The sequence below is a fragment of the Lactuca sativa genome, chromosome 3, assembly GCF_002870075.4.
Source record: "Lactuca sativa cultivar Salinas chromosome 3, Lsat_Salinas_v11, whole genome shotgun sequence".
NCBI classification, from domain to species: domain Eukaryota; kingdom Viridiplantae; phylum Streptophyta; class Magnoliopsida; order Asterales; family Asteraceae; genus Lactuca; species Lactuca sativa.
The window spans coordinates 200,875,728-200,947,816 of record NC_056625.2 but is presented as its reverse complement, the minus strand read 5'-3'; the positions used below and the strand labels follow the sequence as shown (position 1 = coordinate 200,947,816).

The 72,089-nt window shown below is 37.6% G+C and overlaps 3 protein-coding genes across 3 annotated transcripts; 2 read left to right on the top strand and 1 right to left on the bottom strand.

Moving 5' to 3' along the window:
• The first annotated feature begins 5,131 nt into the window (after window positions 1-5,131).
• On the top strand, window positions 5,132-5,740 carry LOC128132886 (uncharacterized mitochondrial protein AtMg00810-like). Its single transcript, XM_052769886.1, has 2 exons — window positions 5,132-5,279; window positions 5,400-5,740. Exons 1-2 carry the CDS (start codon window positions 5,132-5,134, stop codon window positions 5,738-5,740), a joined length of 489 nt encoding a protein of 162 aa, XP_052625846.1.
• Window positions 5,741-46,835: 41,095 nt separating this feature from the next.
• Window positions 46,836-47,474, bottom strand: LOC128132885 (UDP-glycosyltransferase 88B1-like). The gene has a single exon (XM_052769885.1). The coding sequence runs from the start codon at window positions 47,472-47,474 to the stop codon at window positions 46,836-46,838; it is 639 nt and encodes a 212-aa protein (XP_052625845.1).
• Window positions 47,475-48,887: 1,413 nt separating this feature from the next.
• LOC111904747 (vacuolar cation/proton exchanger 2) lies at window positions 48,888-50,637 on the top strand. Its single transcript, XM_052769884.1, has 6 exons — window positions 48,888-49,062; window positions 49,147-49,215; window positions 49,328-49,443; window positions 49,527-49,590; window positions 50,273-50,337; window positions 50,554-50,637. The coding sequence occupies exons 1-6, from the start codon at window positions 48,888-48,890 to the stop codon at window positions 50,635-50,637; spliced, it is 573 nt and encodes a 190-aa protein (XP_052625844.1).
• Window positions 50,638-72,089: the final 21,452 nt, after the last annotated feature.

Here is a 72,089-nt window from a genome sequence, read left to right as displayed (position 1 = left end):
GAGATGAACATTTCCGAGATCTTCTTGACCAAGTCCGAGATAAATAAAAAGCTATTGAATGCTCTTCCTAAGTCACGGGACATGAATGTAGTTGTTATTAAGAAAACCAAAGATCTGAATCGCCTCACTTCTGCTAAAACAATGGCTATCATCAAAACCTGTGATCTTGATGATAAGCAGCGAGAAATTAATCATGTGAATTCCTATTCGACTGCAAATCTCGGGATTTCTTCAAACAATGCTTTTTCATCACGCATCTCCTCTCCAGGCCAAGCATTTGTTGTACAACAACCACAAATTCAAACTTTTGCTACTCCATCAGCAACATGTATTTCTGATGTGACATGTATCTCCATATGCTGTTCTACAAGCTATTCCCTCCTCCAATATGCCAGTAGTGGCCTCTTCCTCGAACTCCAAAGAAAATGATGAAAATCTTGCTCTTGCCACTGGACTTCTCAACTATTATAATGCCCTTTTAGTCGGAGAGCTTCCACCTCAACTATCATTTGCCGACTTGGATCAAATTCATCCAGATGATGTGGAAGAGATGGATATTACATGGAAAATAGCCATGGCAGTGTTCAGGGCGAAGTAGTTCGCAAAGAAGACAGGTAAGAATAGCTAGGGAATGAATGATGACAAGAAGGTGGGATTTAACAAAGGAAAGTTGTGATGCTTCAACTTTCACGAACCAGGTCATTTTGCTCATGAGTGCCTGAAACCAGATCGAAGGATGAACAATGAAAGAACATTAGTTACTGTGGGAAATAATCGTGGAGGTGCCACGATCAACAGTGAGACTGCAATGGTTGCTCAGTATTTTGTCTGGGAGGATCAGATTCAAGCCCTGATTATTTCAAGACCTGCAAATGCTCACTTGGCCCAAGTAAATGATGATGTTCCTGTGAAGAATAATGAGGCTGATCCTAAAGAAAGGATGATGGAGCTGTAGTTTGCTCTGATGGTATCTTCTATTTCCGAACCGAAGAAAAGTGAGGTAGGTTTACCTTCTTGTTCTCAGGCATGTATTGATTATGTTAAGATACTTCATGAAGAAATAGAATCATTACATAAAGAAGTAGCAGACCTTAGATATGAGGGCTATCAACTTAGAAAAGGACAAAAACCCTTAAATGCCCAGTTAGAAACCACAATCAAGGACTTTAGGAGACTTCAGGACGACTACAGTAACAAATGTGAAAATTATGATTATATCAAGAGACAGAACACTGAGTTAATTACTGAGCTTGAAACATTAAAAGACAAGTTTGAGTCTGCAAATTTTGATTTTAAAAAATTTGATGTGTCAAGCGAGGTAGTTGCAAACATGATTGACCATTGCCTGCAGTTTAAGCGAAACCATCAAAAGGGTATTGGATACGATAATGTACCTCCTCCTTTTAATCATACATATCAGTATCACCCTTTTAACTAATGAGGAAATTGCCAACGAACCATTCATGGTTTATGGAAAGCCATCTGGTTTTTTTCCGGAGGATTTATTAATGTTGAAAATACTAACATTTCTACTTCCCCTGCAGATCAATCCATATATCAGTCAAAGCATGAAGTTGAAGGATCTGTTTCTGATAACAAAACTGAGTCTGAACCTAATGTTTTTTTTCCAAATAAAGAATTTATTGTTTCTAATGTTAAAAATGACAATGCTTTTTGTGATACTTTTGCACCTGCTTATGCTGAATTAAGTTTTTTTGAAGTGTTTGATGAGTTTTTTTGAAAATTCTAATGATTGTGTTGCTTCTAATGAAAACACACCAATTCCATATGTCACACCATCTGATGCACCTTCACTTATGGCACAATCTGTTTCTTGCGAGAAAAGTAAAGGTGTCATTAAAGAAAAGAAATCAAAGGACAATACCAGTTTTAATAATAATAAGCAGATTTGTTTTAATTGTGGTATTGGTTGTCATATAGCCAGGAATAGTCCAAACAGGACTTTTGTACATTATATGTCTCCAAGAGGAGAGAACAAAACTAGAGGAAGGTCTTTTACTAGAAAGTCCTCTAGAACTCATTCTCGGGATGATGATTGGAAGGATGATCAAAACAAGAAAATGGTTGTTTTTCAAAGGAATAAATAGGTTTTTAATAACAAAGTCGTAAACAGTTTGCCAAAATTGAACAAGGCTCTGCCGAGATTGATTTCATCAGAGAGCGGTTATGGATCTTCAATCACTCTTGGTAGAAAATCCAAGCGCTCAATCCAAACTGAAAAGAAAACTATTTCAAAACCACCTATGATTGTTAATAAACCTACATATCAGTAGATGCCCAAATTAACTTCCAACCAATCATCATCATCATCCTCTGAAAGTACTTTACATGATGATTTCAAGTTGAAAGTTTTAAAGGATAAATCTGTGAAGATGAAGGGTAAACCCAAGAAAGTGATGACCTGGGTTCCCAAATCTAAATGACCCCGCTTATTTTGCAGGGACAGTTGCGGAGGAATGTCGCCAGACCTTGGTATGTCGATAGCGGGTGTTCCCGGCATATGACTGGAGACATCTCCCAGTTGAACAACATTCAGACTTTTAATGGGGGGTTTGTTTCCTTTGTGGTTGGAGAAGGTGGTAAGATCACTCAAAAAGGAACCATGTCTAAGGGAGTGCTAAGTTTACAGAATGTTAACAATGCTCCCGAGTTAAAGCATAGCCTGTTAAGTGTATCTCAGATTTGTGACAAAGGTTATTCAATCCACTTCACTGATAAGGAATGTCTGATCTTAAAGCCTGGCATTATCATCCTGGTAGAATGGATCCTTGTAAAATATAAGCGGGATGGAAATGCCTACATAATTGACATGAATAGCAATGTCCCTGATCAAATCACTTGCCTTTTTTCAAAGGTCTACGAACAAAATGCTATGTCGGGGCATCGAAGACTCGAGCATGCCAATGCAAAGAAACAAAATCGTCTTGTGAAAAACGAAATGGTCTGTGGTCTTCCCGTCAGAGACTTCATAACGTTTGAAAAATGTGTGTCTTGTGCCCAGGGCAAACATCACAGAAAACCGCAATTTCCAAAACTAGTTAACTCAATTAGTCAGGTGCTCCAATTGTTGTACATGGACTTATTTGGTCTGGTCAATGTTCTAAGCATCAACATAAATTCATATTGTCTTGTTGTGATAGATGATTTCTCGCGTTTACATGGGTCTTCTTCTTATCCAAAAAAGTTGGAATTGATGATCCGATCAAGAAGTTTATTGTAATGATTGAGAATCAAACGAACCACCGGGTAAGGCACGTCGAACTGATAATGGAATAGAATTCAAGAATGTTGTTCTTGATCACTTCTGTGCAGAAAAGGGAATTGTGCGTCAATATAGTTCCATTCGCACACCTCAACAAAATGGTGTTGCTGAGTGGAGAAATCGAACGCTGCAAGGATGATGCTCTGTGATTCCAAGCTTCCTGTTTTCTTTTGGGCTAAGATGTGTTGTTCAGAATCATTTATTGTTCAAAAAAGCCCAGATGAAGACTCCGTATGAAATTTTATATGGACACAAGCCATCAGTCAGCTACTTCCGAGTATTTGGTTGCCCTTGCACCCTTCTTCATCTGGAGTCCAACCTTAAATTTAATGCCAAAGCTGATGACTGTTATTTCGTGGGGTATGCTGCTCGTACTACATATAGGGTCTACAACAAGAATACAAAGCAAATTGTGGAATCCTTTGGTGTGCGCTGGTTGGAGGAGAATGAAATGGATGCTAGAGTGGGCTCGATTGGTTATTTGATTACACATCATTGTTTAAATCACTCAATGTGTATTCAGATGGTTCATCTGGTTCTTCCTCTGGTTCGAAGATTTCTCCTAAAGATGAAGACAAAGAAGTTGTTTACAGACCTCCACTGGTTACCTCTTCAATTCCTCAGGGGGGGAGTCATTTGTTCCATTTACCAGTCCAGAATCTCACTCTCAACATGATGCTCCAGATGCTGATGCTACACCTCTTACTCATGTTGAAAGAGAGTTTGTGTCTAGAGATGCTTCCGTTGTTACCTTAACTTTCATGGAACTACTCTTTCTTGAATAAATTGCTAATGAGTTTGTAGCAGATATATCAAAGGAGACAGGTTCATCTGATGTGGATCTTTCAGCAAATGGTGAAGCTATCAATATTCCTAATCTTCTCGTTTCACTCAATGATATCGGCCAGGAGATCCCCTCTCGTATTCAACGCGATCATCCGATCTAGAATGTCATTGGCCAGCTGGGCGATGGTGTGAAAACAAGAAGTCAGAGTAGAGATGTCAATACATGTCTCTATTCTTTCTTTATCTCTCAAATTGAGCCAAAGAATGTAAAAAATGGCTTTGAATGAGCCCAGCTGGGTAGATGCTATGCATGAATATCTGAATCAATTTGAAAAACTTGGGGTTTGGAAGCTAGCTAAGTTACCCAAGGGCAAGAAGTCTCTTAACACGCGTTGGGTCTTTCTTAATAAGCAGGATGATTCAACGATAATTGTACGAAATAAGGCTAGGTTGGTCGTTCATGGGTTCAGACAGATGGAGGGTCTTGATTACACTGAATTCTATGCTCCGGTAGCCTGCATGGAGGCTATTCGATTCTTCCTTGCATATGCTTCCTACATGAACTTCATAATATATCAGCCGGACGCCAAGACTGCTTTCTTGTCTGGCAAGGTGAAGGAAGAAATCTATGTTGATCAACTCCCAGGGTTCGTTAACTCAAAGTTTCCCAACCATGTCTACAAGTTAGACAAGGCTCAGTATGGATTGCATCAAGCTCCTAGAGCATGGTATGCAACTCTCACAAAGCATTTGCTCGAACATGGCTACTCGCGAGGAAAAATTGACCAAACCTTGTTCAAAAAGCATGTTGGTACAGATCAAATCTTGGTGCAAATCTATGTTGACGACATCATTTTCGGGTCTACGCGTCCACAACTATGCAAGGAGTTTGAAGGAGTGATGAAAAAGAGGTTTGAGATGAGCTCATTGGGCGATATGACCATGTTTTTCGGGCTTCAGGTCCAACAAAGATCAACCGGAATCCTGCTCCATCAAGTAAAGTATGTGGAGGATATATTTGAGAAGTTCGGGTTTCAGGACGCAAAACCTACCTTGACGCCAATGGCTGAGAGACCCCTACTGACTCCAGATACTGATGGCGAATCTGTAGATCAAACTCACTACAGATCGATGATCGGTTTGTTGATGTATCTAACTGCAAGCCATCCAGATATCATGTTTGCAGTTTGTCAATGCGCTCGCTATCAGGGTAATCCTAAACTTTCACATGTTATTGCTGTCAAAAGAATATTTCGGTATCTCAAAGGCAGCCCTAATTTGGGTCTTTGGTATCCGAAAAATTCTGAATTTGATTTATATGCATTCGCAGACAGTAATTATGGAGGCTGTAAGCTTGATAGAAAATCTACATCAGGAGGATATCAATTCCTTGGTGATAGGTTGGTGTCTTGGCAGTGCAACAAAAAGCACACGGTCTCAACCTCAGCAGCAGAAGCGGAATATGTTGTTGCCTCTGCTTATTGCTCTCAAGTTATATGGATCCAACATCAGCTGTTGGATTACGGTTTGAATTATTTAGAAACCCATATCCTGTGTGATAATGAGGCTGCCATTAACATGAAAATGCATTTCATTAACATTAACATGAAAATGAAAATGCATTTCAGCACTCGAAAACCCAGTCCAGCACTCGAAAACCAAGCACATTAACATGAAAATGCATTTCATCAGAGATTGTTATAAGCGTTCGCTCATTTGGCTGGAAAAGGTTCCCACTACAAATAATGCGGTGGATTTGTTCACAAAGCCGTTTAACAAAGCTCGATTCGATGTGCTTGTGAGCTTTTTGAAAATGATACGTTTTGAGGACTAATTTCTTTGTTTTATCTTGTTTGCTTTAATATAGTTTAAATTTGCGCATTTTAATTCCATTCTCACCCATTCACAAATTTAGGGGGAGAAATAATCAAAAACCAAACAAAAAAAAATTAGAAATTAGAAAAGCAAAAATATATATATGTTACTAATAGTTCTTGTTTGTAGGGGTTGTGTAGGGAAGTGAAATAATCAGGTGATAACAGACAATCTGAATCTATGTAAGGTACCAAAGTCAAATTGTCTTAGATTTGTGTTCGATGTGCTGGTGGACATGAAAGTTTTTCAAAATGGACTTGACTAGGAGCAGATAAACTTAAGAAGTTTAGAGACATGACAAATTTTGACCTAGATAGTGTTATTTAGTCTGATAATACAACACTTGGGTAGGTTGAGCAGAGAGATATACATGGGAATCTGTGAATACACTAAATGATCTGTATTTAGAACTGTGGATTGACTTTTCCGTGATGTGCGGACTCTGTCCTTAATTCCGGTATTGATGGGGTAACTGGGGAATTCCAATAAATTAGGTCTGTAGAAAGTTATTTTCTTTCTTACTTACTGTCAGTCATATGTTACTTCCTCTGTGTGATCGAAAGATATGACCTGGATTGTAACATATGCAACTCTGTCTCTCTGCATCTTCTTCTATGCTATTCTTCCTATTTGTTAGTCATATGTTGTCTCATTTATGTGAGTAACAATCCGACCTGCAATGCAACATATGCAACTTTATTTCTACACACCTCCTTATCTTTGAAATTCTTTCTATCTGTTAGTCATATGTTGTCTCCTCAACGTGATTGAGATGATCCGACCTGGAACACAACATATGCAATATTCTACCAGTTAGCCATATGTTGTCCCCTCTGCGTGATTGAAAAAGATCCAACCTGGGACACAACATATGCACCTATTTCTAAATCTGACTTCCTCCTTAATAATTGTCTATTCACCTAAAGTAAAGAGTTCTTTGGAAGTTCTTGATAACTAGCATATATCAGGAAGTGGGGAACACGTTCTAGTGTAACTAAAATTGAACCATTTAGAGGTTGTCTGTAGATCTCGCTGCTTAATTTAAGTGGACAACAATACACATGGTCGTAATCAGCTAAATGCTTTATTTAGAAAAGTTTTTCGATATCCTTCGTGTTTAAGTGGACCACAATACCAGCAATTGACCAGATATATTCATGAAGGTGAAGGTACTGATAAACAAGTTTAGGATGTCTCACAACTTTGATCCCAAATATTTTTGTGTTTGTTAAATTTGTTCATAGTTTTCCTATATGCACAAATTTAGGGGGAGAATTAAAAAAAATTCAAAAATCAAACAAAAATCAGAAAAATTCAAAAATCAAACAAAAATTAGAAAATTAAAAAAAAAATAGTGTTATTTCTGTTTTATTTTTTTCAGAAAATCTGAAAAACCCAAAAATAATGTGTGCTAAAGTTTTCTTTTAGTTTTGTTTTGTCTTGAAAAATGAATTCAGATGTAGATGAGACTCAAGGAGTTTGTATCGAGATTTATGGGCCGAAGCTTCATCCGTGAGCATCGAAGAATTTTCATTTGAAGAGCAACAAATGAAGATTATTCTTTAAACATTCAATCCTTCAACCCAAAAAGCAAGGTGAAGCTGTTCTTGAAGATTATGTGACATATTGCGTTGAAGTCTCCTCAATCAGTCTGCTGCTATCTTGAACCTACTGAAGTGATCCAGAAGAATATTTCTCTCTGTTGTTCTCTCAGAAGATTCTCAATCTGAAAACTCTATCTTTCAAGAATCAGTACATCAAGCCTCCTCACCCAATGTGTGTTCAAAGTCAAATCTTGAAGAAATGCCCAAACGCTCAGGATGAAGTCATTTATTGAAGATTCATATGTTCTTCTTGAAGTTGTGAAGAAATCAAAGATTAAAGCTGAAGCCAAAGCTCCTAATGAAGATTAACAATAAAAGACAACTACATATTAGAGGGGGCTTGTTGGGTCATTTAGAAAAGAAAGGTATAAACCAAGGGGGAGATTGTTGGGTCAAAATATTGGTTTATACTTTGCTTTTCTAGGAAAATGTATTTTTTTGTAATACAATAGGTGTTGTGGCTGTGTACGGCCGTTATCATGTGTGTACGACCGCACACCCGTATACAGTAGTACACGGGTGTACAGCTGGTTATACTATATATAGGGTGAGGAGTTCATGTTAGTATTAGAAGGCCAAGGATCTTAAGTGTGTAAATTCAAAGGTGTTTTAGAGAGAGAAAGAAGTGTGTGTGTGTGTGTGTGTATGTGTGCTAGTGTGTGTGAATCTTGTATTTGGATCTACATTCTAATCATCAAATAATACAAGATTCATCATCATCTTCTTCTCCTTCTCTTCTATTTGATCTGGCATCATCCATTTGATTGCGATTCCGCACCATCAAATGGATCTGATTGACACACAAGCATTTTGGGGACTTACAAAACCGTTCAGTTTTCTGGTAGCAAGACCAGTCGTTAAACTAGGGTTAGTTTCACATTCCCGTTGGGAGAAAAGACGATTCAGGTGGCCATCTTGATTGAGGATTGTGTGAGCTGGAAGTTAAAGAAACTTCCAACAGTGAGTTCGCGCCTTCTTGGTGATGGATAGCAGGATTTTGGTGGACCCGGGTTGAGGTTCTAGGAATGACCCGAGCCCCAGATTGGGCACTTGGTCTGAAGCCTTTTCGACTAGGATAAGTATAGATGGATTGATCGATAAGTGGTAAGACCATGAGTGATGGCCATGGTAAGATAATAGAGTTATAAAATTGCGGGGTGGCTCGTAGCATTCACTAGTTTGTGGATAGTGTAGGTTGTTATCAGAGTATGGGGTGACCCATAACATTCACTAGTTGGTGAATAATGTAGGGTGTTATAAGACTACAGGGTGGCCCTCAACATTTACTAGTTGGTAGTTAGTGCGGCAGTGTTGTAAGACTACGGGGTGGCCTGTAGCATTCACATATCCTTGTGCAACAATGAGTGCGTGGCAAATCCTTGATTGGTTATGGATTTCTGCGTTAGACCAAAGTTGGTCGGAATGTAAAATTGTGGAAAGGCCACAAAAATCACTAAAATAGGAAAGTGGTAGGTTGTTAGAGGCCGATTGGGATATAAGACTATAGTGGGTCTTTTAGCTTTTCACTCTTTGCATGGGATTTGGTGGCGCCAGTTGGATTAGGCTGTTATGATCGGTTGGATCAGAAATATTATTGGAGCCATAAGTGGCAAGATAGCTTGGACAATTAGTGCTAGATGAGATTTTCATTCGAAAGTCACGTGGGGCGACTGTTTGTGTTTTTTGACTGAGCAACCGAGCGGGTATCCGGTGAATCAATGAGTAAGCAGGTAAGTTCGGAACATGGAGGTCTCGGATGCTTTTGGAAAGAATCTAGAGGGCAACAAGATGAGTCACGCAGTATTAATGATTGGGGATTCGTGTGTGGAGTCGCTTATTATTAGCGGAATATGCTAAGTCACTTGCATTTTGGATTAAATAATATCAGAGTAATCTATTTGACCCTATTGTGCAACTCTCATCTGAGTCTAACCATTGCAGGGATGAATCTACTACTCGAACGATTATCTGAGCCTTCAATCAAGTATAAGTATACTACAGTAGTTAATGGGTAATAATTTTGTTGCCAATGGAAGCATCAAGATAATCAAGGGTTGGAAGTGTTTTTTTTGGTCTGGAATTCAATTAGATTTTGGTATGGTAGAGATTCAGTATGGACGGTCTATCAGGGAGTCAGACATAGTTGAGACTTCAAATATCGGGTTTCGGGTAAGGTAGAAGTGGTTTTCTGCATGGGATTAAGGATTCATTCATCATTGGGTTTGGAGAGTTCTGCTAAGGTTGGGTTAAGTAGCCTTGGGAAGGCCATTGTATGCTCGGGTTTGTGGTTGCGTTCTTCTGGCTCTCTGCCATGCCTGGGTTGGTAAGGAATGATTTCGAGGACGAAATCTAATTTAAGTGGGGGAGAGTTCTAACACCCGTAATCTTGAGGAACAATTGTTGGGAATAAATCCCCTTTTGAGGAATGGACACGGCGTGTTGGACGAACCAACATCATGTATCTATATAAGAAGAAGCATGACTTTCATTAAGATCAACACGGTGTGTTGCCTCTTAGAACACGTCGTGTTGACGAACGTAATGAACACCCTAATCTTCCAGGTTTTTTGCTGCCTATTTAAAGGAATAAGGAGGATAGGGTTTGTCTATCATCAACCCCTAAAGCCTTGAAAGAAACATTAATCATCTTCCTCCATTTTTACAGCTAGTTTGGTGATTTTGAAGCTAAGAAAGAAGAAGGAGGAGGAAGGAAGCAAAGATCAAGCAAGCAAGTCCCCATTCTCCACCTTAGCAATATTCTGGGCCTTTGCAATTGTTCAACACTTGATTTTTATCATTCCAAGTTGTTAGATCTTTAGTTTTGTTCCTTTAGCTTCTTATTCTTGAATGATGGAATGGTTAGACCGCATAAAGTTGGCAACTTGATGAATCTCTGGGTCAAGAGTGATGGGTTTTGAGCAAAAGAACATTCCTATGTACACATGCAAAGCCCTTAAGCTTTGTATCTAGATTTCTCTATTGTACATGCAAATTATCCAAAGCTTGCAAAACCTAATCTAGCATACTATGAGAATCGAAATCTACAACTAATATAAGTTTATATGATTACCATTTGATAGTAACAATAGCCTTCAATCTTAAAGAGCTTAGTATCACAATTGTAATACCTCTAATGTCTCACAAACACCAAGGCAAGAAGATGATCGAGAAGAGAGGACAATTTCGGTTATAGGAACTCTAGGGTTTCTTCTGGTAGCCGAAATCTGTAGCCCTCGAGGTCCTTAAAAAGCTAAGCTGCTAGGGTTTCAGTCAAAACTGTAATTGAATAGCTTAGGCCTTAAGCAGTCCATGGAACATTCTGGAATAGGGCCCTTGGACGAAATCATAGTGGGCTCCCACTCTGATTTCATCTCCCTCATTTCCATAAGGATCCACAGCTCAATCTAATTATCTTATAATTGGCAATACTAGTCCCTTAGTTCAATTAATCTCTTTTAATCACATAATCAATTTCCTAATTAATTCTTGATTAATATTAAGTAACTAATATGATTTCTCTTTTAATATATTATTCGTATAATATATTAATAAACCATAATATCCTCTCTCTTCATAAATCATTCTATCAAGCTGCTTTGGTGAAGGCAACCCAAAAGGACCATGCACAATCGGGTCAAGTACATACCAAATATAGTTATGGACTTAGACACTAATCCAACAGTCTCCCACTTGGATAAGTGTAACAACTATAAATGCAAGTACGACTTCAGGATCTGATTAGCAGTCGTAGTGTTCAAAGACGCTGTCGAACTTTGATCTTATTAGTGACATGTCCTTTAGATAAGGGATCGTATAGTCCTCCTTTCTAGATATCGTGTAGAGAATTACACGGAACACAGTCATACTTATTGTCCAGCAGTTTGTTTCTCGATCTGCGATTTTTCTGACATATAACTTAATTGAACACATCAACTCAGTCCTGACTGGGCCCGGCACATAAGTCAAATTAAATCAATGAGGGGCCCAGATATATCTTTTACCCCATTAGGATAAAAGGAACAGATAAACTTCGACTTATATGCATTTACCATTCACTCATCAAATCATGCACAACAATGCATTTTAAGACATCAAGTTACTGATGCGTTTACGTATTATCAATTCACAACTAACTTGCAAACAATAGAACATATATCTAGGTTTAAATACTATATGATATTATCTTCTTGCAATCACTCGTGATATATTCCATGAAGTGATGCCAGCAAGCGTGGGTTTAATCCGATGCTCAAATCTTATTCATAAGCACTCATGAACGTTGTAGCAAAATTTTTCTATGTCTAATACACTTTAGAAAGTCTACAAACCAATTCATGATAATCTTATTTTATACCTACTTCCAAAGTATGAGAGACTGTGGACTGTTCGAATAATCTTATTATTCAGGAAGTCAAAACATGCAAACTGAAAAAACTGGTAAATAATTAACACAAGACAGTAACTTTACTCATAAATAATACACCTTTTTTTAATCTTCAAATGTTAATTACAATTTATCTATTACACATTTCGAAACTATTTAATCTAAACTAATTTCATCCATCAGCCCAATGCTCCTAGCATGCTGCAAGTGCTTAACCCTACTCAGTCCCTTTGTAAGGGGATGTGCTGGGTTATCCTCTACCGATACTCTCTTCACTACGAGGAGTCCCTATTCCACCCGATGTCTAATAAAGTGATATTTCATGTTGATATGTCAGGATCTGCAATGGTCCCACGGTTCTTGGGTTAAGGAAACCGCTCCTTCATTATCACAAAAAATATCCATAGGCTCCTTTTTGGTTGGCACAACTCCAAGGTCTCTGATGAAAATTTTCAACCATATCACGTCCTTTGACGCTTCGCTCGTCGCTATATACTTTGATTCGCATGTTGAATCAGCTACAGCCTCTTGCTTGGAACCTTTCCAACTCACTGCTTCTTTCTCCATTCAGGGTAAAAACCCAGCCTGACTGAGAATGGTAGTTGTCCCAGTCGGTCTGAAAACTGGTGTCACTATACCCTCGCACCCTTAATTCATCACTCCTACCGAGGACTAGACACCGTTCCTTGGTCCTCCGAAGGTACTTAAGAATATTCTTGACTGCAGTGCAATGTGCTCTGCCAGGGTTCCCTTGATATCTATTGACGATGCTTAAAGTGAAGGCCACATCAGGGTGAGTCCAAGTCATAGCATACATGATTGAGCCAAATGCGGAAGCGTAAGGTACTCGGCGCATCTCTACTATCTCGACTTCGGTACTCAGGCTTTGAGTCTTACTCAACTTGACATTACTTTGGATAGGTAACTCCCCTTTCTTGGAATTCTCCATACTAAAATGTTTTAGTACCTTGTCCAAGTAAGTATTCTGATTAAGTCCTATTAGTCTTTTACTCCTGTTTCTCACTATCCTTATTCCCAGAATATAGGCAGCCTCTCCGAGGTCCTTTATAGAGAAACACTTCCCAAGCCAGGACTTTACCTCCTGCAGGGTCGGGATGTCATTTCCTATGAGTAGTACTTCATCGACATACAATACGAGGAAGCTAACTATACTCCCACTGGCTTTGACATATACACATGGCTCATCCTCGCTTCACAGGAAGCCAAAGTCTTTGAATTTCTCGTTGAAACAAAGATTCAATCTGTGAGACGTTTGTTTCAATCCATAAATGGATTTCTAAAGCTTACACACTCAACCAACTTCCCGTTAAGGAAAGCAGTTTTGACATCCATCTTCGCAACCGATGATAAGGTCTCATCATAGTTAACTCTAGGAGTTTGAGTAAAGCCCTTCGCAACCAATCGCGCCTTATAAGTGTGTACATTCCCATCCATATTGATCTTCTTCTTGAAGATCCACTTGCACCCGACCATCTTACGACCCGGCACATTGTCAACCAAATTCCAAACTTAGTTGTCATGCATGGAATGAATCTCTGCTGTCCATCGCCTCTCTCCATTTCGTAGACTCTGGGACTCCCATAGCTTCCTTGTAGGTGTTAGGTTCATCTAAATTTATTAATGTACTGTCACTAATAAACGTATCACCCTCACTTGTTATGTGAAAACCATATAACATAGGCGGAACTCTAACTTTACTGGAATGTCTAAGAGGTAATGAGTCGTCAGTCAGTTCAACATGAGTTTCCTCTTCAGGTTGAGCGCCAGTGTTAGAGGTTCCTTCATCGTTCGATTCTTGAATTTCCTCAAGATCAATTTTCCTCCCAATATCCCCTTGGCTTATGAGTTCTAGCTCTCAGGAAATTCCTCTCCTCGCAACAAAGACAACATTGTCACTCGGTCTAGAGAAGATATATCCAAAGAACTTCTGTGCATAGCCGATGAAAATACATCGCTCACTACGATGTTCGAGCTTGTCGTGATTCTCTCGTCTTACGAAAGCCTCGCAACCCCAAACCTTGACATGTGCCAACATCTCGTGAGGTCTTTTGGCAACCTTCTTTGAAGGGACTAAGTTAAGGATATGGGCGATAGTGTCTAAGGCATATCCCTAGAATGAGATAGCTAACGAAGCATAACTCATCATCGAACGAACCATTTTCTACAAGGTTCGATTTCGCCTCTCCACTACACCATTCAACTACAGTGTCCTAGGTGGCTTCAATTGTGAAACGATTCTGCATTCCTTGACGTAGTCGTGGAATTCAAGACTAAGGTACTCTCCACCTCGATCGGATCGAAACATCTTAATATCCTGCCCTACGGATTCTCCACTTCATGCTTAAACCATTTGAACTTTTCAAAGGTTTCTGACTTGTGCTTGATTAAGTAGATATACCCTTATCTTCTATAATCATCGGTGAAAGTCACATAGAAACGACATGCATCCCTTGTGGTGGATCTAAAGGGCCCACACACATCGGTGTGTATGAGATCCAATAAACCCTCATCCCTTTCACAAGTACCAATGAACGGTGACTTGGTCATCTTTCCAAGTAAACAAGACTCGTACACGTCATCGTCCCTAATGTAGAATGACTCTAATACTACATCCTTTTGGAGTTGGGGTATGCATTTCTTGTTGACATGTCCAAGACGACAATGCCACAAGCATGTTATGTCCAAACTATTGGAAGATTTGATATGGTACACATCATTTCCTAAGTTGTCTACAACCATCACAGTTTCATATATTCCATTACAAGGCAATGCTTTAAAATAGAAAACACCATTAAGAAAAGCATTAATCCAACCTTTTTCATTATCAAACTTAAATATAAATCCTTTTATATACAAACCATGAAAAGAAATGATGTTTCTTTCCATTTCTGGTGAATAGCAACATTTATTCAGCTCTAGTCCTAACCCACTACTAAGCACTAAAGAGTAAACTCCAATCTTGGTGATAGGCAATGATCTTCTGTTCCCCATGATCAAGTTTATCTTCCCATGCTCCACATCCCTCTTTCTTCTTAGGCCCTGATAATCAGAGCAAATGTGAAACCCACATCTTGTGTCAAGAACACAAGAAATAGCATGCGATGAGTTATTAGATTGAATAGTATAAATACCTGCGAATGACGACTTGATCTTCCCATCCTTGATATCTTTCATATATTTCAGGAAACTTTGTTTCCAATGGCCCTTCTCATGGCAATAGTAGCACTCTGCATCCTTTGGGTTAGAGGTGGGTACAGTGGGACCAGCCTTGGTTCCACTAGAAGAGGTGACATCATGGGACTTTCCCTTATGGTGGCTCTTTAAAGGAGCTTTCCTCTTCTTACCCTTCCCCTGCCCAATAGCCAAGATGGGGGCAGCTGTAGCGGGATATGATGCAATGGATTTATCCTTAAGGTTTCTCTCAGCAATCCTTAACAAGCCTTGAAGCTTACTCAAGCTGACCTCCTCTTTGTTCATGTGGTAGGTCATGCGAAACTGGTTGAAGCAGGGTGGCAGTGAATGAAGAATGATATCAATCACCAGCTCTTCATCAAAGTTAACATTTAACTTCAGCAGGCGGTCAACATATCTCTGAATCTTCTGCAGATGAGCAGTGATAGACTCTCCGTCCCTCATCTTGGTCGTGATCATCGAAGTGATGATCTCGTACCTCTCCTTCCTGGAACTTTGGTGGTATCGGTATAGCAAATCCTGGTGCATCTCATATGGATAGTAGTCCTCGTAGGACTTCTGGAGTTCTGCATTGATAGTCACAAGCATGATGCAATCGACTTTCGTAGCATCTCGCTCATGGACCTCAAAGGCAGCGATCTCCTCGGGAGTAGCAGTGTTGACGTTCACCTCCTTCAGCTTCTTGTCGAGGACATACTCCTAGTCCTTGTAGCGGGTAACCATTTGGATGTTCCGGATCCAATCATTAAAATTGGTTCCATCAAAGATCACCCTCCTACACAAGTTCATGAGTGAGAACGAGCTGGATGACGTTGAGCCGGAAGCATTGTTGTTGTTCGAGTTAGACATCTGAAAAGGAAAAGAGACAAAGTTTGACTAGATAAGAATCCCCAATTAAACACCCAAATGATAAATTAGGGCTAGGATCCAACAACATTATTTTCAATTTAGAAGAGGGATGTCGTAATCTAAACAACAAAAATTTTGAAGGTAAGTGAATGACGATTCACTAATTTCCACCATGAAAAAAAAGGGAGTTAAGTTATAAATGTATTGAAAACTCCTAGATCTTTTGAGATTCATTCTACTTTTCAATGGCATGTTTAAATTTCGATATGTCCTTCAAGTTTGTGACTAGGATATCGAGGATCACAAACAAGGTGTGAATAACCATGCAAATGTACATGGTGCCCCCAATGTTACAGTCACCTAATCAATGTGCCGGTTAGCCACACACCCTCCATTGATCTATGAAAAAAATCGAGTCACCCTTTGCCAGCTTTTCTTAGAGCCAATTTAGTGTGCCGGTTAACCACACATGCTCCACTAACATCTTAGCAAGGGTACAAAGTGTAATTTCATGGAATAGCATAAAATTCACATTTTTCTTAAAGTAAATAAGATTGGGAATTTTATGAAAACATTTAGTTACTTTTTAATCATTATACTTTTAATGAGGAATTTGTTACCCTATTGTACCCGTTCTGCTAACAACCTTCCACCAATCAAGGAAATGGTGGGTGACAGTGGACACCCATTAAACGACCATTTTATAAGTCGTAACCTTATACCCCCTTATAGATTGACTTCATGAATGAAGCCTACTAACGATAAGGCTAGCATTTATCTTATACATATATAATAATTATTCTCATAATATTATAATAGTATATGGGTGAATTTTAAACTTGTAAAATTATAGGGTTTGGAATTTAATTATTTCAAAATTATACTTTTAATAAAAAAAAATTAATTCTAAAATTTAAGGGCAACTTTTGAAATATTTCAAAACTATTTAGATCAAAAATCAAATAATACAATTAAACAATTAATTTGGTGATTATCTTATCTGACCTAATCCAATTTCATGCAAGATAATTGATCAAATAATTCAAACAATTAGGGTTTATAAAATATGACAATAATTATATAATTAAATGATAAAAATATTTTATTTTGACTAAGATAATCACTTTGAATCAATAAAAATTAGATTTTATTAATTAAAAACATTTTTGGTAATTATCCCAAGTCAAAATAAGCCAAAATCTTGAAAATCCATCTGTCTGACAGCCCGACTCGCCGAGTCCCCAATTAGACTCGTCGAGTTCGTCTAACTCGTCAAGTTCAGCTTGGGACTCGATGAGTCTGTCAGACAAAGAGAAAAAAAGTTCGATTGCAAGCAAAGGACAAACAAACAATGCATCAAATACAATAGAAACCAAGCAAGGCTCTAATACCACTTATGGGTTTTTAGCAAAAGAACATACCTATGTGCACATGCAAAAGCCTAAAGCTTTGGATCTAGGTTTCTTTATTGTACATGCAAATTATCCAAAGCTTGCAAACCCTAATCTAGCATACTATAAAAATCAAAATCTCCAACTAATACAAGTTTAGATGATTACCTTTTGATAGTAACAAGAATCTTCAATCTTGAAGAGCTTAGTATCACAATTGTAATACCTCTAATGGGTCACAAACACCAAAGCAACAAAATGATCTAGAAGAGAGGGAAAGGAGGCACAATTTCGGCTATAGGAACTCTAGGGTTTCTTCTGCTAGGGTTTCAATCAAAACCCTAATTGGATAGCTTAGGACTTAAGCAGTCCATGGAACATTCTGGAGTAGGGCCCTTGGACAAAATCATAGTGGGCTCCCACTCTAATTTCGTCCCCCTCATTTCCATAGGGATCCACAACCCAAATCCAATTATCTTATAAATGGCAATACCAGTCCCGTTAGTTCAATTAATCTATTTTAATCGCATAATTAATTTCCTAATTAATTCTTCATTAATATTAACTAACTAATATAATTTCTCTTTTAATATATTATTCATATAATATATTAATAAACAATAATATCCTCTCTTTTCATAAAGCATCCTGTCAAGTTGCTTTGGTGAAGGCAATCGAAAAGGACCATGCACAACCGGGTCAAGTACACACCAAATATAGTTATCGACTTAGATACTAATCCAACAAAGAGGAACTACTAGTGTTTTGGATTTGGATTATAATCAATTTTTGATGTCATGCATAGTGATTAGGTCATGAATCCCCATTTTTACCCAAAATGGTTTCCAGACATGAATTGGACATGTATGTCTATAAAGCACCAACCTTGAGGATGGTTTTGGTGTTTGAATCACTTATGGAAAGGATGGACTTCCAACTTGGAGGATTAAGTGCTTGTTGGTTAAGTTCTTGCATTATTAAGATTTATGGGATTTAGTTTTGAACCTTTTTGGTTATTCCGAATGGATAAAGTTGGAAACTTTATCCTTATGGACCACATTATGGACTAGATATGAGATTTGGAGCTCCTGGAATCGGAGAAAGCAACTTAATGTATTTATATGTTGAAACTCGGGCGAACACAGCAAGGTGGCAAGCCGACACGGCGTGTGGCCATGATTTTTCCAGAATCATTGGATGTTGGTGAAACACGACATATCCAAGCAGCAACATGGCGTGATTGGTCAACATGGACTGTTGATTTTGACTTTGACGAGAAGTTTGATCAAGGTTGACCATGGGATATTTTGGGCCACATTTGGGCCTTTTGGATTATAGGTGTGGGCCTTAGTCTGGGACCAAGTTAGATAAGGGGTAAAATGGTCTTTTTTACTCTAAGTATGGATGGAAGGATATAGAATTGACTCTAATTTTTAATTTTTTGTTATTTGATACTGATAGTTTGGGGTATTGTCAGACCAGCTGTCAGGGATTATCAGTGTGATTCAGCGGTGCGAGGTGAGTATCCTCATTATACTATGGGTCGAAGGCACCAATGTAGGCCCTATTGGTTTATGTATCACAGTAAGACCATGGGCAACCCTTGGCATTTGTATTAAAGACCGGTGGATGGCACTTGGCGAATCTGTATGCATGACCCTAGTTTGGACTCTGGAAAGTAAGTAGATAAGTAGTTATAGATTGTATACTAGTTGTCTTTGTGATGCTTGCATGGAAGAATAGGAGTTGGCTCCTGGAACTTGTCTATAAGACCCAGGGTTTTGGTTCCCGGCCTAGAAAAGAAGACCATGATACGGCTCGTGGCATAATGGTAAGACTATGGTTGACACATAACACCTCCTATTGAATTATGGATATTTATGATTTGTATGATTCGTAGGATATGTATGGTATGTGGTATTTGGGGAACCCACTAGTATTTGTGCTTACATTTGTTGTTTATGGTTTTAGGTACTTCTGGTTCGAAAGGGAAGGCCCCGACTTGATAACAGAGCGTACACCCATATTTTCCGCAACCTTGAGACTTTGGGATTGTACTCTCATAACTGTTTTTTATATGAAATACCTTTAAGTGTTTTAGTAATGATAAATGAGTGTTTTAGTTTTTTTAAAATTGAAACTTTTACCTTATATTTTGGAGTGTTACAAATCAGGACTGGCCTTGAGGAAGGTCCAAGTAGGTGCGAAAGGTTGTACTGGGCCCGTACTAGTAGAAGCACAAGACTTGGTAGACCTAGAAACTCTAAGGAAGCTTGTGTAGAGGAATCCCATTGAGTCCTTCGCTGAATGTATGTATGTTGTGTTTTAGTTTGGAGGATGGTGATGATTACTCAAGGAGGTTCTAGCTCTGTTTTTGGTTCAGGTTTTGGCTTCGGCAGAGAACCGATTGATGAGCGTCTGCGTGAGTTCATTTCGTTTGATGTTACTCATGGTATCTTGGATGCTACCCTATGTTGTTTGGTACCATCAAGGAGGGGATTATTGAACTTATGGATGAGAGGATCACAAATTTTAAGATGAGATTCTTGTGGGTCAGATAAGAGCTTGAGCTTCCTCATTCATCGAGTTCAAGGCCAGTGGAGCTCCTGAGTTCCTTGGGGCTAAGGACCCCATTGATAGTCGATGCCGGATCACTACCATAGTGAATGCTTAGGGGATGAGTTTTTGCCTTGAGGGGGGCAAAGGTGGGAACTGCATCCTTCCTGCTGAGGGACTGATCGCGAGACTGGTGTGAGGAGGTTAGTTGAGCAGTAGGGTCAGCAGAATTGGTCGTCATGACCTAGGAGGATTTTTTCCAGAGCGAGTTTGCATCATTAATTGAGGTGCACTAGCTGTCGAGGGAGTTTTAGGAACTTTGCCAGACTATCGAGACTGTGGCAGAGACTGCCGCCAAATTCAGGGAGAGGGATTTGTTGGTCCTGCAGTATGTTGGGGATGAGGATATGAGGTAGACGAGATACCATAAAATGCTAAGGGAGGATATCAGGGAGATTGTGATATTTTTAGGGTGCAAGACCCTAAATGATATGATCAAGAAGACCCATGAGCGGGAGATTGAGTTGGAGCTTCGGAACAAGTGAAAGTTGGAGCAGGTACAAACAGCAATGGGCCAGGAGAAGAGGCCCAAGACTTCCAATACTCGCTCTAGAGGCCATTAGGGTCGGGGTTGTTGCTGAAAGTGTATAAAGCCACATAGTGGGGCACGTTGAGTGACAGGTTCAGGTTGTTATAGTTGTGGCCAATCGGGCCACACAAGTAGGGACTTCCCCAGAAGTGCTCTGAATTGCTTCCATTGCAATTATACCAGACATAAAAAGGTCAATTGCCCAATATTGTCAAAGGGAGCAATGGTGGGGATGACGCCGGCCACATTGAAGATTATTGATGGTCGCCATGGCAAGGCGGAGGCTCCTTTGGTGAAGAGCAGGGCATTTTAGTTGACCACCGATGAGGCCCATGCATCACCGAATGTGGTTATTGGTCTGTGTTTCATCTCTATATTTTATTGCTTTCCTTGTTTATGCTTATGATTATTTTTATCTTGTTTAAGGACCTTTTTGGTCAATGGTATGACTGCTCATGGTTTGTTCTATTTGGGGGCTACCCAATCCTTTGTATCTCTTGCGCTTAGCGAGATGTTTCGTGATGCTCCGGGAACATTGGATTCTTCACTGGAGGTAGAGATAGCGGATGACCATACTATGAGTGTTGAATTTGTTTAGAAAGAGGTACTCTATTGAACTGGTGTCGATTCCTCTACGGGGATCGAAGGTTATTACCGGGATGGACTGTTTAGGCCCCAATGGGGCCATGTTTGATTACGACCGACAGTTAATGAGAGTCTGAACCGTTAGTGGGGGAGAACTAGTGATTCCTAGGAAGAGGGCTTCGCATAGACCAACTCTCTATTCAGTTGCAAGGGCCAAGATATATTTACAATAGTGTTATCCTAGATTCCTTGCTTATGTTGCAGACACTCGAGCTAAGGGCACATGATAGTTTGGTAGGGTGTACATTGTTCGGGATTTTCGCGATGTATTTCCCGAGGACTTACCAGGAGTGTCTCCGGAGAGGCCTGTTGAGTTTGGGATTGATATGGTACCTGGTGTGGCTCCGATAACCAAGGCACCATATCACCTGACACCAAACATGTAGGAGTTTTCTACGTAGCTTCAGGAACTCCTAGACAAGGGTTTTATTCATCCGACCAGCTATCTGTGGGGAGCACCAATTCCGTTTGTGAAGAAAAAGGACGGTTCACATAGAATGCTTATTTATTACCGGGAGTTAAATAAGCTAACTGTGAAGAACCATTACCCACTTCCAAGGATTGATGACTTGTTTGATCAGCTTTAGGGTGCATCTTGTTTTTTCCACGATTGATTTGCAATCGGGGTACCATTATACAAGGGTTAGGGATGGTGATGCACAGAACATGGCCTTTGGGACTCATGATTTTCGTTATGAGTTCGTGGTGATGCCCTTCGGGCTCACCGATGCGCTAGTGGCGTTCATGGATCTCATGAACCGAGTCTGCAAACCGAAGTTGGATTGGTCTATGATTGTATCTATTGATGATATTTTGATCTACTCCAAGGCCTAGAAGCAGCACAAGTAACGTTTGCGAGAGGTGTTGGTGACCCTAAGCAGGGATAGGCTTTATTCAAAATTCTCCAAATGTGAATTCTGGTTGCGCGAGGTGTAGTTCCTGGAGCACATCATTAACCAGAAGGGTATTTTGGTGGAACCGACCAAGATCAAGGTTGTGATGCGATGGGAGGTTTTCAGGAGCACATCTGAGATCGGAAGTTTCTTAGGACTCGTAGGGTATTATCAAAGATTTATCATGGATTTCTCCGAGATTGCATTGCCTTTGACACGTCTGACAAAGATGAATGTAACCTTCCGATGGGGGCCTGATTCGCAGTTGGCTTTTAAGACTCAGAAGCAGAGATTGTGTGAGGCCCCGGTCCTTGCACTTCCTGAAGGTTTGGATAAGTGGTTTTTTTGTGATGCCCCTATTTCGTGTCTAGGAGCCATTCTGATGCAGAGGGGTCACGTGATTGCTTACTCTTCGAGGTAGCTGAAGCCTCATGAGGCAAACTACCCTGCACACGATTTGGAGGTGTGGCCATGGTCATTTCCCTCAAGATTTAGAGACATTATATGTATGGGGTTTAGTGTACAATCTACACTAACCAAAAGAGTTTGAGGTACTTGATGAACCAGCCGAATCTAAATATGCGACAGCTGAGATGGTTGGATATGGTAAAGCATTTTAATTGTAAGATTGTGTACCACTCTAGGGAAGGCCAATGTGGTGGCCGACACTTTGAGCCTCAAGATAGTGAGTTATTTTTATCAGAGATATCTTCTTGAGGATGGTTATCACATCGCCTTTGTTGGATTTGATCAAGATGGCTTGGTTGGAGGGATTGAAAAAAAAAGAATTGGAAGGCCGAGCATATCAGGAGACAAATTCCCTTATTTTTCATCAATAGTCGAGGGTTGTTGACTCAGTATGGCAAAGTTTTGGTTTTGGCATCAATTGAGATGAAACAGACTGTTATGGAGGAGAATCATAAGTCAAAGTTTTCTATCCATCCTGGGGCCAAGAAGGTTGGGCCACTCACTTTGAAATTGCCTCTTATATGGCCTTATTTGACTGTGTATTTTAGGCCATTAACCAAATATCTTTGAGTAAAAATATTTTATTTTAAGATATATGATACATGATATGCTTTGAAATGTTCATTACAGTAAAAATCGGAGCTGGGAAGCAAAAGGAGGAGAAAAAAGCTGAAACAGACGCAAAAAGCATGTCGCTGACAGATTGACCTCTCTTCTGTATTTTTGGCCATATCTAATGACTCGTAACTCCCATTGAGGAGATTCAAGATGCTCTGAAAACCAGAAAAAATTGCAGAAGACTTTCATATTTTTTCAAAATTTTGGTTCACATTTCCCACACCATGGTGAAGCCATTTCCACGACATGGAAAATCAGAAAATTTTATGGACGTGCAAATTCTATCTCCCATGGCGTGGCAAGTCTTTTTCCACGTCGTGGCGTCACTGTAACATATAAATTATGCCGAAAAATAACCCTAGTGGCATATATTCACATCTAACTCGTTCCTTATGAAATTAATCCCCAGAAGTGTCGTTTTGAGGGACTAGAAGGCAAGTAGAGTGTCGTTAAGCTGATTTGGAGCAAAAATCTAAAGGATTCAAGAGCTGATTCATGACAAGAATTATTTGGTTTGTTGTTCTGAAAATGATTAGCATTCCAGTTGTTTCTATATGTTTTTTTACTTTCTGGTTTAGGGCTTTAAAACCCTATTTCTTTGTGTTAAACTAGATGAATCTTGAGATTTTGGGTTAAATTGCTATTTGGATTGTTCATTCTGTTTTAATTTATTTTTTTAAGTTTTATTGAAAGATACATATGTGTTAAAGATCTATATTTTATTGCCTATTGCTAAATTAATAAAGTTTAGATGATCATTCTTACTGTGTTAATTTGAATCATAGTTGTCCACGTGCATTGGTTATTATGACTAAAGTTTGATCATAACCTAGGATTAGGTTAATATAGTTTTGAACTTTAATGTGTGTGCGTTAGTAGATGATCATTCTATGCATGATTTAATTCCTATGGTTATTATGACTAAAGTTTGATCATAACCTAATATTAGGTTAATATAGTTTTGCACTTTAGATTTATTAGAATTCGTTGTCTGTGCTAAGTCATTTAGGAATTAATGAATAATAAATAAATATCCACTACACTTAGTAGTTAACCATAATTTTGAGATGAAGTCTAATTTGTACCAAAGTACCTGAAGTCATTCGTTTCTAATCAATTTATGGAGTTAGTATAGTTGTTGATTTAAGTAGCTTTTATAATCAAAACACGCTATTTTTACTGCGTTGTTTTAATTAGTATAACCCATAATCAAATATTCTAATGTTAAATAACTATCGTTCCCCTTGAGTTCGACACCCTTGCTTATCAAAACTATACTATACTTGATTAGGTTCACTACCTATAAGGTGTGTTTTAGATGCGATAGACTAAGAATTATAAATAAAAAACTAGTGCATTAAAAATACACATCAGGTTTTTGTTGCCGTTGTTGGGGAACAATTTTCAATTAATTTAGTTTATTTGATTATTCGTTATTTGTTTTTTGCATTTTTATCTTTTATCTTTTATTTTATTTGATAACATATGACTTGTCAGGAAGGTTTTTGTTGTTTTGTGCATGAATTCATTATCATATGCATCGCTTGGTTTTTATTTTTGCATCGGTTTCGAGATTGCAAGTAATTAGGGAATTTTTTTACTTTTTTATTCTACCACTTTATTATTAGTCCAACTCAATCCACGAGGCATAGTATTGCAAGATGTATCGTGGTGGTTAATTGGAAGACCGAACTCTTGCTACTCTTGACTAGTTGGATCAATTCTTGTTCTACTTATTAGTTAATGGTGCAAAGAAACCAAAGGAAATAGTTTGACGGTCCCAATAGTCTTTGTTTTCACAAACCACTTCTTGCATGCAAGGGAGTTCATCAACAATTATAGCATGATTCTAATGAAGACGAGTGATCATGATATCCTTTTTAGTTATTTTAGTTTTCTAATTTCTAGTTATTTCAGTGTGTTTTTATTTTTATTTATATTTTTAGTTTGTTTAATTTTTTTTCCATGTTGATGCTCATTGATGTTTTAGATCTTTGCAAAATTATATTGCCCTTCAGATGCTTTTAATAATTCCATCGATTTGGATCGAGTGTGGTTTTGTCACGAGAGATACTTAACGAGAGGCGTTTCATCACATAAGTGTGGGTTAACTTAGATACACGAGAGAAGGATCAGGGCTTTATTAAAGTTCATTACTAAAGGGAGGATCATATATGAGATATAAGAGGAGTGTTAGGCGAACACAACTCAAGTTGATTTTTATTCGCTGAATATTTCCACTATCCAGTTAACACGCTGTGGTCCATGCATATCCACGATGTGGCAACATCTTTTGCTCAATGAAAATTCCCAATAAACTATTCCCATATTTTACACATTGATCGATTATACTATGTTTTCGCCAATCGTTTTGCACACCAAATCCTAATATGAGCAAAAGTAAAGCAGTTCCATTTTTCAGTTTTAATCGAAATCCGAAGCGTCATCATTCTACCACACATTTGAAGCAACCCACTACAATCCATTTCATTCTTACAACTACATTCTCAAGGCGAGTTCGTTCATTTTCTACCTCTTTTATTTTATATATCTAAATTGTTATTATGTACAATGAGGACAATATATAATTTAAGTGTGAGGTATGGGGAATGGAAAAAGGACAACAAGCATGCTAGATTTTAAAATATATATGCTAGATTAAAAAATATGAAAAATAAATACTTGAAAAAATGGTTTTAGTAAAAAATTTAGTAAATTTATAAATTTTGCTTTGATATTATTTGCGTTAGGACTGAGTTTTCTAATGTTATGTGGGATAATTTGATGTGAATTCTAAGATTTAGTTGAACCAATATATATATATATATATATATATATATATATATATATATATATATATATATATATATATATATATATATATATATATATATATATATATATATTTGTGGCTTCCCAATTCTAGTGAAATCATGAGACAAAAACGTAAACTTGTGTACTTTGAGGGACATAATAAGCTTTGTTTTGTGAATATCTTGGCCAAATAAAAAGCTTACTCGTGATGATTTATCTCCTGGGTCTTTTCTGTTAAAATAAATTGATTCAAGTTCTAAGTATTATCTGTTTAATTTTATACTTTAAGTCTAGTTTTATATATATATATATATATATATATATATATATATATATATATATATATATATATATATATATATATATATCAGTGCAGGAGTGGACAAATATATGGCCTTTGACAGTCGGTGAGTATTCCTCCCGGGGATATTTATATCTATCTATCTAGTTATAAAAGCTTCGATGGATGGGAAGAAAATCGCTATATTGGTTTCATCGAAAGTCACGTGTTCCATTAGTGTCCTAATAGATTCTGAGTACCCTAATGAATTTCTTCTTTATATGTGACAGTTGAAGTTGAAATATTGTGAAAAGATTGAAAAAAAAAAGTGGAAAAAGTTGTCGAAAAAAAAAGTGAAAAGGTGAAAAAGAGAAAAAGTTCCACAAAAATATGTGGTAGTTACAATAAAAATGTAGTTATATTTTAAAATCAATTATAATATATTGTATTTTTTTAAAGTCGTGTCATTTGGAATTTGCCAATAAATTTTGAAACGAAAGAGGGTAAATCAAATGATGTATGTTGTAGGAATACAAAAAAGAATGTTATTCAAAATAATTGGGGAACGTTTATGATGATAGGATTTCTTTAGATAGAAATATATGCCTTGAGGTGAAAAATAATTGGTGAATTGAAATTAGATTATTCTATGTGATGTTAGTGAGTATAAGATTTGTTGTGGTGGTATTAAAAGAAAATCATAATCAATCTAGTTTTTCTTGGGAACAAGCAAAAGAATATTGTGGAGTATTTTGATATGGTCTTATGTAACTATGTATTTTAGGTCATTATCCAAATATATTTGAGTAAAAATATTATATTTTAAGATATATGATACTTAATATGCTTTTAAATGTTCATTGCAGTTAAAATTGGAGGTTTGATGCAAAAGGAGGAGAAACGAGCGGAAAAAAGATGCAAAAATGATGGTGCTAGTGTTTTAGGATCACTTTTTCAAACCTTGTAATAGTGTATGTCTCTCTCTCTCTCTCTCTCTCTCTCTATATATATATATATATATATATATATATATATATATATATATATATATATATATATATATATATATATATATATATTCATTAGTTTTTAACCTCTTTCTATAATAATATTAAAAAAATACATAAGATAAGCATCATATGCACATCTTTTAGAAAAATGTTTATTTAGAGTTTATCTTTTATCGAAAAAAATAACTAAAAATATGAAAATTTATCGTTTTTTAACCTCTACACATAATCAGATTTGAAAAAAAATCAATAAACATAAAATGTGCACCATATGCACAACATTAGAAAAACTTTTGATTTGATTTTTTTCAACAAATCAGCTTCTATAGTTGTGTCTTAACTTATTAAATTTTTTTCATATGTAAATTAGTGTACACATATGAATATGTGAGTATATATACATATTTTTATTAGTGTATATGTGTCGATAGTGCATATTTTATGTAGAAAAAAATGTGAATATCAATATGGAAATATATTAATAAATGATGAGTTTACATATTTTTAGTAAATTTTTTGATAGAATATCAACTTTAAAAGGAGGATCGAAAAAGGGATCCTAATGATCTCAAAATACTTGTTGATACTCTTTCAACTTTAGTACACACACACACACACACACACACACACACATATATATATATATATATATATATATATATATATATATATATATATATATATATATATATATATATATATATAGGCTACGAATTAAGCCATTTCTCCAATAGCATTTTGTCCCATTTTCTTTGAGACATTTTCCTTCCTTGGGTCTGAATTTTTCGGACATTTTAGTGGGGATATGAGATATCTTGGAGCCCGATGAAGAGGAGATTTCAGGTCGGAGTTATGCCCGTGATTTCCCGATTTTCGCTAGAAACTCTTTAAGTTAAGCTACACTTGTTACGTTTTAAGTGTAACTTATGTTTAAGTTCATTATCGCTATTATGAACCTATAAACAAGATTTATCAGTGATCCCATGTCATAATATTGATTGATCTACTTTTTGGAATGCTTTCTAGGCTAGATCTAGTGATGTGTTTAAAGTGGGATTTCCAAACAAAATATTTTGTATACCAAACGGACCCCTGCCTCCGATATGATCCTACCTGATTATTCCTTATTCGATAGATCTCGATTTATTCAATGGGATAGTTGTGGAATCCGTGAAATAGTATAAATACAAATTAATACTGAAGCATAGTAATATTCATATTTAGGATTTTAGAAGAGATAAGCTGAAGAGATAGCAGAGGAGCTAGCTTTCCTAAGGATCTTCCACCTAACTCAGGTGAGTGCGTAGTCACTTTTATGAACATGATTTAAATACAAGTATTAATTAAAGAATTAAATTTTTTTGAAAGTTTATATGTGAAATATATGCTTATTGGTTGGAATATATGTTAGATACATATTTAACAATATACGACGTGTGAATCAATACGGTTCTATATGTGTTCTGATGAATATATAATATTATTACATGATAATAATAATAATAATAGAAGTATTATTTCTTATAATGTATTATTTCTTATAAGTATATATATATATATATATATATATATATATATATATATATATAATACTCTATGTTAAATGTACACACTAGGTTAGAATAGTGTTGCCTAAACAGAGTAGGTATTGGATGGTGATTTTAAGCTTGGAAATTTTTCCTAGTGAAACGATAAGGCTTACAAAAGATGTTTAGTTTGAGTAAAGTTGAAGGGATGTTAGTTATAATCTAAGACTTAAAAGGGATGCTTAACTCATGTAAGCATAGATGTTGGGGTAGTTTCATGTCGAGATGTATGTAAACTTGGAACATAGATCAGAAATCTGTTTCTTAGGTGCTACTTGTGCTTCGGTATCATTATGTGCTGGTGTACGAATCCTACTCGTACCAGGGTACTATAATGTGCTAGAAGTACTATCCTGTACAAAGTCCTATTTGGCATTATTACGTTTCAGGGTATGAGAGCATACTGGAGTACTATACAAGTATTCCCCTCCCTTTTCTTTTGATGAGCTTTGGGTGTTAGCATTTCCTTTCACCAACTAATTAAGGGAACTTCGTAGACTGCCAAATAGAATGTGTCTATAATAGATAACTAATAGGTATGTCTGATGTTATTTTTACCGGATAAGGTGAGTCTGGGGGTAAAATACCTTAGGGTCAGACCACTGCTAGGCACAGTTATCCAGATAACCACTCATGACTTAATTGTCTTGTGGTATTTTTGAATAGAGGTTCAATGATGAGATTTATTCCATTCCCCTCATTAGATGTCTTTATTTCTCCTTGTTAACTGCCAGGGAATCCTAGAAGCAATATCGCGAACTTGTTTACATTGATCCTTTATGTTAGATCACGTAAGATCATTGTATATGATCAGTACGTGAGGATCGACGGGATAGGTTATATTGTGTCATAGATATAATATATTTGTGTTAATGATAATAGTTGGTTTTGCAGGTTTGAGATATATAGATTAAAAACCCTATGTATCTCACTAGGTTTCCCAACCTGACCCACTCAGTTTATATGTATCAAAGTTAGCGGTGTTAAGATTGACGATGACTTGAGTAGGATGCTAAGTGATTAAAGAGAAGACATGGAATAGAGTTGAGGACCATTACGACTTTACGTTGTAACATATGTTGTATATTGATTATGACATCCTTTTAGTTTTACTATTTTGAGAGAATAATTTGTATTCAAATTATTTTAATGTATTGGGAATTTCCACAGTAAAGGATATTGTGATTTTCAAAGTGTAAAGGAATTTTTTTTCTATTATAAAAATTAGGGATTTCACATTATGTTTTTTATTCTATTGAGCTCTAATAAGTTGCATAGTTTAGTTGAATTAGATCCATATGTTTCGAGTGTTAGATCAAATTATTTGTTGTTTCCACTACCTATTGTTTGATTCTAAAGAGGCTCGAAACTCGTCATTTATCAGGCTGACAAGTTCACGATGAGGAGCACCAATTCTATTTCTGAAAAAGAAGTATGGATGTCACTGTATTTGTATCAATTTATGGGTGTTAAACAAGTTAACGGTGAATAACTATTATCCACTTCAAAGGATCAATGACTTGTTTGATCAGCTTCAGGGCACATCTTGGTTCTCCAATATTGATTTGAGGTCAGGGTATCATTAGATAAGGTTCCACGATGAGGATGTGCGAAAGATAGCCTTCGGGACTCGTTATGGTCATTACGAGTTTGTGGTGATGCCTTTTCGGCTCGCCAATGCACCAAAAACATTCATGGACCTTATAAATCGTGTGTTCAGGTTGATGTTAGACCAGTTGGTGATTTTTTTTATCGATGATATATTGGTCTTCTCTAAGACCAAAGAGCATCCAAAGCAGCATTTGAGAGAGGTTACTGAGAACTTCAGGAGGGAGATGATTTTTGCAAAGTTCTCCTAATGTGAGTTGTGGTTGCATGAGGTTCATTTCTTAGCTCACCTCATTAACCAAGATAGTATCTTTTTCGATCCTTCCAAGATCGAGGTCATGATATAGTGGGAGGTCCTGAGGTCTACATCTGTAATTTAGAGCTTCCATGGATTAGTGGAGTATTATCGCAGATGTATTCATAATTTCTCTAAGATTATAGTTCCTTTGATCTGGTTGACAAAGAAGAATGTCAATTATCGGTGTGGAAAAAAGCAGCAGACGACATTTAAGACATTAAGCAAATGTTGCGCGAGGCTCCGATACTGACCCTTCCTAAGGGTGTAAATGATTTTGTTGTTAATTGCGATGCTTCAGTTATAGGATTGGGTCAGTACTTATGCAGAGGGTCTATGTGATTGCTTATGCTTCAAGGCAGTTGCAGCGTCACGAGGTGAAGTATCCTAATCATGATCTAGAGTTAGGGGTTTTGGTCTTCACCCTCAAGATTTGGTGGCGTTACTTATATGGGGTCCGATGTACTATCTATATAGATCACAAGATTATGATATATTTGATGGATCATCTGAACCTGAATATGAGACATCATGGATGGGTAGATGTGGTGAATGATTATGATTGTGAGATTCTGTATCTTCCTAGGATGGCTAACGTAGTGGTTGATGCCTTGATTCACAAGACGACTAGTGTTGTTGTTAGAGACCTACGCTTGAGGATGATCATCACTTCACCATTATTGGATCGGATGAAAGAGGTGCATGTTGAGGGGTTGAAGTAAGAGAATTGTATGAAAGAAAAGATTATGGGTCATATTCCTTCTTTTGTCAGAGATACTTGGGGCTTCTTGACCCAATGTGATAGCGTGTGGGTTCATTTGTCAGAGATACTATGAAGCTGTATAGAGTCCTGAGATTAAACTATTGGTGGCCCTGTATGAAGAGGGAGATATCTTGGTATGTAGAGAAATGCTCGACTTGTAGAAAATTCAAGGTATAACATTAGAGACCCTACAACAAGATGCAGCCCTTAGACATTCACATGAGGAAATATGAGGAGACTACAAGGGTTTTCATCATAAAGTTACCCAATACAACAGGTGGGGTTGATTCTATATGGGTTATTGTTGGTAGGTTGACCAAGTGCGCCCATTTCATCCCGATCCAGGAGAGCTCATCCGCATAGACTAGCCGGAATCTACATAAAGGATGTAGTTACACATCATGGGGTTCCTGTTTTTGTTGTTTCAGATTATGACGTCTGTTTTACCTCTAGATTTTGGAGGAAGTTTCACGTAGTTAGGTACTTGATTGCTTTACAGTACCATTTACCACCTGTAAGTTGATGGACAGAGTGAGTCGACCATTCAGACACTCGAGGATATGCTTCGTGTTTATATTTTAGATTTTGGTGGGAGCTGGGATACTTATCTTTTTTTAGCTGAGTTCTCCTACAACAACATCTACCACACTATCATTTGTATGCCTCTCTTTGAGTAGTTGTATGGGAAGAAATGTCGAACCTGATTTTTGGGGTGAGGTCAGTCAGCGAGTGATACGGGGTACTGAGGTAGTTATCTGATGGGTTTTAACTATTCCAACCTTATCAAGACCACACAATTGATTCAGTAGGTGTATGGTAGGTTGCAAACCGTGTAGAACATGTAGAAGAGTTATGTTGACCAACGTTATTCCAATCTTGAGTTTTAGGTGGGGGATTTTGTGCTTCTGAAAGTGTCACCTTGTAAAGGTGTCATCCGATTTCAGAAACGGGGTAAGTTGGGTCCCAGATTCATTGGTCCTTTTAGTGTCTTTTCCCAAGTGGGCAAGGTTGCTTATCAACTAGATCTTCCTACAATGCTTAGTTAGATCTACAATACCTTTCACTTTCTTAATTACATAAGTGTTTGGCCAATGATACCACAATGGTTCCCTTAGATGACATTCAGGTTGATGACCTCCTAAATTATGTAGAGAGACCGATTGCGATTCTTGATAGGAAGATGAAGACCTTGCAGAACAAGGTAGTAGGTTTTGTGAAGGTGCAATGGTAGCACCGAAGGTGTTCCAAATGGACTTAGGAAGCTGAGGACGTGATAAGGGAGCATTACCCTGAGTTGTTTGCAATAGCAGATTTCGAGGATGAAATATGATTCAACTAGGGAAGAGTTGTAACGTTTGGCTTCAAGTACAAGCTTTATATTTATAATTAATGAATTTTGGTAGCATCGACGTGGCGAAAGGTCTACCATGATGTGGTGTTGCCTAATGAAAATGTGCAGTTTATTTTGCCACCACAGCGTGGCTAGTTGCTTCCCACGACATGGTGATGGTTAGGTGGTAAACCCTAAATTTTATGATTTAAGGCCTATTTACGGGAAATGATGGCTAGGGTTTCCACCACACCCAACCTCCATCACCTCCAAAGTGTTTTTATCAAAACTTTATCCTCCCTTCAAAATTTTAAGCACATTCTTGGTGTTTTTGTAATCTTTGAATGAAGAAGAAGAAGCATTAGTACTAGAAATCAAGATACTAAGATCCACCCTTGTTAACATCTTCTAGACCTTTATAAGTCATCAAGACTTGAGCTTTTTTGGTCCTTTCTTATAGATCTAAGATTAATTGCATGTTTTGGTTCATAGTTGAGATTTGAATGGTTGAATGCGATAAAGTTTGCAACTTTATAACTTACTAAGGTCCCATGACCATAATACCTTTTGGATCTAGAGGTTAAATGAGATTTGAAAGTCTCGCATGTAGTTTTGGTTATTTTTCCATCTTTTGACCTACCTTGAGTGAGGGACATGCATGGGTCTTGCATTTCCAAAAAGTTCGGATTTTTATGGACCTTTAGGGTCCCAAGACGATTCCTAGAAGGTATGAACAAAGGGATTAATGGATTAAGGACTTGATCCATTAAGTTGTCCATATGCAGGAACGACAACGTTGCAAGATGCTTGCAACGACGTGGTGAAGGGGAAATTCGTGACTGTTTTTTCATTCAGCTACCACGACGTGGCCATTGGTTGGCCACATCATGGCGAACTTCTAAGTTAACTTTGATTGTTGAATATATGACCATGTTGAATTTTGGTCAAATTGCTAGTTTTATAAGGTAGACTAAGGTTTGATCTTGGATGTTTCTTTAGTTGGGTTGTAGCACCTGTTTCTCGATTATCCAAGATGTGGTTTATCTGATTCGAGTGTGAGGTGAGTCTTCTCGCTATACTATGTAGGATTCTAAACTGTATATGTGACTCTTGCATGAAAGATTGTGGTTTGATAATAGAACTTCTATGAAAGACAATGGTTGGACCACACCACTTATATGAAAGACTGTGGTTGGATCATAGAACTTGTATTGATGACCATGGTTGGATTAGGGCGGGAAAGACTATACTTGGGCTATAGCAATGGAAGTGACTATAAGACTATGATTGGATCATAGCATTCACATGGGTTGAAATATAGCACTAGGGCTGGGCCCTTTAATATGTATGGTATGTGGTATTTTGAGAAACTCACTAAGCTTTGCGCTTAGGATTTAATGTTTAAATGGTTCTCGTACTTCAGGTTCCAAGGGAAGGGCATGGCCTGATCGTACTGTATCCCCTGTAGTTTTCATTATACACTATATTTTTAAGATTCATTCTGATGTTTTGGAGAATACATTACACTTCAATTGTCTTTTGAACTATGAATCAATGTTTTTGGTTGTTTAAAAATGAAATTTTTACTTAGTATTTTGGGAAGTTACACTTTTTCGTCATTTCGATATGCTTGAACGTTTAAGCGGTAGATTCGAAATGAGTGGCTCAGATTCATTCTCGCATGCTTAACTTTTTTTTCTTAATTGAGCCTTCTTCTTCTTCTTCTTCTTCTTCTTCTCTCTCTCTCGCTTTATATATATATATATATATATATATATATATATATATATATATATATATATATATATATATATATATATATATATAGAGAGAGAGAGAGAGAGAGAGAGAGAGAGAGGATGCTTCAAATAAAAACAATAATTAAAGTGATTATTCTGTAATGAATTTTGTATCTTAAGCTTTATGTCATTATTCAGCAATGAGTAGATGAATAATCACATGTTAAAACTATTGTTGTTATTAAAGCATTAATTTTGGGTCATTAATACCAACCAATTCATTACAATTTATAATATAAAAAATCAAATATTGATTTTGCAAACACATCTCTTAAAATAAAATGTTTTTTAATATAAATTGTCGTATTTTTACACCTTAGCCTTTATGTTATACTTTCCTTGTTCCTTGTTCTATTGTAGAAAATTATTCACATGTGGCCCTTGATTTTATTAAATTTGATGTGAAACAGTAGATGATATAAGTATACAAATTTAGAGTTATTTCTATAAAATCCTCATGTTATTTAATTAAAGTGGAGTTATATATCAATTTTTAACACATTTAAATATGGGTTTTCTTTTTCTTGTTTTTTTGGACAATATTTGCTCGTAACTTGTTAAAATTTGCCATTTTCCAAGTTTCACACGATCCGTGACTAGGAATTTTCCGGTTGCCATTTACCGGTTTTTCATTTTCCATACTAGCTTCTTAAAAAAGAAGGAAAAATCTATATGGCTAGTAACTCCATGTAGGATGTATAGGCATAAACCAAGATTAACTCCATATTTACTTGATAAACATTGGGCCAAAAATGAATTAATTTACCTTTTTTTTTAAACAGCGGAATTTTTATTAAAAACTAGCAAGAAGCTACAAAAAAAATATTACAACAAAATTCAAACAAAACGAAAATTTTGAAGCCAAAAAGTCCAACTTAACTTAACTTTAATACACCTATCAGAAATCCTAAAGAAATTCATATCTACCACTTCATCCAAAATGAGAGACTTCCTAGGTAAAGACGATCCAAAAATATTGGAGTTGAGGAAATTTCATACACCATAGAGTGGTCAAAACCACAACATCAAAAGCTTTTCTTTGCTCACTTCTTAAAGGAGTAAAATCTGACCAAAAAAGAATGAAAAAAAAAAAGGACGAATGTGTAGGAATCTAAACTACCCACTAAATAGCAATCCGAGTCCAAATCTCAACCATTTGGAAACGACGTGTAAAAAGAAGATCAATTGTCTCCACCAAAGAGGTACAAATAGGGAACAAAATAGAGTCCACCATAATTTATCGATGAGAAAGTCTCTCTAGTGGGAATGTTGAATAAGCCCAGCCTTTAAATAAAAATGTTCAAACTGATAGGATCCATATTATTCCATCTAGAGTCCACCATAATTCCTCGATGAGAAAGTCTCTCTCTAGCGGGAATGCTAAATAAGCCCAACTTTCAAATAAAAATGAATTAACTTACGTGGTGTTGGTAATTATGATAAAGAAGATGCCATGTTGACCCTTTTTACTTCCCATAAAGATGTTATATTAAGTTGTTGATGGATATATTGGTTACACATAATTATCATCGTGTTTTATAAAGAAGATGTTGTAAATATGAAAATAAAAGAGATCGTTTCATATTTTCTAACAAGTTTCTCTCATTTATTTATGTGTTTAATTCTCATTATTGCACCTAATGGGTAAGTTGTAGAACCATTAAAGATTAGTCCCTTAATTTATAGACATACGTCATATCCATCATGCAACACAATTTAAAGTCTAGGGACATGTTATGTCAATATGGAAAATGTTATGGTACATGATATAATTGTACCCAACTGATAAAAAAAATTACAAAGTAGTCTGATGGCCATATTAGAGTTATTTTAAAACATTTTCCTACTTGGATGACTATTTGTATGTGTGTGTTTGTTATTTATTTGGCCAAGTTAAGTTCATCTTGTTTCAGATTACACTAAAGCAGAAAAGTACAGTGTAACAGCCCGGAATCTCAGGTATTATCAAAATTATGTTTTTGGGGTGATTTAAGAGGGGACTCGGCGAGTTGGAGCCTAGACTCGCCGAGTAGGATCGCAGACTTGGTCGCGGGTCCGCGACTGGACTCGACGAGTCCAGATATGGACTCGGCGAGTCGACGCTGTTTAGCGGAAACCCTAACCGTTCAGGTTTGGGACGTATAAAAGGGGTTCATTGGCCGTCATTGTTCGTTTTAGCCTTCTGAGAAGAACCCTAAATCGATTAGTGCAGCAGGAGCAAGGATCTTAGGCCATTGTTGGTTATAGAAGAGTGGGTGTGCAAGGAAGAGGAAGGGTTGGCTAAAAGAGCAGCAAGGAGTCACATTTTGAGGATTGGGAATACAGAGAACACATCATCCAGGTAAGAATTCGTGTATGCTCTGCTATATTGATGTATTTATGAAATTAGGGTTTATAGAACCCATTTAGTGATTTGATGAAGTAATGCCTTGTTACCCCACGATTATAGTCTTGTATTAGGACCTTTAGAGGTCCAGAAGGTCCCATGCATGTGTACTTCGGGACGAGACCTATCTCAGGAAGCAGTTACTCGTCTGCATGGCATGGACTCGCCGAGTTGTTCTTCAGACTCGGCGAGTAGCTTGAAGATTTACTGGGACTCGCCGAGTTGTTCATCAGACTCGGCGAGTGGAGTCGGGGTGGCCCCGCGATCCTTCCACGAGGACCTCGTCGAGTCAAGAGGAATACTCGACGAGTAGAAAGGGAATATTCAGGAATTTGTGAGGACGACTAGACTCGCCGAGTCGCCATGGTACTCGCCGAGTCCAGTCGAGTTGACCGTTGACCGTTGACCAGAGTTGACCTAAGTCTGACTTCTTAGGGATAGTCACACTTAGATGATATGAGTGTTAATGAGTTATGTAATGTTGTAGGAGGGTTGTAGCTCGTTGGTTTGAGCGCGAGTGATTTCAGGAGTTGTTAGCTTTCAGCATTTACGAGGTGAGTCTTCTCACTATACTGTACCCGGAAGGGTTTGACTGTGTGACCGGAAGGTCGGATATGATATGTGATATGTATGCTATATGTGGTATGTTATATGTTATATGTGCTATGTATGTTATGGGCCGGAAGGCGAATATGTTATGGGCCGGAAGGCGATATGATGTGTGATGGACCGGAAGGTCGGCGTGGGTAAGGCCGGAAGGTTTACCCAGCAGGGACGGAAGTCCCCTGAGACACATGGACCGGAAGGTCGGGCCGGAAGGCAATGTTATGTGGACCGAAAGGTCCGGGCCGGAAGGCGTATGTGCGTAAGTTGTATATTGGGGAACTCACTAAGCATTTATGCTTACAGTTGTTGTGCATGTATTTCAGGTACTAGCGAGGACCGTGGGAAGGCGCCGGCATGATCGATACACACTGAAGATTGTTTTATGATCTTGGGAGTTGAATAATTGTATTGACCGAATAATTAAACTGTTTATGTCTTGTTTTTAATAGAGATAATTATGTTTTAAAAATGAAAAATTTGTTTGAAAAAAAAATTTAAGTTGTTACAATTGGTATCAGAGCCTTGGTTTGAGGGATTCGGGTGCACCTTCGGGGGTAACTGAACTCAAACCGAGGATTTGAGGAAACTTTTCAAATAAAGGCATAAACTTTTGTAAATGGTTTTGTGGTAAGCAAGAAAGAAGCAGTGTGTACGATCAGTCAGCGCCCGAACGGTAAAGATCCCCAAAATACCTTACAATATTATATGATATGAATTGTTATGCATGCTAGAAGACTAGGTATTCATGATAGGACTAGAGTGGCCTGATTTGTGATGCCTTAGTCTAGGGAAGTTGCTTATATGAGACGCTTTGCTAGTATGCGGGTAGATAGAGCGTATCAGAAGTAGAGTACTCACTATCTGGAGTTTGGGGAGGAGGACTTGGGATGAACATTGATGCGGTGTGGTCGGTAGTATTGGGCCCGTACTACCGAGGACACCGGGTCAGTGGGAGGCCCAAGTAAGAATCCCTGGATATCTGGGACTGAGTAGGGTTGCGTGTCGAGTACGATTATACTCGGTAGAATCTCTGATAGTTTTATGTTGTATTTCAGAGATATCATGGTTAGACCGCGGCACGGGGCAAGTACGAGCGGTGTGAGTGACGAGGATATTCGTCAGATGATCCACGAGGAGGTGGCGGCGGCGATCCGGGCTGAGATCCCGGAGATGTTTGGGTCTATCAAGACCACCCTGATGGAGACGTTCGACGAGCGGTACGCCGCATTGACTGAGGCTGCAACCGCTGCAGCTACCGCAGCTGTGGCCGCTGCTAGGCCACAGGGGGGGTGATTCATTGCTGTTCCGAGAGTTCAGCAACACGAAGCCACCAGAGTTCGATGGGACGCAGGATCCGATTGCTGCGATGAGGTGGATCGCAGATATAGAGGGGTGCTTCTATACTTGTTCATGCCCGGAGCACCTGAGGGTACGGTTCGCTTTGAACCAGCTCCGTCTGGGAGCGAAGGACTGGTGGAAGTTCGTGACAGCGAATTTCACTTTGGCAGAGACTACAGCGGTGACATGGGAGGGGTTTACTGCCATGTTCAGGGATGAGTACGTTCCCCCAGTGGAGAGGGAACGATTGGTGCAGGAGTTCTTAACCCTCAAGCAGGGTACCGATTCTGTTGCGGTGATTACACGGAAGTTTCATGAGAGGGCGATGTTTTGCCCTGAGCTGGTGTCCTCAGAGCAGGCTCGGATGAGCCGATACTTGGGTGTCTTGAGGAGGGATATTCGGGAGTTTGTGTCAAACTCCACTTACCATACTTTTGTTGAGCTTCAGGCGAATGCCAGGAAGCGCGAGATCGAGTTGGAGACCCAGGCTAGGGAGGAGACCGAGTCTCAGCGGGTGGATCGGTGACCGGCTCAGTTCCAGCCGGCAGCCAAGCGGACCAAGTCCGCTGATTCGAGGACAGGAGGTTCGAAGGGTCGCACTTGCGGGAAGTGCGGCAAGAGTCATGATGGAGTATGTCGATCTGGTGCTTGCTACAAGTGTGGCAAGGAGGGGCACATTGCTAGGGAGTGCCCCAAGGGATTTTCGGTTTGCTTTCATTGCAACCAGACTGGCCATAGGAAGGCCGAGTGCCCTCAGTTTCTTCAGGGATCTGCACCTGCTGCCGGAGTTCCTGCAACTCGACCGGTAAAGGCCGAGGCCCCGAGGGCTCGGGGAAGAGCCTTTCAGCTGACAGCGGAAGAGGTCCGCGCTGCGCCCGATGTTGTGGCAGGTATGTTGTAATCCATGTAATTATTTTAATGTCGATATGTTATGCTTATGTTATTATGCGCGTAGGTACTTTCCTGGTGAACTCTGTGCCTGCCTTAGTGTTATTTGACTCGGGTGCGAGTAGGTCCTTTGTGTCCTTGGCCTTTAGTCAGCATATTGGCGTTAGTCGTGAGTCGTTGAGTCGGCCTTTGAGAGTCTCTATAGCTGACGAGAAGGTGATTTGTGCTACGGAGGTTCTTCGGGGATGTGTACTAGAGATTTTCGGGGTTGGATTCCCGATTGATCTGATTCCTATCGCGATGGGGGATGTCTGTGTCATCGTGGGCATGGACTGGCTGAGCCGGTTCGGCGCTGTCATCGACTGTGAGCGTCAGTTGGTGACTATACGAGACCCTAGAGGGGGAGTTCTTTCGGTATACGGCGAGGGTACCCGTTCGGGGTCAGCTTTTTGTTCGGCCGCTAGGGCGAGGCAGTGTCTACGGCAGGGCTGTAAGGGTTTCGTGGCGTATGTGATGGATACGCGGGAGGTTTCTGAGAAACCGAAGTCAGTTGAGGAAGTTCCGGTGGTGCGCGAGTTTTCAGATGTCTTTCCCGAGGAGTTGCCGGGAGTACCGCCTGTGAGGCAAGTAGAGTTTAGTATCGATCTGGTTCCGGGGGCAGCGCCTATTGCCAAAGTGCCCTATCGTCTTGCACCTCCAGAGATGCAAGAGTTGTCCTCGCAACTCCAGGAGTTGCTGGGAAAGGGATTCATTCGGCCGAGCAGCTCGCCATGGGGAGCACCTATTCTGTTCGTCAAAAAGAAGGATGGTTCACACCGGATGTGCATTGATTACCGGGAGTTGAACAAGCTAACGGTCAAGAACCGTTACCCGTTGCCGAGGATCGATGATTTATTCGATCAGTTGCAGGGAGCATCTTGGTTTTCCAAGATCGATCTGAGGTCAGGATACCATCAGGTGAGAGTACGGGATGAAGACGTCCAGAAGACAACGTTTAGGACGCGATATGGACATTATGAGTTTGTGGTGATGCCTTTTGGACTCACCAATGCCCCGGCTGTGTTCATGGATCTCATGAACAGGGTATGCAGGCCGATGTTGGATCGGTCGGTGATCGTATTTATCGACGACATTCTGGTGTATTCGAGATCGAGAGAGCAGCATGAAGAGCATTTGAGGGAGGTCCTTGAGGTATTGAGGTCGGAGAAACTTTATGCAAAGTTCTCCAAATGTGACTTCTGGTTGCGGGAAGTCCAGTTTCTAGGACATGTGGTTAATCAGAAAGGGATATTGGTCGATCCGGCCAAGGTTGAGGCGGTAATGAGTTGGGAGGTGCCGAAGTCACCCTCTGAGATCAGAAGTTTCCTTGGGTTGGCAGGGTATTATCGGAGATTTATCAAGGATTTCTCCAAGATCGCAGTGCCACTCACCAGATTGACCCGGAAGGGTGTTACGTTCTCATGGGGGCCCGAACAGCAGACCTCCTTTGAGACACTTCGCCAAAGATTGTGCGAAGCCCCGGTATTAGCTCTTCCAGAAGGGATGGAAGATTTCGTGGTATATTGCGACGCATCGATTTCGGGATTGGGCGCAGTGTTAATGCAGAGGGGTCATGTGATAGCTTATGCGTCGAGGCAGCTGAAGCCTCATGAGGCGAGATATCCCACGCATGATTTAGAGTTGGGGGCAGTAGTGTTCGCTCTCAAGATTTGGCGTCACTACTTGTATGGGGTTCGATGTACGATATACACGGACCATAAGAGCCTGAAGTATTTGATGGATCAACCCAACCTAAATATGCGTCAGAGGAGGTGGTTGGATGTGGTCAAGGATTATGATTGTGAGATCCTGTACCACCCAGGCAAGGCTAATGTGGTAGCCGATGCGTTGAGTCGCAGGGCGGAGAGCACTCCATTGCGAGACGTATGCTTGAGACTGACTGTGATGACTCCAGTATTGGACGCCATTCGTGGGGCCCAGGCAGAGGCTGTGCGACCAGAAATGCAGAAGAAAGAGCGGGTTGTGGGGTTAATCTCAGAGTTTGTCAAGGATAGTCGAGGCCTTATGACGTTTCAGGGTCGGATTTGGGTACCGTTCGTGGGCGGTACGCGTACTACTTTGATGGAAGAGGCTCATAGATCGAAATTCTCGATCCATCCTGGTGCTACAAAGATGTATTTGGATTTAAAGAAGGAATATTGGTGGCCCTGTATGAAGAGGGACGTGGCATGGTTCGTTGAGAGGTGCTTGACCTGCCGTAGGGTTAAGGCTGAGCATCAGAGACCGCATGGCAAGTTACAGCCATTGGAGATCCCCGAGTGGAAGTGGGAACAGATTACTATGGATTTTATCACCAAATTGCCGAGGACTGCTAGGGGAGTTGACACAATTTGGGTGATCGTGGATAGGTTGACAAAGAGTGCACACTTCCTTGCCATCAGTGAGAGTTCTTCGGCGGAGAAATTGGCGGAGATATACGTGAGAAAGGTGGTATCTCGGCACGGGGTGCCGATCTCGATTGTGTCAGACCGTGATGTGCGCTTTACTTCCAGATTCTGGAAGAAATTCCATGAGGAGCTGGGTACTAAATTGCATTTTAGTACCGCATACCATCCCCAGACAGACGGTCAGAGCGAGCGGACAATTCAGACACTGGAGGACATGCTCCGAGCGTGTGTGTTAGACTTCGGGGGTGGTTGGGATGCGTATTTACCATTGGCAGAGTTTTCCTACAACAACAGCCATCATTCGAGCATTGGTATGCCGCCTTTCGAGCTGTTGTATGGTAGGAGGTGTCGGACTCCCATTTGCTGGGGAGAGGTGGGACAGAGAGTGATGGGCAGCACGGAGATTATACTCCAGACGACAGAGCAGATTCGGCAAGTGAGACAAAGATTATTGACTGCCCAGAGCCGACAGAAGAGTTATGCAGACAGGCGCCGATCCGAGCTTGAATTTCAAGTCGGCGACTTCGTTCTCCTGAAGGTCTCTCCTTGGAAAGGAGTGATTCGGTTCAGGAAGAGAGGCAAGTTGGGGCCCCGGTATATTGGGCCATTTCGTGTGATTGCAAGGATAGGTCGGGTAGCCTACCGGTTGGAGTTGCCAGCGGAGTTGGGTCAGATCCATGACACTTTTCATGTGTCGCAGTTGAGGAAGTGCATAGCCGATGAGTCGGCAGTGGTTCCATTGGAGGATATTCAGGTGGATGCGAGTCTGAATTACGCGGAGAGACCAGTGGCTATCAGGGATCGGAAGATCAAGGTTCTGAGGAACAAGGAGGTACCTCTGGTGTTGGTTCAATGGCAACACCGTAAGGGATCAGAAATGACTTGGGAACCGGAGCGCGAAATGCGGGAGCAGCATCCGGAACTATTTGCAGAGTGAGACTTCGAGGGCGAAGTCTAATCCAAGTGGGGGAGAGTTGTAACAGCCCGGAATCTCAGGTATTATCAAAATTATGTTTTTGGGGTGATTTAAGAGGGGACTCGGCGAGTTGGAGCCTAGACTCGCCGAGTAGGATCGCAGACTTGGTCGCGGGTCCGCGACTGGACTCGACGAGTCCAGATATGGACTCGGCGAGTCGACGCTGTTTAGCGGAAACCCTAACCGTTCAGGTTTGGGACGTATAAAAGGGGTTCATTGGCCGTCATTGTTCGTTTTAGCCTTTTGAGAAGAACCCTAAATCGATTAGTGCAGCAGGAGCAAGGATCTTAGGCCATTGTTGGTTATAGAAGAGTGGGTGTGCAAGGAAGAGGAAGGGTTGGCTAAAAGAGCAGCAAGGAGTCACATTTTGAGGATTGGGAATACAGAGAACACATCATCCAGGTAAGAATTCGTGTATGCTCTGCTATATTGATGTATTTATGAAATTAGGGTTTATAGAACCCATTTAGTGATTTGATGAAGTAATGCCTTGTTACCCCACGATTATAGTCTTGTATTAGGACCTTTAGAGGTCCAGAAGGTCCCATGCATGTGTACTTCGGGACGAGACCTATCTCAGGAAGCAGTTACTCGTCTGCATGGCATGGACTCGCCGAGTTGTTCTTCAGACTCGGCGAGTAGCTTGAAGATTTACTGGGACTCGCCGAGTTGTTCATCAGACTCGGCGAGTGGAGTAGGGGTGGCCCCGCGATCCTTCCACGAGGACCTCGTCGAGTCAAGAGGAATACTCGACGAGTAGAAAGGGAATATTCAGGAATTTGTGAGGACGACTAGACTCGCCGAGTCGCCATGGTACTCGCCGAGTCCAGTCGAGTTGACCGTTGACCGTTGACCAGAGTTGACCTAAGTCTGACTTCTTAGGGATAGTCACACTTAGATGATATGAGTGTTAATGAGTTATGTAATGTTGTAGGAGGGTTGTAGCTCGTTGGTTTGAGCGCGAGTGATTTCAGGAGTTGTTAGCTTTCAGCATTTACGAGGTGAGTCTTCTCACTATACTGTACCCGGAAGGGTTTGACTGTGTGACCGGAAGGTCGGATATGATATGTGATATGTATGCTATATGTGGTATGTTATATGTTATATGTGCTATGTATGTTATGGGCCGGAAGGCGAATATGTTATGGGCCGGAAGGCGATATGATGTGTGATGGACCGGAAGGTCGGCGTGGGTAAGGCCGGAAGGTTTACCCAGCAGGGACGGAAGTCCCCTGAGACACATGGACCGGAAGGTCGGGCCGGAAGGCAATGTTATGTGGACCGAAAGGTCCGGGCCGGAAGGCGTATGTGCGTAAGTTGTATATTGGGGAACTCACTAAGCATTTATGCTTACAGTTGTTGTGCATGTATTTCAGGTACTAGCGAGGACCGTGGGAAGGCGCCGGCATGATCGATACACACTGAAGATTGTTTTATGATCTTGGGAGTTGAATAATTGTATTGACCGAATAATTAAACTGTTTATGTCTTGTTTTTAATAGAGATAATTATGTTTTAAAAATGAAAAATTTGTTTGAAAAAAAAATTTGAGTTGTTACATACAGCATAACATGTCGTTCTTACACAGAGGACCACCACCAATCATACTTTAGTACTTCATATGGAATTTAAAATTATATTAAACCAAATGACGTTAGATTTAAGTGGTAAAGTCATACATTTGTCTATATAATAGTAAGTGTGCACACGTTATTAATATAGACAAATTGCATATTATAGAGGAAAAATAATCAAGTACTTGAATAATTAAAATTAAAATTAAAAGTTCCATCAAAGCACTATACTTGCATTATATTGTAATAAGTCTACCCTTATACCTATAATGACGACATGTTGAAATGGTTCGGGTGGTACGACGTTGGTTATCAGATCTACTAGCATCTTCTAAGTGTTGAAGTGCTCGATACAAAACTCATTCTCCTCCATTTGTTCTCACGCGAACAAATATTTTGTATTGGTGTAAAGCCCTACTCCACTTTAATTAATGCTAGTGGAAAAGCTTCTAGGGAAAGTTATAGCAATAAAGTTTCTTTTAATAGCCTTAAAATGGAATTTACAATCATAAGTCTTGTAATTAAATTTCTCAAGAAAATTACATGGCTAATTGCATTATATATGACAATAGAGTTCACCATCATAGATTAGGTCTCTTCTATAATGTTGGCTAACTGATTGCATACATATGTATCCCAATAATTACTAGTTATATTTGCATTTCACAAAGTCATAGACTTATCTCATATAACTTCTAAGTTATCACTTCTTTTATAAATGAGTTTATAATAATTAGTCCCATACAAAAAAAAATGGTAGTTGTTTTGCGATCTAGACCCTAATTTGTTTGATAACAGTGTAGGATACCAATAACATAAGTAATTTCGAGACGAGTATAAACTTGAGTATACATAGATCTTCCAAGTACGGAAGCATAATATATTGACTTCATCAGATCTCATTCTACCTTTGTAAACTAAAAACATCTCTGTTAACTATAGGATATAGTGAAAAGAAGCATTGTTGCATGTTATATTGACTTACTATACACTCGATATATCCCTTTTAGTTCAAATCTAAATTCCTTTTATCTTGATGTATTTATTTTCCTATAACATACAAGCTTTCAACAAGATTATTTATATCAATGTGATACGGTATCAAGTATTTTGATTAATGCAACATATGAATGTTATTACTCTCCAATAAATAGTTATCTATATATAAAACGAGCACTACAAGAAAAACAGCCTTTTACGACGCGCAAAACACGACGCTCTTTGATTTATGTTACGCATTAGAGAGTGACATTAAAAAAGTATCATCTCTTCAAAAATTTTAAGGATTTAGGTCGCGCATTACTGAGTGCCTTTAAATTAGTGTCTCATGTAAAAATATTAAAAACACGGAAGGCACTTGTGCGTCATCTGTGAATGTCGTTTTATATTTTTTTTAAGAAACGCGCGTGTCCGAGGGAAAATGAAATCCCCAAATTTTTTAAACCCCCACCTTCTTCTCCCTCGTCTCCACCCCTCATCCACATCCACTACCTCCAATCCTCATTTCCTCTTCTAGCCTCAAACTACGGCGATGCACCTTCCTTCTCGAATAATGCTTCATTTACCACCATCGTCTGATTATGTGAGCCCAAGGAATTGACGGAGACGAAGAAGATTATGGATCAATTGCTTCACATCATGTTTAAGGTTAATGGTTTGAGATTTCTTCCAAATCGACCCTCACACCAAATGGTTCGATCTCCTCTCTTTTTACCTTGTTCGTTCTACTGATGCCTCCACCTTCTACCATCAATGTTGATCTTCGAATTAGCAACAAGAAGCCCTAGGGCCTCTTCCTTCACCCACCTCCAGCGCCTCCAACAAGAAGCCCTAGGTCCCCCGCCTTCACCCATGTTCTCACATGTTAAAGACACGCCATCCCAAAATTGGAAAAACTAGGGCTTTTGTGCTTTAGATCTCACAGGAAACAAGTTTTCCTCGTCCCCACCTCGCCCATCCAAATTCCTTCTTCTTCAAATGATTAAATGTTCTTACCTCTCAATCGTACCTGAATCAATATCTCTGTCTCTCTTGTGTCTATTCTCTCAACCAAATACACTCGATTCATCTTCTGTTCCGCATACAATGGCCATGCCACCACTGGCACCCCAGCTACCACCGCTTCAAGCACCGAGTTCCACCCATAATGACTCACAAATCCACCCACCGACTCATGACTAAGTATCGCCGGCTGTGGTGCCCAATTCTTCACCACCATCCCCTTATCCCCAATCCTGCCCTTAAACCCGTCAGGAAGAATCGCATCCAGACCGACTTCTTTACCACCACCGGAATTCGAGTCGGTTTTTTTGTCATCTGGTGGCGGATCTCGAACCACCCACAAGAATCTTTGCTCACTTTTCTCTAAACCAATAGCTATTTCCTTCAACTGCTCCTTCTTCAACACACCCTGACTCCCAAAGCATAAAAACACTACACTTTTACTCGGTTGTGAATTCAACCATTTTAAGCACTCGTTTTCGCTAGGATCCACATGATTGCCACCGGCGATCAAAGGTCCGATGAAATAAATAGGCGGAGTTGGACCGTTGGGGATGCATTTACCTTCCCGGAGCGCGTCAACAGCCCTTTCTTCAAACCCCACGAAGGTGTTTGCCATTGGGGATGCAAATTCATCGTCTTCTTCAAAACACCCTTCCAAATTTCTTAATTTTGTTGCTCTTGGCAATACCGTAAGTTTGTCTTACATGCGTTCTTTTGATCCGACTACTTGCTTTTGTGTTGATTGACTAAGTCAGTGGATCTCTCGATATGTTTTTGTTGCGATCCCTATTTTTGATGGATCTTTTTCTAAATGTAGTTGGGAACTATTTTTGCTTAGATTCCAATTTAGCATATAGGTGATTCAAAACTATTGCTTGCAGCAGAAACTCATCTACTGTTGCTTAATGCCATATGTCGAAGTATTAATTTGCATTATGCTTTCTACTAGATCAAGCTCCACTCATCAACTGCTAGGGGTCTACTGTTTAGCTAATCATGGAGCCAATCTGATCTTGCTAGCCTACCCTTTTGCTTTTTCAGGTTTACCAATTTATGGATCTTAAATAGTTCATTTCTAATTATGGGCTACCAATTGTTCAGAGTGCAGGTAAATCAGCAATTTTGAACAGTTTGATTGGGCATCTTGCTCTGGTACGACCTTCATTTTTCTTTATTTTCATATTCAATCTGGACATATATATTCACTTTATGTTTTTTCTAATTCATTATGATAACAAAACAAGTCATTTCAATTTTCAAATTAAGTTGAGCAACCGACTGGTGAAGGTGGTGCAACTCGCGCACCTATATGTATTGAATTAAAGAGGGATGGTAACTTAAGCAGCAAATCAATTGTAATGCAGATTGATAGAAAATCCCAACCTGTGTCTGCAAGTAAGTCCTCATGTCATACTTAAGGGCTTAAGCCAATTCGACACACACGTACACACACATTTAGTAATAGGGTTCTATATATATATATATATATATATATATATATATATATATATATATATATATATATATATATATATATGATTATTGAATCTGAATGCTCTTTTTGTCCACCAACAGGTGCTCTTCGACACTCATTACAGGATAGGCTTAGTAAAGTTTCAAGCAAGAGTCGGGATGAAATATTTTTGAAGCTTAAAACAAGTTTGGGTGAGTCTGTTTGCTTAAAAATATCAAGAATTTGACAAATGCATCATAGTAATTCGGTTTCTTTTTATACCACTTAGGTTTGATTGTTTGTTTGCTTCATTTTTTTTTAAAAAAAATTCTATGTTTTTGACATATTCGAGATACAATTTAATTCCTTGTTTGATGTATTTCACTATTCCTTGGGGAGGGTGAAGGAATTCAATTCCATGGTATGCTACGTGTTGTGCAACAATCATTACCAGGGTCAATTTTGGCAAACATGTTGCTTGTTCTTGGATGCACGTTTTTCTGTGGAGGAATCTTTCTTCCTAAAAAGGAACACATTTTGCAACCAAATGTTGTGATAAGCTAAGGGTTGCTGTTAATGGCAGTGATGGGTCTGTTACTCCTTGCTATTCTTCACTTCACACACACTGAATTGCATTTGGGAAAGTCAGAATTGGCCCTTTCAAGATTTAGCAGTTGTGTAATGATTATTACATATGGGGCCTACTTCTTCCTATTGTTGGAAATGCAGCAGAACATGCAAGTGCCATCATGTTTGTCATGAAAGACAAGCTTGTAAGTTATTAGTCATTACAAGAATCATAATTCATTTTATTTAGTTTTTTAAATATTTTTAGTTACAATCTTTGCAGGATATCTCTTTAGGAGTCGCGATTGGCTCCTCAACACAAATATCTATGTTTGTTGTACGTGTTTTTTTCTCTGTATAATTAAAAGAAAGGTTAATTTAAAGAAATAGCAGCATAATTTAAACAAATACTAACTTTTATTTTAAAATTTTTGTGTTTGTAACTGCAGATTCCATTTGTGTGGTTGTTGGGTGGATCATGGGGCATCCTTTGGACCTAAATTTTCAACTTTTTGAGACAACAACTCTTATTATGACAGTTCTAGTAGTGGCTTTCATGTTGCAAGTAAGCCTCATATGCATATATTTTTACAAAAATTTGATTAATTAAAATTTTCATTTAAAAATGGTTCTTTTATATATTTGTAGGATGGAACATCCAATTACTTCAAGGGAGTAATTCTTGTGTTTTGCTATTTGATAGTTGCTGCAAGTTCTTTGTACATATAGACCCTCTATCTATACGTAAGTTATAACCATTGTTCTCTTTCATTTGACTTTTGACTAGACCTTTTTTCTTCTACATTGTTTATGGAACTGACTTTTGTCTCTGGTTTTGCAGAAGATAAACCTTAAAGCTTTGAATCCGTCATAAAGAGTTTCAAGTCAATTGTATGTTCTAGTTTGACTTTCCTTGATGGCATATAGTTATTATTATTGCATACTACTACTAACTTAACCGAGATGAATGGATTGCAGTGTTGCCTAGGGCTTTGGTGGCAGGATTTGTGAAAACAGATAAATATTTCCTTTTTGCTTTCGGTGATTTTATATTGAATGCATGTAGTATCACAGAGTTATAATCAACTAGTTGGTTTGATTCCTTACTTATGGATTGTTATGAATTCAGTTCAATCATCAGGAACAACTATGACATTTGGTCCAGGAACGTTCCTGGACCAAATTATTTCGTATCTGTTTGAATTCTTTGAAAAGTTTGATGTTGTGGTTATCAGTTGCTGCTTACTTACTGCCAAATACAATGGTCCATGCATCTTTTAATTGGCTGCTGGTTTAAATTTTCTTTTATTTTTATAATCATTTTCATTTTAAATCTTACTAGCTTTTAATCTTTCCATCATGACAAGAATTTTGTATTCTTATCTTGTTGATAGGTCCAAAGAAACTTGAATGGGATTGGACCATTGTGCTTCCTGATTTGCTGCTATCAATGGATGTTGTGTGAATCCTCATTGAAGTCTTCATTTTGGTTTAAGAGAACAAGGTGGAGAGTCTAAAAAGAGACAAGTTAGCAACAGAGAATCTCCTCCAATAAACAAGTTACAACAGAGAATCTTCTTCCCCTTTGTTCACACTTTACATAATCACTTTCAATAATATTATCTTCAGTCTTCCTATAGTTTCTTCATTATTAATTTTTCTGAATCTTTTCTAGGTAGTCTTTGGTAATGGAACCGTGGATGTGGTGGTGGTGGTGGTTATCGTGGTGGTGCCCCAGTCAACCAAATCCAAACCTTAATTTAGTTGCTGCTGGGCTTACCCCTGGGTAAGTGAGAGTCAAAAAGATGTTTTTGCCCCTCTTTATTATTATTATTATTATTATTATTATTATTATTATTATTATTATTATTATTATTAATTTAAATTTTTCTCAATCCATGTGGGCTTTATTATTATGAACAAGTTTATGATAAATCTGATGTTTTTGATGCTCTTTATTTTACTGCAGCGGGCAGATGAAATCTGAACAGGAGACCATTATGGCCCAGGCTTAACAACATATAGTTATGCAGGTACTACAGAGTTTATTATTATTATTAATTATTATTATTATTATTATTATTATTATTATTATTATTATTATTATTATTATTATTATTTATGTACGTTCAATGCTTTGAAACATCATGTTTTTATTTGTCGAAAATGGCCTTACAAGTTGGAGGGTTTAATCTTCCCGGATTACCTAGATTACCTGATGAGATTCCAACTAAAGTTTTGTGTTTAACTGAGGTACCTTATGTTTTTCTATTTTAAAAAGAAAAAATGTAAATGATGTTTAAATAATATTTTTGAGAAAATGTTAGGAGTTGGTTAATGTGGAAAACCTCATTTTGAGAAAATATGATATTTTTGAATAATTTTGGTAAAAGCAAGCATGGTTTTTTTGGTGCAATGAAGGTGATCAATGCTGATAAATTGATGGATGATGCAGAATATGAAGAAATATTAGAGGATATGAGGGAAGAAGGACGGAAATTTGGTAAAAAAATACTCGAATTGACAACCCTTTTCTGTAAATGATGTTGTGATTGTGGGAGAGGTATTGTGTTTTTCTCTGTTGCTAGGTAACCTTTTCAACAACAACATTCTACTTAAGCAGGTGAGTAATCAAGATTAAGGGAGACTTTTAATCATGTTTGGCATTCCTTTCCAGTAAGAAACAGAGTTGTATGATTATTTGTTAGTTTTATAGGAATGTATAACACATGTTAGGAATGTATTATTTTTGTTTAACATTTGAATGATTCTTTGTATGACATTATAATTTGTGCAATTTATTTTATTTTTTGAGTATGAAATTTTATTTTATATTATGCAATGGATTGTATTTTTTGTATATTGTATTTTATTTCTATTATAAGAAATTAAACGCAAATTTAATTTAAAAATTAATAAATATATAAATTTATTTTTTTTAAACATTTAAATTTACGATATGCAAAAATGTGTGTCATCTTCATTTATGACATGGCCTTTCTTGACAGGGGCTTTCTTGATACGCATTGCGTGTCATTAACACGTGCGTCGTAAGGTTACGATACGCGAATGCGTGTCGTCTTCCTTTATGACAGGGCCTTCCTTGATACGCATTGTGTGTCGTAAACGCGCGTCGTAATTGCGCGTCGTAAATGAGCGTCATAAATGCGCGTCGTCTCTCTTTATGACAGGGCCTTCCTTGACGCGCATTTGCGCGTCGTCTGAGCCTTTTACGACGCGCAATGAGCGTCGTAAAAGGCTGTTTTTCTAGTAGTGGAGCATGATAAAATTCATCCCACTGATCTTAAGGTATATACATCAATCTAACTGGTTCTTAATCATGTCGTTAATTTTCCGTTCAACATTAGAAACCATTGATAGGAAGCATGATTTAGCCTATATATTGATTCATTGTGTTTAACATCGAATGTTCTTAACCCTTAGAATTAAAACCTTTCAGTTGGTTCATGTATACACTTTTGTGTAAATCCATTTTAAGAAAACAATTTAATGTGTATTTGATGTAGCTCAAAAGAAAATGAGCTTCAAGGGCCAATACGATCCTAGAGAAGTTATTTTAGAGAGATGGATGAGAATGTTTCTTGGAAATAAATATGCTCTTTTTGTTAATACCATTTAGTGACCAATAGAACTTTATGTCGTTCAATGTTAATCATTGGGGTTTAGTGTGGTCTTCAAGACCTACATGCATCATATTGATGTGAAACCCTTTGGTAATTCAAAAAGTTACCAAACATCACTCCTTTACATTAAAATAAACTCTTCAGTTCACTCCACTTGATCACAAGTTATGGTATCACCATCCGTGACAGAGTTATTTCCTTTCCCATGGTCAGACTGACCTCATTTAATCTTCATAATTTATGGTTCGCCTACGTCATAGACAATGTATTATAGGCTACTGAGTTTCATGAGTTTCATGAGTTTCAATGTCAATCAATTAAGTGGGTTCATTTTGTGGTGTTTCATTTGCCTTTTCATTTAAAGAGTACCTTCCATAAGGCAAAACTTGAATCTCCTAATGAAGTACTAATCATAATGGGAACTTGAACGATAGTTGAAGATTCTTAGAGGTCAAAATCCATCAATAAACCTCTCCCATTGATTTTGAAATTCTTAAGAAACCTAACATGCTTCATTTCTAGAATTTAGGTACTATGTTACGGAAGCATAAAATTAGTAACATTTAGACTATTCAGTTCACCCCATGAAGAAGCACTTTATGGTTTTCATTTCGAGTTTTTTTGATTGAGAATTTTAGAGATTTGCTTTTGCTGGACAACCTCACATCTTAAGTTTGGGTTCTTTCACATCAAAATCTTAACTGAATCTTCCGAAGCAAATCTATTCAAGATATGCACCACCATTTTAATGCCTTGCTCCATAGAAAATATGAAAAGTTAGTATTTTCAAGAATACTTCACACCATTAATGTTCTATTCCTACTTAGGGCTACATTCTTTTCTTGATGAGTACCCGATATGTGTAATGGTTAATAATCCAATGATCTTTAAATTGTGACAACCCGTTATTTTCAAGTCTGTAAAAGTCAACCAAAGTCAACAAAAGTCAAAACTTGTTAAATAAAAGTCAAATTTGTTGATTTATTAATTATTTAAAGCTTAGTCAATGTTTTAATTTAACTAAACCTTTTATTGGTTAAGTGTTGAAAAAATATGAACCAAATGCGAGGACCGAAAACCCTCGCATAACACAAATCCTTCTGACCGAAAACGGTTCTTGGCTTGGACTACAAACCCTCGCAAATGCCCACTTGTCTCAGACCGAAATCGAATTTCGGTCTACACCGAAAACTCTTTTCTCGGTTAGAGTTCCTCACCGAAACCTCTTAAATTTTATCCTTTGGCACGCATTCCGATGTGATATTACGCATTCCAATACATATATCACATCAACTATTAATCCCATATATAAGCAAAACCGAGAAAATATCCTCATTCTGACACTTTCTAAATGAAAACCTCCCTTTTTCTCTCATAAGCTAGACCGAAATCATCAACTTTTCTCTCAAGTATCATCCGAGAACTCTTGGATCCTTATAAGATCTCACCGAAAACACCTTAAAATCTCCTTATTTCCAACCGAAAACACCCATATCTCCTTTTTACACCAAGAACACTTCACATCTTCAAGTAACCGAAATCACCCAAGGCTCACCAAAACGTCCTTCATACCCTCGATTCATTTCTAAGACTCCTTTTTGTAAGTAATTCTTACATAATACGCCATCCACAACATGTTTACCACTATTTTCACTAATTATACACATATTATGCATGAAATACTACTAGGATACAGATATTTATACGGGTTATAACTTGTGGAATTATCACTACTACTCTATATCCCCCGCAAAAACTCATATATGGTGAGTTCATACACCTTATGTTTTACCATTTTCAAATGCTTTTAGGGGAAAATACAAGCCAAACACAAAGTATTTTTGTTAACGCTTAAATTTTGTTACAAATCATCTCAAGATATTAATGCTTTTATAAACTTTGACAAACCATTTTAAACTGTTTTTCAACTACTTAAATCACTGTTTTTATCAAACTATATATATATATATATATATATATATATATATATATATATATATATATATATATATATATATATATATATGTATGTATGTATGTATAATTTGAACCGGCTTAGTACTAGTGTTTCTGCCTTAACTCCTCTTCCTTGTTTGGTTGTGGGCTTAGGATAGGAATGCTTGTTCGACTGTCTTCTAAATTATAATCACACATGCAACATATATATATATATATATATATATATATATATATATATATATATATATATATATATATATAAAAGGATAAAAGTTATTTCAACAACTATTTCACACTATTTTCTAAATTCAAAGATGCGTTATTTGAATCATTACATAAGTATAAATTACTTTTCACTACAAGTACACTATTCATTTACAAGAACAAGAAAATAAATACACACTATACGTAAACAAGTTAAAACTAGAATTTGAACTACTACTTCATGGTAGCTATTAGAGTACATGCTAAAAGTCCTAAATTATAACTGTAGTCTCCTAGAGGGTGAGCGTGAATTTTTGTATAAATCTATAAGGGACTGAAAATCTCGCACCTACACTGTTAGCTTCAGTTAGACCGGCAAGTCTGGGGTGAAAAATGTCGTAACATTTCGACGCCTGAAGAACGTCGTCCATGCTACTAGTCAGTTATGTATGGTTATAATATCACTCACATTAAACATTAACTAAACATTTTGGTTACCAAAAAAACATCATTTCGCTGGTTTTATTTTAAGTACTAAGACTACACATCATTATTTTCCACTACATATGTACAACAGAGTTCATACAAGTACAATACACTATTTTTGTAGCAAAGAAAGCACACATTGATGGAAAAGATACACTTACACTATTTTAGAGTACAATTACATACAAACATTTTGGTCTTAAGACCTAAGACTAAATTTCATTTATTGTAGAAAATATTGGTTTTTCTAGAGAAACACACTAACACTTTCATGAAACAAAGATAGATTTTAAATACTAAATGCTTATGAACTCACCAACTCAAATGTTGATACTCTCTTTTCAAAATAACTTGTATTCACATGGAACCAATATACAGGTACACCCACACAGGTTATTGAGAAGACAGAGCATATTCAAGACTCGTCTTTTATTTTTGCTATACATTTTGGTGTCATGCAAACAATACTAAGAACACAAATGTAATAACTATATTTTCAATACTATGGATGTTATTGCTTGTTCTACTATTACTCATTGTTATGATACTGTACATGACGACCTCCGCCCCCGAATGTTTCCGCCATCTCGGTTTGGGGGTGTTACAGATTGGTATCAAAGCATTGTTTAAAGGGAACTAAGTATATAAAACCATGAAAGATATACAACTATAAATGCAATGGGGATGAAGCGCTCTGAATAAAAGTATACTTTTTAAAATCTAAGTATTTTATAAAAAGTATTATAGACGGAACAAAACAAAAGTATTACGATTGTTGAATAGCACGAGTAGGCCTTGGGATATATAATCAGGTCTAGGATTGATATAGTTTGATCAACTATATTTGTTCGAGAGGTGATTAGCATATGCATATGAATGGTCGTGGTGTGGTAACAAGTCTAAAAACTTACCAATTCTTACTACAAAGGAACACTAGAACTTAACATAAATTAAAATACTATAGGACTATTTATAACACGATAACACCATTTATAGATTTGTTAGTATCTCTTACACCCCTATTCTCGCATAGATAACATGGCTGGATTTCATTTGCTGGGAGACCCATACTTTCCCAATCAGGGGAACAAAGGATAGGTCGAAGAGGAACCAAAAGACGACCCTGTGGCTCCAATACAAGGAGACTTCGAGGAAGTTCTAATGGAAGAAGAAGATGAAGAAGAATTATAGGACGACTCCGACTCAGAACTAGAAGTATATGATCCAACTCAAGTTGCCCAAAATCCCAATCCCCGACAGAATTTCGAAGGCCTGAAGCCTCAGTAGGCAGTGAACTTAGAGAGGTGGAATCATGAATAGGTTCAGTACCTTCCCTATAATGGGGGCTGAAGCTTCTACAACATTGATGAGGGAGGCTCAGCAGATAGAGCCCTCCCAGTAGTAGTCGTCGAGTTGCTCGTAACGATGAACAAGCAAGAGCAGCCATTAACTGATTCATAAGGTTAGTGCAACCAATTTAGTCAACACAGTTCGCCTCCGCCACCTGAACGAAGACCAGGAGATAACCAGGAATCACACCGAAACCATGCAGAGGGAACTAGCAGCAAACAAGGCAGAGGTTAAAGAACTTTGAGAATGCCAAGTAACATTAGAAAGACTTGTTTTTGAAACAGAATGCCAGTTGGCTAAATCCAGGGCTCAAGCTAGTACAAGATAGAACAACACTCCTCGCAATTAGGGCATACTCTGCTCACTCTTTTGGATATAGACTAAGACTACGTATATGCACTAGTGTTATTGTTCATGTTTATAGTTCGACCTCGAAATTTGATTTTTCGACTGTTCGGTATGCTATCAATGTTTTCCCGTTAAGTTGGTATGTTGTAGACCTACTTCAAGGTCAAATTAAACCAATGGAATTGACATGCATCTTATTTTTCTTTGAAAAATTTCTATTCGATTTCATATTATTACTTTACAAGTTATTACTTGTGGTAGACTTCTATTATAAACTCCTTAAAGTTTAATGATGATCTAGTGTAAATTACTTTACAAGTTATTGCTTGTGATAGACTTCTATTATAGTCGCTAATGTAGTCTTACCATCATTTTCATCTTTAAAAACTTTATATCTAAAAGATGTCGGCACGAAAATCAATTAGACATGTCAACAACAATCCTCCAATAATTTCAAATCCGCTGCCACCATTGCAATTCGATCTTGTAGTTTTCCAAGCTGCAGTATCACTGGCTATGACAATAGCCCTGACCCAAATCAACGCTAGTGGCACCAGTGGGGCTGCAACTGGTACCAACTCGTATCATGGAGATAGCCATGGACACCCTAGGGTGTGTTCATACAAGGATTTCACCAACTATAAACCTAAGAACTTTAATGGGAATGGAGTAATCATTGCTCTAATGCAATTCTTCGAGAAAACAGAATCAATCTTTGAGATCTGCTCATGCCCAGAAGAGAGCAAAGTGAGATTTTTTGCCTGCACTTTCTCTGATAAGGCCCTCACACGGAGGAATAGCCATGACAAGTCACTTACACTCATTATGGCTAACTCAATGGGCTGGGTGAAATTAAAAGAACTGATGATGGGGGAGTACTGCCCGAGGGGCAAGTTACAGAAACTGGAGCAGGAACTTTGGAGCCTTTCCATGATAGGCTCTGACATAGTGGCTTACACTAATAGATTTAGTGACCTGGCTATTTTGTGTTTAGTGATGGTTCCCACAGAGAGCAAGAAAATAGAGAGGTATATCTACGGACTGCCTCCTCCACTTCAGGGAAATTTTTTGTCTTCAAACCTTATTACATTTGATAATGACAAATGCTTGGCTCAAAGACTCATTAACCATGGAGTCTGCCCACACGTAGCAAGCCTTTTACCCGAACAAGCTAAGGTGAATGAAAACAAAAGAAAGTTTTGGGACATAAAGAAGAACCAACAGGCATAGAACCCCACGAAGAAACATCAGATTGTGGTTGTTCATGTTGCAACAATCCCCTGCTACCCCTGCACCAGCCAAGAAATATGTTGGAAACCAACCGAAGTGCAGCAAGTGCAACTTCCATCATCACGGAGCATGCCGAGAGATGCACTGTGATAAGTACAACATGAAGGGGCACACTGCCCGTTTCTGTAAGGCCCGGCAAAACCAATCACCCAGGTCCCTAGTACTGGAGTAAGCCAAGCCTGCTATGGGTGCGGTGAAATCGGGCACTTCAAGAGGAACTGCCCAAAGGCATAGAATTCTGGTGGAGTGGGGAGAATTTTGGTAATAGGTCACGAAGAAGCTGTGGCTTATCCAATGGTGGTCACGGATACGTTTCTCCTGATGCATGCATACTCTTTGATAGTGGAGCGGAGAGGAGTTTCGTGAGCCACAAATTTAAACACTTACTCAAACAATAACCACAAACACTAAAGGAAACATTTATCGTAGAAATGTCTAATGGAAAGACAGAGAGCACTAGTGATATATATTTAGGATACACCTCACTCTAAATAGCAATTACTTTATAACGTCCCAAAATTCAAGACTAAAAATTTCTTTTATAAAACATTACTTAAAACACAATTATCAATCCATAACATAACCAGAGTATTAATTTCCAAAACATATGTTCATTATTAGAGTAAAACATCCCAGGTTGTCATATCTATGGTGTGTGCCATGCGATCACCCCGAGCTCTTCCCTCCGCTACCAGAAGTACCTGAAACCAAAACTGAAAACCGTAAGCACGAAGCTTAGTGAGTTCCCCCAACGTACCACATACCATCCAATCATATAACATACAAATACTATCAGACATATCTGGGTGCCTGACCTACCCCTTCGATCCTCTCGACTGAATACTGGCTAGCATATCTGGGTGCTGGCCTCCCCTTCGGTCCTATCGACCGGGTACTGGCTAGCATATCTGGGTGCTGGCCTCCCCTTCGGTCCTATCGACCGGGTACTGGCTAGCATATCTGGGTGCTGGCCTCCCCTTCGGTCCTCTTGACCGGATACTAGGGACTATTTCACCCCTCTACTATTACTACCACGTAACATGTATCACATAATCGTATTCTATCTAATATGACTGGGTATGACTACCCCTCTTTGGCCCTATCGATCGGAAATCTTGGGGACTATCTCCCCTACTGCTACTGGCATATAACATCGTATCATACTAGCACACAACATATCAGGATGGGCATGGCTACCCGTTCGGCCCTATCGACCGGTACTCTAGGGACTATCTCCCCTACTGCTACTGGCATATAACATCATATCATACTAGCACATAACATATCAGGCGGGGCATGACTACCCCTTCGACCCTATCGACCGGTACTCTAGGGACTATCTCCCCTACTATCACTAGCACATAGCATCATATCAGGTAATAGCAAACCTAGATGAATATCATAAAGACAATCATCTGACATACAACTCCTACTGGTAGGCCGGCATTGTGGTCGTAGACCCACCGCCACTGGAAGGTAACTCACCTGCACTGCTGAAGTTCTTGCTGATACCTTTCTGACTGCTATCTGAAAACTCCCGCACTGCTACTCCAATGACTCCCCGATATACTAATACCAGATATAACACTTAGTCCCAAGCTGCCCTTTAATAGTCAACTAAGTCAACTCTGGTCAAAGTCAACCTTCCAGGTTGACCCTACTCGCCGAGTCAATCTACTGAATCGTTGAGTTCATACGCTCAGGATCCTTCCATTCACGACTCGACTCGCCGAGTCAGCCCATGACTCGTTGAGTCCACCGATTTCCGAGTCCTGTCCTGTCCAAATCACTGAGTCTCCACTCGACTCACTGATGCGAGTCTTAACTCGAAGGGGGTTCGGGGTTTCGCGACTTGACTCGCCGAGTCCAAGAACAGACTCGCCGAGTCCAAGGCAATCTTCATCCGACTCGACGAGTTGTTCATCCCACTCATCGAGTTCCTCCTAATCTTCATGCTACTCGCCGAGTCCACTCAATGGACTCGCCGAGTCCATTCAATTCTTCATACATGCAGAGGCCTTTTGAGTCATGCATGGAATCCAAACTGTAGATCTACCCTTCCCAAGCATTTTCTTCACGTAAAGTTGCAAACTTTACGTGTAGAGAAGGAGATCTAGGATAAACACACCATGAACTAGGGTTTAAGGCAAGGAGGCTCTATAATCAACTCAAGGGCAGTTACTTTATGCTTTACAAGGCCAAATGTATTTAGATCCAAAGTAGCAACTTTAGATCTGGTTTATAACTCAAATGGATATCTAAACATGGCTTAAAAGCCCCAAAATTCATAACTAGAGTAGATCTAAATGAAGGAAACGACTTAGTACCTTCAATAACCCTAGATTTACCCCTGTAGCCAAATCACCTTATCGTCTAGCACCAACAGAAATGTAGGAACTATCCAGTCAAGTAAACAAACTGCTTAGCAAGGGATTCATCAGACCGAGCTTCTCACCCTGAGGAGCAAATGTTTTATTCGTGAGGAAAAAGGATGGATCATTCCGAATGTGCATCGATTATCGCGAGCTAAACAAACTGACCATTAAGAACCGATTCCCTCTACCGCATATAGACGACTTGTTCGATCAACTTCAAGGAGCAACCTACTTTTCAAATATTGATTTAAGATCCGGGTATCACCAGTTACAAGTTCTAGAGGAAGATATTCCCAAAACAGCCTTCCAAACTCGTTATGGTCACTACGAGTTTGTAGTGATGCCCTTCGGATTAACCAATATACCCGCGGTGTTTATGGATTTAAGGAACAAGGTGTGTCGTCCTTACTTAGATAAATTCGTGATAGTATTCATAGATGACATACTTATCTACTCATGCATTAAGGAGGAACATAGTCAGCACATACGACAGGTATTGGAAACATTACGAGCAGAAAGCTTTATGCGAAGTTCTCAAAGTGCGGATTTTGGATTCGGAGAGTAGAATTCCTAGGTTACGTGGTCAGTGAAGAGGGAATTCACGTGGACCCTTCCAAAATCAAGGCAATCGAGAGTTGGTCAGCATCAAGAGCGCCTACGGAGATCCGTCAATTCTTAGGCCTTGATGGCTACTATCGCAGGTTCATACGTAACTTCTTAACGATCTCTAAACCAATTACTACCCTAACTCAAAAGGGTGTGACTTTTAGCTAGGAGGAAAAAAAAGAAATTGCATTACAAACACTAAAACAAGCCCTATGCAACGCGCCAATATTGTCCCTTCCAGAAGGGATAGAAGATTTTGTAGTATATTGTGATGCATCCAATCAAGGGCTAGGATGTGTTCTTATGCAACAGGGAAAGGTCATCGCCTATGCCTCAAGACAGCTTAAGACACATGAATTCAAATACCCTGCTCACGATCTTGAGCTTGTAGTAGTAGTCTTTTCTCTAAAGATCAGGAAACACTACCTGTATGGTATGAAGAGCACCATTTTCACAGAACACAAAAGCCTTCAACACATATTCAACCAAAACGAGCTCAACATGAGACAGTGATGATGGGTAGAACTATTAAATGACTACGAACGCGAAATTTGTTATCATCCCGGCAAAGTGAATGTAGTTGATTCCCTTAGTCGAAAGGAGTACTCAGGTCGTAGAGTCAAAACACTGATCATGACCATCCATTCACATCTGTCTACACAAATTAAAGAGGCTTAACAGGAAGCCTTGAAACCCGAGAATGTGACAGGTGAAGCCTTAAAGGGAATGGACAAGAACATAGAAGTCAAGGGTGATGGAGTTCGTTATCTCAAGAATCGGATCTAGACACTGAAGTTTGGAGGATTCAGAGAAATTGTCATCAATGAAGAATACAAGAAACAATACTCCGTTCATCTAGGTTCAGACAAGATGTATCTAGACCTCAAGAAGTTATATTGGTTGCCAAACATGAAAGCAGAGATTGTTACCTTTGTGGGAAAGTGTCTGACTTGTACTAAGGTTAAGATAGAATACCAAAAGCCCCCAAGTTTGCTACAGCCACCAGAAATACCTGAATGGAAGTGGGAGCTGATTACAATGGATCATAACCAAGTTACCCAAGACAACGGGTGGTCTCAATACCATTTGGGTGATCGTTGACAGGTTAACCAAGTCCATGCACTTCCTGCCAATTAAAGAAACTGACAAAATGGAGAAACTGACCAGAACATACATTAGAGAGATTGTGCAACTACATGGTGTGCCCATATCTATTATCTCTAATAGAGACAGTAGATTCATCTCATTATTCTGGTAGTCACTACAAAAATCCCTAGGAACTAGGCTAGACATGAGTATGGCCTACCATCCACAAACCGATGGGAAAAGTGAGAGAACGATTAAAACATTAGAAGAGATGCTGAGAGCTTTTGTGATCGACTTTAGTAAAGCATGGGATACCCATTTTCCACTGTTCGAATTCTCATACAACAACAGCTACCGTACCAGTATCAAGGTTGCCCCATTCGGAGCCCTTTATGGCCAGAAGTGCAGATCACCTATGTGCTGGGATGAAGTGGGTGATACGCAACTAGCTAAAAGGCAAGTCCTTGACATCACTCTTACTGGCCCAGAGATCATCAGAGAGACGACTGAAAAGATTGTTCAAATCTGTGAACTACTGAAAGCCTCTAGGGACAGATAAAAGAGCTACGCAGACAAAAGACAAAAACCCTTGGAATTCCAGGTTGGTGACCACGTGCTATTGAAGGTCTCACCCTGGAAGGGCATGATACACTTCGGGAAGCGTGGCAAACTGAATCCAAGGTACATTGGGCCTTTCGAGATTATCACAAGAATTGGCCTAGTAGCTTACAAACTCAAACTACCACAAGAACTTAACAACGTACACCCTACCTTCCACGTGTCTAATCTAAAGAAGTGTCTATCTGACAAGACTCTTGTGATCCCACTCGATCACATCGAGATAAATGAGAGCCTCAACTTCATGGAAGAACCAGTTGAAATCTTTGATAGGGAAGTCAAGAGAACCAAACAAAGTCATATACCAATAGTGAAGGTTCACTGGAATGCCAAGCGGGGACCTGAATTCACTTGGTAGCAGGAAGATCAAATGAAACAAAAATACCCATATCTTTTTCCCTAGACCATGTGTATCACTTTAGACATAATTTCGGGATGAAATTCCCTTTAACGGGGGGATGATTTGACAACCCGTTATTTTCAAGTCTGTAAAAGTCAATTAAAGTCAACAAAAGTCAAAACTTGTTAAATAAAAGCTTAGCCAATGTTTTAATTTAACTAAACGTTTTATTGCATAAGTGTTGCAAAAATATGAACCAAATGTGAGGACCGAAAACCCTCGCATAAGTCAAACCCTTCAGACCGAAAACGGTTCTCGGCTCGGACTGCAAACCATCGCAAATGGCCACTTGTCTCGGACCGAAATCGGATTTCGGTCTACACCGAAAACTCTTCTCACGGTTAGAGTTCCTCACTGAAACCTCTTAAATTCTATCCTTTGGCACACATTCTGATGTGATATTAAGTATTCCAATACATATATCACGTCAACCATTAAGCCTATTTATAAGCAAAACCGAGAACATATCCTCATTCTCACACATTCTAACCGATAACCTCCCTTTTCTCTCATAAGCTAGACCGAAATCATCACCTTTTCTCTCAAGTATCATCCGAAAACTCTTGGATCTTCATAAGATCTTACTGAAATCACCATCAAATCTCCTTATTTCCAACCGAAAACACCCCTATCTCCTTGTTTACACTAAGAACACTTCACATCTTCAAGCAACCGAAATCACCCAAGGCTCACCGAAAATGTCCTTAATACCCTCCGTTTATTACTAAGACTCCTTTTTGTAAGTAATTCTTACATAATACGCTATTCCATAGTATGTTTACCACTATTTTCACTAATTATACACATATTATGCGTGAAATACTACTAGTATATGGATATTTATAAGAGTTATAACTTGTGGAATTATCACTACTATTCCGTATCCCCCGCGAACACTCACATAAGGTGAGTTCATACCCCTATTTTTTACCATTTTCAAATGCTTTTAGGGGGAGAATACAAGTCAAACACAAAGTATTTGTGTTAACACAAAAATGCGGTCACAGATCATCTCAAGATATTAATGCTTTTATAAACTTTGACAAACCATTTTAAACTATTTTTCAACTACCGAAATCACTGTTTTTATCAAACTATATTCATATATAAATATATATATATATATATATATATATATATTTATGTATAATTATGATTTAACAGGCTTAGTATTAGTGTTTGTGGTTTTGCCTTAACTCTTGTTCCTTGTTTGGTGGTGGGCCTAGGGTATGAATTCTTGTCCGACTGTCATTTAAATTATAATCATACATGCAACATATATATATATATATATATATATATATATATATATATATATATATATATATATATATATATATATATATATAAGTAGAAAACTTATTTTAACAACTATTTCTAACCCTTTTGTAACATGCTGAGCAAAGGGGTATATATTTCCTTGAATCATCTCAGTATGAACATAACAACATGTAAACTATAATAGGTATAGTTTGAAATCAATTCACACTATTTTCTAAGTTCAAAGATACATTACTTGAATAATTACATAAGTATAAATTACTTTTCACTACAAGTACATTATTCATTTACAAGAACAAGAAAACAAATACACACTATACGTAAACAAGTTAATACTAAAATGTGAGCCACTACTTCCTGGTACCTATTAGAGTACATGCTAGAAATCCTAAATTATAACTATAGTCTCCTGGAGGGGGAGCGTGAAATTTTGTATAGATCTATATGGGACTGACAATCTTGCACCTAAACTGTTAGCTACAGTTAGACCGGCAAGTCTGGGATGACAAATGTCATAAAATTCCGACGCCTGAAGAACGTCGTGCAGGCTACTAGTCAGTTATGTATGGTTATAATATCACTCACATTAAACATTGACTAAACATTTTGGTTACCAAACAAACATCATTTCGGTGGTTTTATTTTAAGTACTAAGACTACACATCATTAATTTCCACTACATATGTACAACAGAGTTCATACAAGTACAATACACTATTTTTCTAGCAAAGAAAGTACACATTGATGGAAAAGATACACTTACGCTATTTTAGAGTACAATAAGATACAAACATTTTGGTCTTAAGACCTAAGACTAAATTTCATTTATTGTAGAAAATATTGGTTTTTCTAGAGAAACACAATAACACTTTCATGAAACAAAGATAGATTTTAAATACTAAATGCTTATGAACTCACCAACTCAGATGTTGATACTCTCTTTTCAAAATAACTTGTATTCACACGGAACCGATAGACAGGTACACCCACACAGGTTTTTTAGAAGATGGAGCATATTCAAGACTCGTCTTTTATTTTTGTTATACATTTTGGTGTCATACAAACAATACTAAGAACACAAATGTAATAACTATATTTTCAATACTATGGATGTTGTTGCTTGTTTTACTATTACTCATTGTTATGATATTGTACATGACGTCCTCCGCTCCCGAATGTTTCCGCCATCTCGGTTTGGGGGTGTGTCAAAAATTTTCAAAGAGAGAGATGGGTTCTTGTTCTATGCCCACCATAATATACATCTCCCATGTACAATCCCGCTACTTTATTATCCGGTCAACTTAATTTTCAAACCCGACCCTAAAGGTTTTCAAGCAGTTTGGAGATTCAAACTTTTCATTCATCAAGTAGGGATACATGTAACAAGACTAATCATACATAGAACTTATATATGATTTACAAACTACTTAAGTCTGCTTGGAAAGGTTCATAAATTTTGGTTAGGGTAAATATTACTAATCTCAAACTTCGTATTGATCTTTCCTTTTTATATAGGTAGTGAATTTACTGAATTTTGAGAATCAAGTTATGGTAGAACGTGCTTTATGAGATGTATCAACTTATATTGTGATATGTGACCTGGGTGTTAATGCCACAACACAAATAAGGTCTCTAATTCTCAGTCTCATTTTAATTTTCATTAATATTACAATATAATAAAGATTCCGAGAAGTGGTTTTCAAGTTGTAATCTTAGAGGCATCCCTCTAATAATCATAATCAACAATCATATCCGATAATATCTGGGAATGAAAATTAGTATTTACATAATTGTATCCAAACATAAAATATAACCAACATTCACTAACATAGATATATTTATTAAGTTTTAGTTTATACTCAATACATAACGAGTATGACTAACACTTAAACACTAACCACTTTCTTAAAGACAATAAAGACGAACCAACTGCTTCTATGTTTAAGTCTTCATCATTCCCAAATTTAATTGTTATGTTATTTCAACCCACCTTTAAAATTCCATGGAATCCCTGTAATGAAAATACACATATACCTAGGGATGAGCACGAATAGCGGGTACCCTCTTTTGAACCAGAACCGTCTCGGAACCGTTGGTTTTGGAACATAAACCAATGTCACTAGTTCTGGTTTCGTTTCCTAAAAGTGGGAACTGCCAATGACCGATTTCGGTTCTGGTTTTCATTTTTTAGGAACTGTTACCTGTCAGAACTACTGGTTCTGAAACATTAATGCATATTACGCTTGAAATTTTACTGCATAAATTATTATTCAGTTTGGGGTCATTGAATAATAACTCAGTCAGTGGCATAATATAACGTTTAATCAACTTCAATGTCAAACTTAAGCAACATTTCTTTGGTCCAATGATTTAAGTTCAACATAAAAATTACAACTTATCATTTAGTATTCTAAATATCATAATTCATAAAAACACAGTTTGCTAATGTAATGAACAAATCATGAACCGATGTCTAGAAATAAAGGCCATTTATAATATCTATTTCTTACAATAAAGAATTAGATACAAATAAATAAGATGTCAGTCTTCTAATTTGACCCCAAATTAGATATAACAGGGTAAATAATGATTGATATCATGTTATGTACAACAAATACTAAATTAGTGGCCATTTAAAGTAAATAAGATCTAATGGTACGTAGTACTTTAGTGCAATCATGTAATCAACCTAGAAAAGTTTAGGTTAAGTTCTGCCACTTTCGATATATAACTATTCGTATTTTTTTACCATAAAAAATTAATCTAATCTACTCTAATATAAAAGTATTTTTTTACCAAGTTACATGCTGACTTGACATAATGATCTGTCGGTTTTGATGATGTGGCATGCTGACATGATATGCTGACGTGTCAAAATTGAATATTTTCTTTTTTTTTCTTTCAATTTTGATACTATGTTTTTTTTTGTTCCAAATCGAACATTTTTTCTAATTTTGTTTAATGTTGACAATTTTCTACTTGAAACTGTATAAATATTTTTTTAATATATTTAAAATGTATAAATACGTTTTTTTTTTTTTTAAATTAAAAACCATAGTTTTGTATATATACAAGGTTTTTTTACATTCAAACCATAATTTTATATATAAATATGTATTAGTTGTATAAAAACCTTATTTAATATTAAATACCCAACTTTAAAATGAGTTTCGAGGCGTGTAGTCAATCAAAACCCGGATGTCAAGTTTGCAACCCATGAAATTTTTACTTCTTATTAGAAGCTTATACGGTTTCAAATGGAATATGGTCAAAATTGAACAAAAGTTGATAAATGATGTTCGATTTGGAAAAAAAAAAAAAACATAGTGTTAAAATTGAAAAAAAAAAGATTAAACTTAATGTCAAAATTGAAAAAAGTGAAAAGTTAGTGTTTTTTGTGGAAAAAAATTAATTTTGACATGTCAGTATATTATGTCAGCATGCCACGTCATCAAAACTATCACGTCGTCATATCATGTCAGCATGTAACCTGGTTGACCGGTCAAGTGGTCAGAATTGTAACAAATTGGAAAACACAGTGTCAAATTTGAGATAAAAAAGCACTATTTTAAAATAAAATTTTGATGTAGACAGAGTGTCTTTTATGCTATTTAACCATAATTTTATGTATAAATATGTATTAGTTATATAAAAACCGTATTTTATATTAAATACGCAACTTTTAAATGAGTTTGGAGGTTTGGAGGTGTGTAGTCGCTCAAAGCCCGGATGTAAAGTTTGCAACCTGTGAAATTTTTACATCTTATTAGAAGCTTATACGGTTTCAAATGGAATATTGTCAAAATTGAACAAAATTTGATAAATGATGTTCGATTTGCAACAAAAAATCATAGTGTCAAAATTGAAAGAAAAAATTAAACTTAGTGCCAAAATCGAAAAAAGTGAAAACTTAATGTTTTTGATGGAAAAAAAAAATCAATTTTGACATGTCAGCATGCCACGTCATCAAAACTGACGCGTCATAATGTCACGTCAGCATGTAACATGGTTGACCGGTCAAGTGGTCAGAATTGTAACAATTTGGAAAACACTGTTCAAATTTGAGATAAAAAAACACAGTGTTAAATTAGAATTTTGATGTAAACAGAGTGTCTTTTATGCTATTTAACCATAATTTTATGTATTAATATGTATTAGTTATATAAAAACTGTATTTTATATTAAATACACAACTTTAAAATGAGTTTTGAGGTTTGGAGGCGTATAATCGATCAAAACTCGGATGTCAAGTTTGCAACCTGTGAAATTTTTACATCTTATTAGAAGCATATACTGTTTCAAATGGGAAATGGTCAAAATTAAACAAACTTTGATAAATGATGTTCGATTTGGAACAAAAAAAAACATAGTGTCAAAATTGAAAGAAAAAATTAAACATAGTGCCAAAATCGAAAAAGTGAAAATTTAGTGTTTTTTGTGGAAAAAAAATCAATTTTGACACGTCAGCATATTATGTCAGCATGTCACGTCATCAAAACTAACACATCATCATGTCACGTCAGCATGTAACCTGATTGACCGGTCAAGTGGTCAGAATTGTGACAAATTGGAAAACACAGTGTCAAACTTGAGAGAAAAAAACACAATGTTAAATTAGAATTTTGATGTAAACAGAGTATCTTTTATGCTATTTACCCTTAATTTTTTTCCACTTGTCATTTTATGGGTTTTTCTATTTTAATAAATTTCACATAATATTTTAATGTAATTATTAAAATAAATGTAGTAATGAATGAATATCAATTTCATTAATGGATTTAACTTCTAATTTCAAAATTCCCAAATTAAAGTTCATTAGTTTGTTTTGTTTATTTATTTAAATTTAAAAAAATAAAAAAAAATCAATTTTAATAATTCATTATTTTTTTAATAAATGCAAAGTTCTTAAATATTTAGACTTTATATTTAATTTTTTGTAATTAACTTATATAATAAATAAGTCTTATACCTAATAAGTAACTAAACTTTATATGATTATGAGCTTTTGCCAACAATAGGCTTTTCACCATCATTGAATTATATTAAGTTTAATTATGAATAATTGACAAACAAATAAGTCATGAAGAATCAATTAATATATTATTCCAAAATACATGTTCGTAAATTATAGAACATCTTCATGTTCTATAAATCAAGAATCAAATTAAATATCAGTTGTACTTAAATATCAATTTAGGAATAAATCAAGATTCAAATTAAATAATTTATTATATTTCAAATGGATTATATCATACAGGGACATTCGTGCTTATAGAAAATTATATTGAGTTAAAACCTATTGTAAACATTTTGTTACCATTCCAATTTATTTTTATCACAAACAATTGAATAATCAATAATTTAGTAAGAAATAAGCAAAGTGATGTGATAAATAATTAAACATTTACCATGGATTTTGTAATACCCTTATGTAACCCTTGTTTTTTCTTTTACTTGCATGTCATATATTAACAGCAAAACAAGAATGATGAAAACAAAGTAATCTGTTCCCGAGTTTCATATTTAAACTGTTTCATACGCAAAAATTAAATACAACCATTACTCAAGGACAAAAAAACGTATGGTATGAAAATTAGGGCACATAGAACTTATGATCATTTCATATAGAAGATTGCAACTACTACCATAGTAGAATAGTAATAAAAAAAAAAAAAGTTAGGGCATGATTTATTTTAAACCATGTTTTGATCCCCATGTAGGATTTATGGGCGTATGCCAAGATCAATTTCACATATACTTGATAAACATTGAGCCAAAAACAAATTAACTTACTTGGTGTTGGTAACTTTGATGAAGAATATGCCATATTGATCCTTTTTACTTTACATAAAGATGATATATCGAGTTCTTAATGGATAAATTGGTTATGCATAATCATCATGGTGTTTTATAAGGGAGAAGTTGAAACTAGGAGTGAGCAAAAACTGCATCGCAACTAAAATTAACCGCAAAAACCGCAATAAAAACCGATGGTGAGTTTTTTGTTTTTCAAAAACCACAAATTTGCAGTGCGATGCGGTTATTAGTTTTCAAAAACCGCAAAAAAACAACACCGCACTGCGTATATTATATACAACTTTTTTTTATTAATTATTAATATATTAAATATTAAAAATAAGACAAGTTTCATGAATGGAAGATGAATAAAATATTAGAAGACATAAGTGTTGGTTTTTGTTATGTTTAACTTTGAAAAATAGGGAAATTAGACAATTTTAAGAAATTTATTGTTAATTACTATTGATTTGACGTTTTTAAGATATTAATTGTTTGTGATTTAAGTTAATTGTCTTATACCTTATGGGTTTTTTTTATCATTACAAGTAATATGTTTGAACTCTTAAAATTGTTTGAGCTCTAAATTGTGGTTAAAAACCACACAAAATAACCGCACCAAATTCATGCAGTTAATAACCGCAACACAGAAAAAACAAAACCCCACCACAAAAATAACCGCCTAACCACACCGAAAAAAATAACCGCACCAAGCGGTTTTGAAAATTGATTAACCGCATTTGCGGTTAGTGGTGATGTTTTAGCTAATAACCGCACCGCGCTCACCCCTAGTTGAAACTATGAAATTGGAAGAGATCGTTGCATATTTCCTAATAAGTTTCTCCCATTTATTTATGTGTTTAATTCTTATTATTACACCTAATGGATAAGTTATAGAACCACTAACGATTAGTCCTTTAATTTATAGACATATGTCATATCCATCATACAGTATAATTTAAAGTCTAATGACATCTTATGTCATTATGGAAAATGTTCGAGTACATGATATAATACTAACTAACTAGTAAAAGTATTACAAAATAATCTACTGGACACAGTAACGAGTTATATTTCAACACTCAAATTAATAAAAACGGTTGGTTTTGAAAACACAAGGGTACAATTTTAGCAAAATATGCTTTTAAATAGATAAATTATACAAATGGTCTATGTGGTTAGCAAAAACTAAAACCGTTGGTCCTTATGAAGAAGTAACACAAATGATCGCTCAGTTTAAAATTTGTTGCATGAGAGGTCCTTATGACTCACAAAACTATAGATAAGGGTTAGGTTTTGTGCATTGCCTAATATATCCTTCCTAACACAAGGACTATTTATGAAATTTTATATTTAACAAAGGAAAACCTATCTAGATGATTGTACATAATTTTTTTGGGATAAACTTTAAGATGTATGCTAATATTAATGGTTATTTTTTGTCTAGTCTTGACCATATTCGTTGTACTCTATGGGTGAAACATGTTGATGAATTTTCATTTGGGTGGTAATGTTACTGTTGGTGGACATATGGTGGCGATCATTCAACATGGTAGGAATCAACAAAGGCATTGTAGGTTTTCTATATGTAACATGCAAAGGTTTTGTTGAAAGAAGGAAGTTTAAACTTTTAAGTTGTATTAGTTGGCGATAACATGTTTGTTCATGGTTGTTACAAGTTGTTACAAGTCCTGTAGTGCTGAGTAATTTCTATTTTTAGGACAAGGATGATTGTTAACTCATCAGCCTAACAGGTTGTACACATCAG

Excerpts from the sequence above, each read along its gene's own strand:
- LOC128132885 (XM_052769885.1), bottom strand. The coding sequence starts at position 47,474 with ATGGCAAACACCTTCGTGGGGTTTGAAGAAAGGGCTGTTGACGCGCTC.
- LOC111904747 (XM_052769884.1), top strand. The coding sequence starts at position 48,888 with ATGGCAGTGATGGGTCTGTTACTCCTTGCTATTCTTCACTTCACACAC. Across the intron at positions 49,063-49,146 it reads GAACATGCAAGTGCCATCAT|TTACAATCTTTGCAGGATAT; the intron begins GTTTGTCATGAA and ends AAATATTTTTAG. Across the intron at positions 49,216-49,327 it reads CACAAATATCTATGTTTGTT|ATTCCATTTGTGTGGTTGTT; the intron begins GTACGTGTTTTT and ends TTGTAACTGCAG.
- LOC128132886 (XM_052769886.1), top strand. The coding sequence starts at position 5,132 with ATGGCTGAGAGACCCCTACTGACTCCAGATACTGATGGCGAATCTGTA. Across the intron at positions 5,280-5,399 it reads TCAATGCGCTCGCTATCAGG|ACAGTAATTATGGAGGCTGT; the intron begins GTAATCCTAAAC and ends ATGCATTCGCAG.